Genomic DNA, 55,121 nt, shown 5'->3' with positions numbered 1-55,121 from the left:
ATGATATAAAATTGCAAACAAAACATTTAACACCGTTTTGAATCAAAAGTGCTTCAATAAAACCCCAAACTTTAAAAAAGATAAATTAAGTCAACAAAGTGGAACATTTCTGGCACTATTCATTTTAATGTGGATATTCCAATATAAGATGTATGTATTCACAATACTGGCCTTTGGCAAGTAGCCACATTTCTCCTCACCAGGATTAAGTAGCAACCAACTAAACTGTCATTTTTCTGGTTTTACCACTTCAGAACTCCTTTTTATGTGTAACCCCCATTGGACCATATTCATGAATAGTAATTATGGGACATGGGGTGTTCTACATAAGAAGAAATCATCATAGAAACCAACAGAATGACCCTGGATGACTTCATATTTAGGACTTTGGACCAGAACATTCTATATAACTATGGCTGAGCTATATCTTACAACATCACCTGTATCAATTTTCATAGGGGCAAGTACGGATTACCATTAATGATGGTGGAGCTGGAGGCTCCATGCCCATTAACCCTAAAAAAAGGCATATTTAGATAGATGGATCCCTTTCAAAACCAAATGTACACTATAAAAAAAAGTCTAACAGAAACCAGAGCCATTACTATATTTATTCTACATTGTTTGTGCTTGTGCAGTAAACGAGCTCTTACAGATAATTCCATCTTAAAATAGCTGCATTCTGAGGGCTAGATTCCAGTATTTAGGTAACAAAAATATTAAATTTTGTTTTTTTTATTTATGTTTATAGGAAATGTGAGGTTAATCTTACATTCCTGAACGTTTCCCTTTAACAATTGTAATAATGTCAATATGCATCAGGATGCAGTGGCTATAAAAACTCATAGGCACAATGTTCTATAACTCTAGAACTTGTAGTGGCAATATGTAATCAATACTAAAATTATTTACATTGTGGGCATCACAGATAAAGCTACTGCCACTTCTCTCTAAATCTGGACCTCTTATACACACGTAGGGGAATGGCTCACACCAACTTAAACCTTAAAGCGCTGCTGGGGTTCCATTATTACTGAAATCACAATAATAATTATTGTAATACCATGGCAATATATGGAACCATTGTTCCCTTTAACTAGAAGGGCACAATGTTTTCATGTGTGGCTTTTGTCAAAAATCACTGTTGTAGTAGGCTATGTCTTCTACTAAAAACAAATGATACATGTCCATACACTTACAGAAATACTTATTGAATAATTTTCAGATAACTGCAAGCAACTCAGTATTCACAAGAGAATTAAAATACAACATACATAGTAAAGTCAAATGTTAAGTAGTGTTAAGCAATGCTTACTGTGGAGTTAATTCACCAAACCTTGAGTTTGCAAATGAGGTGAAACATTTCAACTTAATGTTTTCCTAATGACCAATATCTGGGATCATCACCTTTAAGACTTGCTAAGCTGGCCCTTCATAACCTATAATTCACTAATTCAACTAGCTATTGTGTCCGGCCAGCTCAACCTTTCTTAAGGGAGAACCTCACTGAGGCTGGATCTTCCCAATACCGGTAAGTTGAAATGTTTTAACATGTAAATGCCTGGCTTGGTGAAGGAAAAAAAAAGAGCTTAGAAGTGCAAGCTTTGCATATTCACATTATGCTCGGTTTGAGCATACACTATTATTATTACTATTAGCCAGCCATAGGGTCAAGCCTTTTCACAGTTCACCAATTCATATACATGACAATACAATGGTAGAAAAATTAATTCCATGCTGTAAACAGAATTATTCAAATGCCCATTCTTTATGTTCATGTAGGCTTGTGCTGTGTTTGTTCCAGTTTACCAATGATGGCCCAACTGAGTGCTGCTTTCTGTGTTGTACCAGAGGGGGCAGTAGTTGAAACATGGATCCGGGGGTTTGCCGTCTTACCTGTTAAATATATGACCTGTTAATATATTGTTTGTATTTTATTTACTGATCAGTAATAGAAACAGATATTTTTCTTTTATTGCTGGGTACCATCTAGAGTTGTACCATCTACATTTTTCTTGGTCAATATTGTCAAAAAGTGATATTTCCTCCACATCAGTGAATTTCCCTTGTCAATTAATAGAAAAAGACACTGTTTTTCCTTTTTGTATGCTTCGTGAACAAGGCTGTTTTAACATTAGCTGTTATTTTCTCTGTTTACTGTGCCCACACAAGTTACATATATATATTTTTAGGTACCATTTTCTTTAGATAGCATTATTCTGATCAAATCATCTATTCTGACCATGCCTACAGGAATCATCAAAGGGCTTGTGGGGGCTCGTTTTTGCTGTTGCTGGTCTGCCTGGGCTTCCAGGCAGACCACCAGCAGCAGAGCCCCGTACAAAACGGGAACTAACCCCTAAATGCCGCGATCGCAGCATTGAAGGGGTTAACGCTGCACTGTCGCTCTCATGGAGCGATCAGGCAGCAGGGGGGTGTTGGGTCAGGTCCCCACACTTGTGTGGGGAACCAATCAACACACAACCCCCTTCCCTGAAGCTGCCTGTGGCAGCTGAAAACACGATTGCTGGTTCTGCAGCAACCGCGGTTTCAGCCTACAGGATCACTCCGTGGGAGTGATCTCAGGCTCGGGGGCGGGCTCTGAGTGGCTGTGCTGTCTGCCCAGAATCCTGGGCAGATAGCAGCAGCAGCGCCCCCGTGTGGTTACTCAGCCTCTTACATCCACTTTTTTTATGGATGTAAGAGGCTGACAAAACCTAGGCGCCAGGACAAAATTCTCTGTCGCCATGGCGACCTGGCACCTGGGATTTGTCGAGCCCTGACCCAATGTTTTTGTGTTTTTTTTCCCAGCACAAATTGTATTTGAGGTATAAGCTCCTGGTATATGTCACTTTAAAACAACACCTCAATATATGTTCAGCAACATATCCCGAGTACAATGATACCACCCATGCATGGGTTTGTGAGGTTATTTGGGGGCTAAAAAGCAACATTTGGGGCATGCACTATTCAGTTTTTCAACCTTTTGGCATCGGGTCTTTCTGCCCATGTCCTGTTTGGGACATCTTTGAAGCCAGCCAATACAATTTACCACAATTTCAATTTTAGAAACTTGTACCCCAGTTCAATGGCTTCTATGGCTAGACCTGCATAACTAGTGTGTTATGGCACCTGCCAGAAAACAAGAAAGTCATTGAGGAGATCTAAGATACAAAAAATTAGGCGCCTGCTGTCAGAAGGGTGACCAGGTTATCTATGCTGGAGGGGATATGCCTTTGGTCATCAAGGACCATTTGTGACATATCCCCTAGGTCAATGGTTATGAAGTGGTTGAGCAAATCTACTTAGGAAACAGAGTAAATATTACTTTTTTCCTAGCTAACCATGGACCAGCCAGATAATTCTTGTGTTTTGACAAAAAATGGCTTAACAATACAATTGACACTCTTACCCACAAATGAAAGAGTCAATCGAGTGAATGGAAGAAAAATCTAAATCAAGTAAATATTTTGTGTGACCACCCTTTGCCTTCAAAACAGCATCAATTCCTCTAGGTACACTTGCACAAACATCTTTGAAGAACTGACCACAGTTCTTCTATGGATTTAGGCAGCCACAGTTGCTTCTTACTCTTCATGTAATCCCAAACAGACTCAATGATGTATAGATCACGGTTCTGTGGGGACCATACCATCACTTCCAGGACTCTTTGTTCTTTAAGCTGAATATAGTTCTTAATGGCATTGGTTGTATGTTTGGGGTCAGTGTCATGCTGCAGTATAAATTTGGGTCCAGTCCCTGATGGTATTGCATGATGAATAAGAATATACCTGTTCTGAGCACTGAGGAAACCATTAATTCTGACCAAATCCCCAGCCCCATTGGCAGAAATGAAGCCCCAAACTTGCAAGGAATCTACACCATGCCCATTGGCAAACAAACTGCCCTCTGTTACAGCTAGGTATTTAAAATTTTGACTCATCACTACAGACCAGTGATGAAGGAATAACCAGCTAACAAACCAACAAAGTACAAAGTACGTTTCTAGTGTTTTTATTTTAAATTTGGCGCCAAGGATGACATAACACAAAGCTGGCCACGCCCCCAACCAATTGGCACCATCTCATGCAAGCTGCACCGCCTCCTTAGCCGCTGCCGCCTCCTTAGCCGACGCCAGCTCAGTGGAAGCAAGACACGCCTCGCTGAATCAGGGTCCAGATTCTCAGAGAGACGCACTGCTACGTCAATGCTGCTTTCTGACTAGCAAGAAAAGCCTCGGTGGCATCTCACTACAGCACTGGATCTGAAGTAACTTTGACTGGCTTTTTGGCAGCAAGTCTTCCACTTTTCTGCCATTAGACTTGTTTTTCGATCCCTCCCTAACCTACACTGCCCCCATCTCCTTCTGGCTTGTGCCAAACTAAATTTAACACTAAACACACTAATCTATTCCAAATTTTCTCCCCCTCTAAAATCCAAAACCCACTGCACTATCCCACCATTCTCTCTAATCAGCCACCAAACTAACTTAACAAAACTGAACCTTAACTAATTTTTTACAGGGATTGAGGGTGAGATTGTGCTTGAAAAGGAAGGGTTAAAACAAGGTTAAATGGGATCTACAACTGGGATGAAAATGATATATTACAGCAAAATTCAGCTGGTGACTGGTTCTTGCATGAAGCAAGAAACAATCGGTTGCGATGCACAATCGCGGTCTTGCCTCACCTGTTATGAAGATATAGGGTCACAAATAGGGTAATTAGCTTTGGTTGTGGTTCATTAACACTGTCTGACCTGATATGTTGACTGCTGAGAAGTGTAGTTTTCTAAGTGAGTCTTTGTAGAGGTAACAGGCTATGCAGTATATCTTCCCTCCACAACCAATCCTCTGACACAGTCACAAAAATATACATATTAATAGGAAACCACTTATCATCTAACCATAAATGATGCCATGTGTAATCTGCAAAGTTCTATGAACAAAAAGATCGACAATTGATATGATTAACATGTCCTTGAACATATTTGTACATGTTAATCATATCACAACATTAAGCATGCTGCATTTGGAAAGCCTGTCTTTATAGCTGAAATATTTTATTCCTTTAATTACTTTTGTTGCCTGTTTCTGAACTTTTTCCTATTCAAGTGATGTCTTCTTGATGAACTGGTGCCGAGATTTGTACTGTACAATGGTAACAATAGCCAATATTAAATTCTCATACAAAACATGCATTACCTTTTTAATACGAGATAACTTGCTTTTGAAGACTTTGATTTCAAGGTACTGGGTGAAGTTGGTTTGACCAACGTAACATCATGTATCATACACAGTGCACTGTATCTTATACACAGAATTCACAGTTACACAGGAGTATGATTCTTTGATACTGTATAGCATCTAGACTGGGCTTTGAGTAGGTCATTCCAAGTCATTTAAACCACTCACGTGTTGATTTAGCAGTATGTTTAGGGTCCTTGTCCTACTGGAAGGTGAACCTTCGTCCCAGTCTCGGATATTTGGAAAACTGAAATAGGTTTCATTCAAGAATTTCCACCTATTTAGAGCTCCATCCATCGTTCCTTCAATCCTGACCAGTTTCCTTATCTCTGCCGATGAATGCATGATGCTTCCACCACCATGTAGTGATGGTGTTCTCTGGATGTATTACACAATAGGTAATAGGTAAAAGGGCCACGGTTAGGGATGGACCAGCCACACTAGTATAAGTATTGAAGAAGAAGGACTAGGGAAGGCGTAAATGTGCAATGTTGTATGCATCCTTAAAGAAGGGAGTCTTGAGGGATTTCTTGAAGGACCGAAGGCAGAGGGAAAGATTATAGGGGTAGCCCTTGAGAGTATAGGGGTAGCCCTTGAGAAATCTTGTAAGCATGCATGAGAACTAGAAATCAGAGGAGAGGACAGAAGAACATGGTTGAGCGGAGAGACTGGTTAGGAGCGTATTTAGAGATGAGTGATGAGATGTAGGTAGGGGAAGCGCTGTGAAGGGCTTTGAAAGAGTCAGGATTTTGAAATGAGTCATCCAGACATCTAGGTAGAGACAGATGCAAGGCAGTTAGTGACACAATCTAAGACAGAGGGAGAGAGCTCAGGAGAGGATAGGCAGATCTTGGTGTCATCAGCATGCAGGTGGTAATGAAGTGTCACGGAGACCAAGATCGTGAAGATGAGAGGTTTTGGGTTTGCGCCAGACAGTGTTTTCCTTGATGGCCAAAAAGCCCCATTTTAGTCTCATCTGACCAGAGTACCTTCTTCCATATGTTTGGGGACTCTCCCACATGCCTTTTGGCAAAGAGCAAACATTTTTCTTTTTCTTTAAGCAATGGCTCTATGGGGTGTACAGCTTAAAGTGGTCCTATGGACAGATATTCAAATCAACGCTTTGCAACTTTGCAGCACAGCCAGAGTTATCTCTTTGTTGCCTCTCTGATTAATGCCCTCCTTGCCTAGCCGGTGAGTTTTGTGGGGGGCCCTCTCTTGGTAGGTTTGTTGTGGAGGCATATTCTTTCCATTTCTTAATAATGGTTTTAATGGCACTCCATGGGATGGTCAAAGTTCCAGAATTTATTTTTTTTTTATTTTTTTTTTTAATAGCCCAACCCTGATCTGTACTTCTCTGCAACTTTGTCCCTGGCCTGTTTAGAGAGCTCCTTGGTCTTCATGGTGCCACTTGCTTAGTGGTGTTGGGGCCTTTCAGAACAGGTATAGATATACTGCGATCATGTGACACACAGATGGACTTTATTTAACCAATGATGTGACTCCTGAAGGAAATTGGTTGCACCAGATCAGATTCAAGGGCTTCATAGCAAAGGGGATGAATACATATGCACGTACCACTTTTCCAGGTATTTTAAACGTTATCTTCATTTCATTTCACCAATTTGGACTATTTTGTTTATGTCCATTACATGAAATCCCCAAAAATCTATTTTAATCACAGGTTGTAATGCAACAAAATAGGAAAAACGAGAAGGGCATGAATACTTTTGGAAGGCATTCTATGCCTGCCACAAGGTCTTAGGAGGGCAGAAGAGAGCCAGGAGGGTCTGTTGGGATCTCATATTCCTCCCTCTGCTGGCAGTTCACTCACTCTGCGAACAGCCTTGCAGGGTTAGGGAGAACATCCCAAAATAATAAAATAAGAAATACAAAAATGTACCCCAATGCCCTTTACCCCTAGCATTAAAGATAAAAATATTATATAAAAAAACATCTTCCCCATAAGACATATAATATAAAGAGAAAAGAAAACCAGCATAAAGGTTACTATATAAGAGATGGGATGTGGCCTTCTACAACATATGAATACTATGTATGCTGGGTATTATTGTAATCAGGTAAAAATGTATTTGTTTTTACAAACTACCACTCAAACGAAAGCCCTACTTATCCTGAAAAGAAAAAAATGTTCAACCCCTTAAGGACAGGCTGTACCCTATGTTTTTTATTTTTTTGTCGTGTTTAGCTGTTATTTTCCTCTCTCTCATTTAGTCTACCCACACAAGTTATATAGTTTTTTTAGAACAAGAAAGGCTTTCTTCAGATACCATTTTTTGATCATATCATCTAATTTTCTATAAAAACACTTTTTCTCACTTTTATTTGAAAAATATTTAACTCATCTACAAAAGTTAATTAAAAAAAAGGGGATAAATAGATTCTACTATTCCTCCTGAGTTTAGAAATACCCAATGTTTTTTTACGTTTTTGTTTTTTTATAACAACTAATAGGGTGATAAGATAACTTACCGTCTTGAAAAAATCATGAGACAGCAAAGCACCAGCTGAAGGCCTATACAATGGAGACAATGGAAAAATTGTGAGGTATGTTTAATGCAAAACAGTATGCAAAAATTGTTTTGAGGATTGTGCTCAGGACTGAATCTTGATGTGAATCGGCTGTGCCTATAACCTATAACTCATGGGAAGGAGGAGGGGAAAATGGTTCTATGGTGAATTTCTTTGAGCACAATGAAGCCAAGCAGATGATTAAATTTTTGTGCAAAAGGTAGACCCAGTATGACTGCTCCATTAACAGAAAAATACATTCATGGATAACACCAAACAGCTGACTAAGCATCTTAGCTATCCTATACCAAGGACTGTGTCTTGTTTTTCACACTTCTCAGCAATAATCATATAGGTCATGAGATCCTTGGTCGGAAATGGGTAAACCTTAACCAAGCTACAATAGAACACACCCATCAACATGAGTCTAATCTTTTTTTCATAGCAGAAAACAAAAAGCCCAGCATGCTCAATATATAGATATAAAGGGACCAGCAATCTAAAAGATAAAACTGCCCAACTACAGATTTTTCATGCTTACCTCAGTTCAGGATTCTGTTGCAGACATAGCTCAACAAAATTCTGTAGAGCCAATGAGAATGTCTTTGGAGAGGGGGTTCTCAGCTTTTCACTGGTCAAAGTCTGAGTCATGCTTGCAGCAACCACACTCTCGCCAATACCTGAATCCACTCCAGATCGTGAAATCTTCAATGGAGATTCTTCATGAGGAAATGTATTACTGTACAGAGGACTGTGTGGTGGACATTTCAGTTTTTGTAGCAGCATCTGGGAATATTGTAAAACGTTAAAGGGGCAGATGCACACAGCACCACAAAACAACATTCTGAGAATATAAAACTACTACAGGAATGGCAGAAAAAAAGGTGACCTTAATGTGATTTACCTTCACGAAGAATACAGCATTTCCAATGTATACCAAAGGATACAGTATGCAACAAGGATGTTTTACAGCTACATGTGGACTATCTAGCCTGTGACAATCTACAATACAGCTGTATTTATTGGCAATTTGGCAATATCATACATTTCTATGAATCTCTGAAAAAAGAGGAAACCTCAATGAAACAAATGAAAACGAAGCAGAGAGCTTTGAATTTTCATTAGCTTTTCATTGTTTTTTTCCCCCATCTTTTTCTCTCCCTAACTTCTCTCCCAACAGCTTCCATGTCCCTGTCTCCGTTTCTGCAACTCTGCCACTTGTCTTGCCTCTTCTTGTTCTTCTTTCTTCTTGCTCTGCTTCTCAATGCTATACAGGCCACCAAAAGCACTTCCACAACCAGGGAGGAGCCTCGGTGCAAACCCTCTCAATTGATTGGAGGAATGAGGGAGAGGCTCCAGACTGTTGTGGAAGTACTGCACAGGCCAGAATGCAGATAGATCCATGGAGAAGTGTTTCTACACGGATCCGTCTGCAATATTCTTGGCTCTTGGAGTGCGCGGAAGCTCTGTTCTTTTGCTGAAGTGCTCTGGGAGGCTTGGATAACACACCAGATATAATAGAGAAGCTGACCAAGAAAGCAGGCATAATACAGAAGAAGTGAAAAATTAGAAGCGGCAAGACAAGAAGCGGAGCTGCCTAAAAGGAGACAGGGACAATGAAGCCATTAGCTGAGAAGGTACTGAGACATTGAGAGAGAGAGAATGAGGGTGAGTGACAGCGAATTTGATTTGAAATTGAAAATGTCCTCTGGACTGAAAGGGCCAAAACAAATGGATAAAAAATGAAACACAAAATTAGTCTGAATCATTTTTGGCCCAGTTGCGAAAGTCTCACCATTTCCCTTCATTACAAGACACACACGGTTGTATTTAAGCCTCAACATCTCAAAACACAAATATTATTGGTGCTCTCCCCCCATGTGATATAGATCATTGAAATCATAAGCACAAGACTGCTCCACGGAATCCAGCTCTGAAGACACTGCATGTTTTCTTGTGATGTTCAAAGGGTGTTACTTACCTGAGTGCGGTGCATGTCCATGAATGGTACACGCCCTGTGGCCAATTCACAAGCAGTTATGCCAAGGCTGTAGATGTCCGACTTCACATTATACCCATACAGGTCCTAAGAATGGAAGATATCAGTGTACTTATTCATGTACCACTCAACAGCAGATCTTACACCAACATTTTGGAGAATGCTGTGCTTGGTGAAAAACAGCCCACCGCACTGACATTATGACAGATAGACATGTAATATAAAGCTACATGCTACAGAAGGGGATTGGTGCCTGGTTGGAGGGCAGTAGTACAGATTCTTTGAAGGAATTCTAATTCATGTGATTTAACAATTTCAGCTTAATGAATAATCTATAATGTAATCACTAGGTCTTAAACAGTACTAACCTGCCTCAGTAGTTCTGGACTAAACCATGGGAGCATTGAAGTGCTGAAATTTGGAAAGTCAAACGCCACTTTTGCCTTTTCTCCTCTTCTTACCAAGCTGTACAGGAGATCGAGGCCAGAGAGGCATACCATACCATCTTCAGATATCAGAATATGACTCCCTTTAACATTCCTATGACAGCGAATAATACCTTTTTACAAATTTTAGAATAGTAAATTATAACATATAATAAAACATATACCACTACAAAGAAACATATGACTTTACTCCATTTGTTAACAAGTTTATAATTCTACTATCAAATGTATTTTGAACATTAGTAACTAAAGAGACTATGTACGTGAAAAACTCATCAGGAAGGTAAATATAACACTGGTTCATAGGAAACAAAAGTACTAGATAAAATTGAGGATGGAAAATTAAAATGGTTCGATGCAGGTTGCAGAAATCAAAATAGGAGTACACCAGGCAGCATGTATTGCAGTAGGCTACAATGAGCTATATGACTTAATATGGCCACATTACATCTTGCACCACATGACCATGGACAGAGCTACCCTAGACGCAAGCTAATAATTGTAGTTATAAAGCAAACCAGAAAGAATAACGAAAGCTATAAAACGGCTATATTGTGAGATTCTGGCACAGGTCGTAAAGGTCCATAGACCAAATCAATGCACATGTTGTGAATTAACTCAAGTAACTGGTTAACTGGAAAAATATATCCAAAGGCAGAAGTAACTGATTAAAAATAGCTAACTTTTTATCTTAACAACATGATCTTCAAAGCAAGTGCTTAACTATAAGAGGTCTGAGGTAGGTAAGCTGACAATCTCCCCAAAAAACATTGGATCTCACAGAAAGAAATCAAGAAAATGCCAAATATAAGATGACTTATGAGATGTTAAAAAAAAAATCACTATAACACATGACAAACAGATTATCTGCAAAGTGCAAGACTGTTGGTAGTTACGTGGGGTGGTAAAACCGGAAATTCAGGGTTCACTTAGCCAAAACCGAAAATGACCCCCACACCTTTAAAAATACAAAAAATCCCACACTTTTAATAAGAGTAAGTTACACACCAAAATTGTACAAAAAATGTAATAATGTTAATGTATATATCTATATAATGATTGTTAACAGCAATCTCAGGCATACCCAGATTCCAGCATGTACTGGTTGGCTGGGCATGATAGGAGTGTGATTGCTGTCAACAATCATTTATAAAATAATGTAATTGTATTTTTTTGTCCAATTTTGGTGTGTTAACCACACTTTTATTAAAAGTAAGTAACACACATTTGGACAAAAAAAATCAACAATATGACTTGGCATGATAGGAGTGTGATTGCTAACAGCGACCACCATGATTGTGAAGAACAAATGGAACATTTTATTGTTGTAAAACATAGCCTTATATATCCACATAATTGAATTAACATTAATAAACAGGTACATGTAAGACTACCCAACCTTTAATCCCCTTTGGCTACTGAATATCCTCCTGGCAGTAATCCTGTTAATGGGATTTGTTAACACAATGGAGTTCCTGCTTGAGCCATGTTTGTTATGCAGCCAGGCTGGAGCCATCTCTGTCTACCTTGGGGCCCTGTATGACAGGTCATTCTGTCACAGTAGCGTTTTATGATTTCCAGCTCCGTCCCTTACAATTGGACCATGCCCTGGTTCTACTCGGACGTGGGCAAATTTGTAAGGGAGCACCAACTGGAGGGAGTTAAACCAGATTTGTGGTTACCCCGTGTGATCCACAAGCTCATCAGAGCCAAAGACACTATCGAGAACATCCAAGGGCTCCCCGATGCCACAGCCAAGACTGTCTGGGCTAACGTGTCGTCGAGCAGGCTAACCAACAGGCATAAAGACATTGCATGGATGGCCATTCAGGGAGGCCTCCCCCTAAGGAAATTTATGCATGCCAGGGGGCTGTGCAGATATAGACACTGCCCACAGTGCATTGTGGAGGAGGAGACTTCCCTTCACTTGTTCTGGCAGTGCCCGTTTGCACAGGCCTTGTTCAGAGCCCTGGAGCTGGATCTCAAGGACTCTATCGAGAGAAAGTACCTGTCCTACCATTCGGTACTTTACGGACTTTTTCCAGGAACACACACAGAGAGCGCCATTGAGGATGCTTGGCGTCTCATGTGCTGTGTAAAGGACGCTCTATGGTTTGCCAGGAACCACCTGGTGCTGAGGAGGGAGCAGGTTACAGTCTGTGACTGCCGCAGGCTTATCCACAGCTTGCTGAGAGACTACTCTCTCAAGGACAGTCTAGAGCAGGGGTTCTCAAACTGCGGCCCTCCAGCTGCTGCAGGACTACATCTGACATACTCCTCAGCCAGCCCCTTAGCTGAAGGAGCATTATGGGAGATGTAGTCCTGCAGCAGCTGGAGGGCCGCAGTTTGAGAACCCCTGGTCTAGAGGCTGAAGACTAGCCCCATTCTCCTCGGCCCCCTTCCCCCCCCCCATTTCCCCAGGTTATGTTCTACTAAAGTACTAACCATATGTGCCATGTCTGGGAATGTAATTGTACACTGCTTCTACTGAGCTTTCCGTAACTGAAGTCTTACTGTAACGTGTATTGCCCTGCGCTGCGTCGCAGTACTGCTTACTGTCTATCTGTACCAATATTACCGATCTACGTATTCCTGCTAAAACAGGTTGATGTCTGTTTTATCATAATCAGTTTTGTATAATAAACTTAAATACAAAAAAAAAAATATAGCGTTTTATGATTTCCAAACCTTTTTTTCCAAATCTGGTCATTCTGCCTCCATCTCCTCTTTGGAACATCTTTGAAGCCTGTTAACTCATTTAATCCCAATCAAACCATATATTTTTGAAAAATATACACCCCAGGGTATTTCAAATGCTGGTATTTTAACCCTTTCCATACACTAATTATACAACCACACTTTGTCAAACTTTGTAATAGTAATTTTTTTTATATTTTTTTTTTCACACGAATTGTAATTTAGTTATAAATATAAAGGTCCTGGTATATGTCACTGTCAAACAACACTCCAATATGTGTTCAGCAACATCTCCTGAGTATGGTGATACCCCACATGTATAGGTTTGTCAGATTGTTTGGCTGGTAAAAGGCTACTTTTGGGACATGCGTAATTCAGGTGGTCATTTGGTCATTCTGCCTCTATCTCCTCTTTGGAACATCTTTGAAGCTGGCTACTTTAATTTATCCCATCAAACCATATATTTTTGAAAACAAGACACCACAAAGTATTTCAAATGCTGGTATTTTAACCCTTTTATATGCATGAGATTCTACCACCTGCCTTTCCCAAAATTTAATTTTGTATTTTTTTCCACACAAATTGTATTTCAGGAATGAATTCAAAGCTCCTGGTATGCGTCACTATCAAACAACACCCCAATGTGTGTTCAGCAACATCTCCCGAGTGCAGTGATACCCCACATGCATGGGATTGTCGGGTTGTTTGAGATGTAAAATCCCACATTTGGGAAGTGCGCTTTTTTTCTCTATTTTGGTCAGTCTGTACCTATGCCCTATCTTTGAGCCCAGCCACTCCAATTTACCCCATCAAGCCATTTTTTATTAAATTAGACACCCCTTGGTTATTTAAAGTGCTTTTATTTTAACTCTTTCTATGTTGAGTTTTTTTTTTAAATTTTAGCACTTGCTCAAACTAATAAACTTATTTTTTTTATTTTTTTTATTTTACACATTTTGGATGGTTCCTCTGGTGACATCACTGCATAATTATTTTTAAACGTTAGCACATTTTTTTTCCATTTTTTTATTATTATATTTTACTAATCACATTGTGATTAGAAAGCTGGGCTCCGGGGGCATGACTTGGATGGCTGCCTGAGCAGACGTGCCTAGTGAGAGCTCCAAAGCCCGAGATCTGAATCGCACGGCATCCGTATTGTTTTTGGACTTTTTTTTTTATTTTACAAAGTGCTCCCTTGATGATGGCGCACTCCCGCTCTTGTAAATCTACTCTTATGCCCGTTTTTTTCGAACCTAAAACTCGAAAGAAACAGTCGTCCCGGGGTGGCGGCCTACCGCATGCGCCAGATGAAGACTCAGCAGTCTCCCAGGACCCGCACTCGCCTTCTAGATCTGATCCGCCTTCGCCAGCCATGCAATTTTCACAACCTAATCCGGATGACCACGACGACCAGCAATTTACCTCACACATCCTCAAGTCCCTACTTAAGGACATGAGGGAACAACTTAAAAGAGACTTTCAGGGGATTGCATCCTCTCTCCGCAAAGATATTGACGACATTGGCGACCGCACGGATCACCTGGAGAGGAAGATGGATGACTTCGTAGAAGCCCACAATACTCTCTCTGATGGCTATGCTACCATGCAGGCAGAGTTGGATGACCTCCGTACCAAAGTTATGGACCTTGAGGACCTCTCACGCCGTAACAATATCCGGCTGCGGGGCATCCCCGAAAAGATATCGGCGACGGACTTACCTCAATTTGTCCAAAGCCTTTTTCAAGCCCTTCTGGCTGATGAATCCTCTTCACCTGTTCGCATACACTGCCTCCACCGTGTCGCCAGACCTCCGTCAGTCAAATCTAATCTACCTCGTGATGTTTTAACCCGGATTCATTACTTTGATGTCAAGGACAGACTCATGCAGGCTGCTTGCCGCAAACCTCAACTGCCTGATCCTTTCCACGATATCCTACTCCTGACGGATCTATCACAGCTTACTCTCCAGCGGAGACGGCTCTTTACCCCCATCACGTCTCTCCTACGAGGTCAACAGATCCCCTATCGCTGGGGGTATCCGGTACGCCTCTATATTCAATAAGATGGCTCAACCTCCACCGTTACCTCACCTGACGACTGTCTTACTCTTTTGGCCTCCTGGGGTCTTCACCCGGATCAGCCGTCCTGCGCCGAGTCCTTATCTACAACGCTGCATCACACTTCGCCGCAGAAGAAGCTCCAAAAAGTTTGGATGACTCAGGCGAAGCCATGAACCTCCCGGTGATTGTTGTCTCCCATCATCGCTCTTCACGCTGCATGCCACGTTTGTTACGAACAGACTCTCCTGCATCTACGCTTCCATCGGTTCCTTCTCCGGTCAGTTTAGCAAGTTCTTCTGGATAGTCGACGCTCCTTCTTCGTGCCGCCTGATTCCACGCTTCCCACCGTGACAACAGCCGGACGCACCTCGACACCGTGGCTCTTCGACCCACGCTCGAGCTTTTCACTTCACCTCCGAGACTCTGCTTTATCGCCACTCAGCTAACTGTATTATAGGCTCTAAGCCTTCCCTCTTATGTTTTCTATTCTATATACCTACCGCCCCTTACCCTCCCTACTCGGCTCTCGGGCCCGACAATGGCTCTCCTTTCCACCCCCTAGTGCTACCCATAGCGCTGGCATTTAAGCAAATTTGTGATTCTATTTGTTTTTGATTTTTTATGTTGATTTGTTATACATATGGTTCTCTTTTTTGCTTTTTGTTTCTTATTATTTTTATTCATGCAACACCTGTAATATGGCACACATTGCACGCTGGTCGGGTGCGCTGCACCTCCCTGGGATATACTGTACGGTACCTCCCTTATTTTGCCCTCCTGCGTGCCTTCCCTGTGGGTCCCGGACACACATTCAGATCAATTTAACTGCCGCATCACCTTATTTACTCCCGCATATGGCCAGTCTTAATATCTTGTCCTTAAATGCTAAGGGCCTTAATTCTCCTCATAAACGACGTCTGCTGTGGGATGAGGCTAAAATTTCAAAAGCGGATATTATCTGTGTGCAGGAAACACATTTAAAGAAATCCTCTAACCCTATTCCTATTCTTTTCTAAGACTCAAGCTTTATGCCTTAACATAGACCCACCCCTCGCACGCACCCTCTCTACACTCTATTCTTTTGAATGGAGGAAATCCTCCTTGACTTACCTGGGCATCCAACTAATGACGTAGACTCCCAAAACACTCACAACCTACTTTCTGTTTGGCGACGAGTTAAACGTGACATTTTACGTTGAACTATCATGGCTGGGCCGTATCAACGCTCTCAAAATGACTGCCCTTCCTAAACTCCTATATGTTCCGTACTGTCCCTATCCAACCCCCCCCTCGTTGCTTCACTCTATACAATCTTACTTTACTGACTTCACCAAACATAAAGGTAAATCGCGAGTGGCTAACCGTACTAGGTTTTCCTCCAGGCTTTGTGGAGGGTTGGGGATTCCGCACATCAAATCATACGACGAGGCTTGTATTCTTTCCCACATCCCGATGTTTCACGCCTCCACCAATGTTCCAGCCTGGATCGCCCATGAAAATGCCTATATCTCTCCTAACACTATTCCTTACACCCTCCATTACCCCCGCTCCCCCCTACCACCTCTTACATGCTCACGACTTGGACTCGACATTTACGGAGGTTTCCCTCCCTGGCCAGGGTTTTTTCCTTTTCTCCCTTAGAGACACTTGACCTCATGGTCCCAGACTTGGCCATTTCCAACTGGCGGCGCCCGACTTTACGAACTCTGGGAGACTTATATCTTAATGGCTCTCTGAAGCCTTTCGCACATTTCACTCAAACTCATGACATCTCCCATTGAGACTTCTACAAATATTTGCAGTTACGGCATGCCCTCGCTTCCTCTACTTCCCCGGTAGCACCATCCCACTATGCCCTTCAGCCCATTCTCTCTCTATTCCGTTCGGCCCCTGTGGTACGAGGAGCAATTTCTCGCTGGTACTCCCTGTTAGTCTCCACTTTCTATGCTAACAAACTCCCTCATATGCGAGCCTGGGAGAAAGAATTGAACCAAACATTTCCACTGGAGTCCTGGCTGGATTCAGAATTAATGATGAGAGGGGTCTCCCATTGGCTCAATCACTTGGAATTACAGAAAAAAGTTTGCTGTCGCTGGTATCTGACTCCATCCCGGTTATCCCACATGATTACTAACTACTCTAGCTCCTGTTGGAGGGGCTGTGGCCGGGAGGCTACCATGCTCCATATGTGGTGGTCATGTCTGCTCTTGACCCCCCTTTGGCTCCAAGTATTCTCCACTATACATTCCATTCTACGCATCAGTTTGGAACCCAGCCCTGAGATTGCTCCTCTTCACATGTTTCCAGACCCATGCTTCCTAACCCCCAACGCAAATAAATAATCCATATCTTTTTAGCCGCGAAATTATGCATAGCTAGACATTGGAAAGCCACTTCTCCCCCTTTGCTCACGGAAGTATTCTCGATTATTGATCATCATAGCGTTTTAGAACGGATGTTTCACACACCATTACACTTCCAAAAGGTCTGGACGCCGTGGCTTCACCGTGACACCGGGGCGCTGTCTACCCCCTAAATATTTCACACCCACCTCATTTCGTGACTCCATACCTCTATTCTAACCTACCGCGCCTGACCAGCTGTCGCCACTTCCTTTACAGCGTTCCTCTACGAGACGCTCCTGTTGTAGGGGTTTCTCTTTTTCCCCATCACACGTTCTGTCTGGCATTTCCCGGAGCACAGTACAGATCCTTTGCTTTTCATTATTACCAAACTCACCCCATATACCCTATTGTGCCACACTTATGTACTCTGTACGCGTGTACCTTTTGTTTTAAGGTTATGGTTAATTTTTTATTTTTATGTTTCCTTTCCTTCTGTGAGCGCATAATCGACATTTGTAGATGCATATTTGTATCATTATTGACTTTTTCTTTTTTCCAGACCATGCTCACATGTTATATGTTTATTATAAAAAGAAAAAAAAATCTTTCAGATCCTCTTCTCCATGCTGCGACTTCCGAGTTGTTCATGTTAGTCGCCACCTTTCTAATGATCATTTCTGCCTTTTGATGCGAGACGATTTGTCCAATTTCGTTGTATGCTCTTGGTATCTGTAACATTGTTCTTTGTTGTATCTCACCTGCCTCATTGGATCTGAATAAAAAACTTTTAATTAAAAAAAAAAGAAAGCTGGGCTCCATTGACTTGCATGGTTGAATGCAGTACCTGTATTCAACCTGCAAGAAGAGCCAGAGTTCTCTAGAGGGTCTGGAGACCGTCTAGGGAACTTTTTCATCTTTATTATTTTTTTTACAGGGCGGCCGCCATCTTGCGGATGGTGAAGATATTTTAAATGAATTAACGTGTTTTTTTTTCTGCTTCTCCGTTTCAGGATGGGAGGGGGGGTGAGAGACATGGTTTCTCACCCCCCCTCCCCGCGATCCCCCTGCACCGATCACACTGTGATCTCTATGCAGGTCCTCACAGACGTGCATAGAGATCGCAGCGTCTGTGCCTCATCGGAGGACAGGATATCCCCTGAACTGCCGGGTTAAGTCGGGCAGTTTGAAATGTAACAGCTTTCCGGCTTTCATGCCGGGAGCTGTTACATCAGATCGGACAGCAGAAAGCCAGTGGGGAGTCCAGGCTGATCCCCCGTGCAGTCAAACGACAGCCTGATCCCCCGTGCAGTGGCAGGGATGTGTCCCTGACGCTGCAAGAAGGGCTGGACGTACCGGTACGTCCATAGGGGTTTCTTAATGGATGTTTTTTGGACGTCCTGGTACGTCCATAGGGGATTGAAGGGGTTAAATCTGGCTAGCTGCCCCCTGTGACAGAATGACCTGTGATACAGGGGCCCAAAGTACTCAGAGATGGCTCCAGCCTGGCTGCCAAACAGGCAGGAACTCCATTGTTAAACTAATCCCATTAACAGGATGGCTACCAGGGGGATATTCAGTAGCTAAAGGGGATTAAAGGTAGGGTTGTCTACCTGTTTATCAATGTTAATTAATGTTAATGAAGTTCTGTGGCTATATCAGTCTATGTTTTACAACAATAAACTGTTCATTCCTGCTGGACTCAGTTCAAGGTAGTTGTGTCTACTTATTGGGTACACATAGCAGGGTTCCAAGGTGCGCATGCTGGCTGGTGCTGGAAGTGATTCCGGGGACAACAGGAGGATACATGTGGGTGATCTCTGGGAGTTACTACAGCTCTCTTGGTGAACCCGTTACACCCCCCTTGCGTATTGATGCTGCCAGCAGTATGGGGTCTGCACATCACTTACAGCCACCCTGTACCATGCCCCCCCACTTACACATCCATGCTATCACACACATTCATTCATATACTCATTCATAGATTCATTCCCTCAATCACACATACTCATTCAAACACCCTCACCCTCCCCCACCCCCTTACCTGCACTGCAGCTCTCTCTATGCCGCTCACAGACTTCAGCAGGGGGCGCAGCCTCCCTCTGCATTCTCTTGTACTGCACAGGGGAAGCAGGACTGGAGAAGAGTCATGTGATGTCACATACATTCATGTGACTCTGCTGGGTTCTGCTTCCGGTACAAAAGACCCTCCCCACCTCGAAGGTCCCGCGGGCCTCATGTTGGGTGCCCCTGCCCTAATCTATATTTCTGGTACTGACCTTTCCCCCTCTCTTCTAACTCGCCTCACTGACTGTCTATCAGGAATTGCATCATGGAAGGCTTCCCTAACTCATGGTAATCCAGCCATCTGCTCTGTCACTTTTCCTGATATCTCTATTACTGTTGACAACTCCACTATCCAACCAACAGACCTGGTTCACTGCCTTAGTGTCACCCTTGACTCTGCTCTCTCCTTCATCCCTCACATCCAGTCCCTCACCAAATCCTGCCGCCTCCACCTGAAAAACATCTCCCGAATCCACCCTTTCTTCACACAAGAAACCACCAAATTACTAATCCACTCCCTTGTGATATCCCGCCTGGATTATTGCAACTCTAACCGGTCTCCCCCCTCTCCCGCCTTTACCGCTTTAATTCATCCTCAACACTGCAGCCAGATTAATTTTTCTCTGCCGCCGTTCCTCATCCGCTGCCTCACCATGTCAATCACTTCATTGGCTCCCCATACTCTCGAGAATCAAATTTAAACTTCTGACCCTGACCTATAGAGTCCTTAACAACTCTTCACCACCTTACATCTCTATCCTCCTATCCAAATACACCCCTACCTGCCCCCTTCGCTCCTCTCACGATGTACGGCTATCTTCTACTGTTGTTACCTCTTCCCACTACCGTATTCAGGATTTCACCCGCGCCGCACCCCTCCTGTGGAATTCCCTTCCCCGTTCCATCTGCCTCGTACGCAACTTTCAAAACCTCTCTGAAAACCCATCTGTTCAGGGACGCGTACAACATTCCTTCCCAGTACTCCCAACCATCATCATAGTCAAGCCATCTGAACAATTAAAAGCTTCAACACATCATTGGAACCAGATCAATGTATCCCCATCCAAGCAGTCCTCTCCTATTGTCTCACTTCCCCCTCCACCACCGAGTAGATTGTAAGCTCGCAAAAGCAGGGCCCTCTTCTCCTTTGCACTAGTTTGTTATTGTATGTGTTATTGTAGGTGTTTCTAAATTGTCCTTTTGACTGTAACAGCGCTGCGGAATCCGCCGGCGCTTTATAAATAAATGTAACGTAATGTAATTAGACCTAACCACCCTGCTCTATCTGTATGTTCTATACCTATCCATATGCAAGTGGGTGGGGCATCTTACATCATTATGCAGAAAGGGCACATCAGTTAGTATTAAACAGGGTCACAATAAGCTTCTAAATATAAAGATGGTCATCTTGGCAGAACTTCCAGCAAAAACATTACTTACAAGCAGCCTACCTGTGAATGTATCCGTTATGGTGTAGGTAATTTAATCCTTTCAGTGCTCCATATAGAATATTGCTAATTAAAGCTTCATTCATACCTTCAGGGTAATAGGTCTTCAACAGGGTGGTAGCAGAACCTTGTGTTACAAACAAAACAAACATTTAATAGAGCCAGTAAGTCTGACAATCCAAAGAACCAGAGTATTTTGTTAATGTACTGACTTAATAAACTGACAATAAATGAACAAAAAAATATATACATTTGTGTTAAATAATAGTAAAAAGGTCAAACATCCTTCAAGAAAAAAAAAAAGTGTGTAAATGTAACCTACCATATGCCATGAAAGGACAAATAACCCAAAGGCAGGTCCCAGATGTAAACACCTTCCAAAAGGTCAGAATATTAGGATGGCGGAAGAAAGGTGACATAGCCAACTCATTCTGAAAACCAGGATAACATACTATGTCATCTTTCAGTACTGCAGTATATAGACACATCGAAAAATAACATGAACAAGAATAATGGATCCAACAACTCTTAAGTAATTCAACATATAGTAAAAACACTTAGCATTGCTGCAAGATCTAGCACTATGTTACTACTCACTTGAAAAGTGACGCTTTTGTTGAAGAGTTACACTATAATTTATAACTAAAATTACTATCAGAGTACAAGATTTTACAACAGTGCAGGATCGGTTGTATACTGATAACACATGACTTAAAAAATAGAATAGCATTGTCACATTACAGGTTATATTTAATATGTTATTCCGGTATAACATTTTAAAAGTGATTTGGAATTGGATGTTTAATCACTGAGCCTTCTTCTCATCTTACACTAAATGTTTTGTTATATTTCTTTCCCTTTGTATACTGACCCCATTTTGGTGAGGACCCATTCCTTGCTTTACCTGTAAGACACGGAGATGTTCATCAGAACAGCTCTCCAGGTCTGTGATTCGTGCAGTAACCAGTGTTCCAGATGGAGTGTGTCGAGCGAGGTAGATAGTAGTTAAATTGCTGAACCCTTTTCCTGTAAATTCACAGAAAAAGAAGTTAAACTGATCATGGAAAAAAAATAAAATAAATATCAGATGATTCCTACCACTACCCTTTTTATATTTTAACAGCATATGAAAATACAGTCAAATAACATTTAAAGGATCTTGATTCATGAACGATTTATGGTTTGTCTGTTAAAAGTAATTAGATGTATAATTATTATATAACTATTAATAAATACTTTGTCTGTGAACTTTGCATTGCATTATTTACAGTTTAAGGCAGATCCCATGTGCAATTTTGATCCTATACAATAAAAAATAAGAAGGCACTCCAGGAGAATGGTGCAGCACTCTACCTAACCTTCCTACTTTTGGATCAAGAGTAGTAACGTTAGGTAGAAAGGTTGATCTTGATGGACTTAGGTCTTTTTTCAACCTTATGTACCATGTAAGGTGGGACTAACCTTGTAAAAGCCAAAGTCAAACCACATAAGAGAAATTGGTAGATAAAGGTTCACTTAAAAATAACAAAAAATGACCAACTACTATAAAATTAGATTGAGTTTAACGGTAACGTCTCTTAAATAAAGTAAGGGGTTATTCACATGGGCTGTAACGTTACTCAATTTCTCACTAGATCAGGGGTGTCCAACATGCGGCCCGCCGGACCTCGAGGTGCAGCCCGCGTGAGATCTGCAGCCAGGGCAACCGGAATCGCAAGGGCCCCGCTGCTTGCCTGTGGTCTTTTGTAGCTTATCCATCCTGATACAAGTGTCAGTGTGGCAGAGCCTGTCCTGGTGTGTGGGTGTGTGTTTGGGTGTTGGTGTGGAAGAGCCTGTCCTGGTGTGTGTATTTAGTCATCTGTTTCCTGGCACTTTACTTACTGTAGGAATAAATTGAACTATTAAATTTTTACTTATCCAGAGATAAAACGTGCTCCTGAATTTGTAGTCACTTCAGAGAACAAAACTTTCTAGGCCCAGAAATCAGTGAGATGAAAAGTAAAGGGGGTGTGTTATTTACTCTATTTCAATCTGCATATTTTATCAAAAAGGATTAATGGCATTAAATTGTGGCTTCAGGCGTCCCGTGTATGATTACTTTTTTTTAGTGAACTGATTACTCCCAGTCCCATCACATAAGATTCTATCCTATATTAACTGCTGAGCACTGGTGTCATCATTATCCAATACACATCAATGCAGAGGAGTTAAGATTCTGTCTATTTTATTTATTTCCTCCTGTGTATGTCAGCCATCTTAAATCCAGCTTGTACCCACAGTGGGCTCTAGCCTTGTGCAGTTGTTTTAAATGGTTTGCAGACTGACTTTGTTTTAGCGTTTAAGTACCGTATTTGCTCGATTATAAGACGAGCCTAATTATAAGACGACCCCCCAAATCTGAATATTAATTTAGGAAAAAAGAAAAAGCCTGAATATAAGACGACCCTATAGGAAAAAAGTTTTACCAGTAAATGTTAAACTATTTTTTTAATAAAAGCTATGATTGAGAAAAATATTTTGGTTTTATTTCCTTCTATTTTCCAACCTGGCCCCCCCCCCCCAGTTATGCACATCTGCCCCAGAAATGCCTTATACCCCTATATGCCACTGTGCCCCATGATATGCCTTTTAACCCTATATACCACTGTGCCCCATGATATGCCTTTTGACCCCCTATGTGCCACTCTGCCTCCAGAAATGCCTTATATCCCTATATGCCTCTCTGGCATTTAGAGGCTTAAAAGGCATATTATGGGGTAGAGTGGCATATAGGGAGGTTTAAGGCATTTCAGGAGGCAGAGTGGCGTATAGAGGGTTAAAAGGGCATTTCTGGAGGCAGAGCGGCATTAAGGGGGTTAAAAGGCATTTCACAGAGCACTCTGCCTACAGAAATGCCTTATGCCCCCCATTTAACACTCCCTTCCACCGCCCCCCCCCCAAACTTACCGGAGCATCTGAGTGCCCTGTCATGTAGCCGGGGCACCGTGTACAGCTCTACGCGATTCGCGTAGACAACTTACGCTGCAACCGGAAGGAGGTGCGGCTAGCAGCGGGGGTTGTCTGCGTCCATCGCGCAGACCTTCCCCGACTGTCAGAGAGAATTCACCGCACCGGTCCGGGGAACTCTGAGCTCTACGCGAATCGCGTGGACATCTACACGCTACCCTGGCTACACACCGGGGACTCAGAAGCACCGGTAAGTGGGCCGGGCGGAGGGGGGGGGAGACAGGAGGATCCAGGTCCCCTGCAGCTCTGCGGGGGATCTGGATCTTAGTCAGACCTATTTGAGGTCTGATTATAAGACGACACCGATTATAAGACGAGGGGTATTTTTCAGAGCATTTGCTCTGAAAAAAACCTCGTCTTATAATTGAGCAAATACAGTAATTTAGTATTGATAGAATGACATATAAAAGTTGATCAAATAACTGTTTGTCCACTGCTCTTCTCATTATCACCAAATTATCCTTGTATTAATATGCATTATAAAGCTAAAAGGCCATATTTTCTCTCTGTGAAAAACGAGTGAGGCCCACACACACATACAGTTCTGATGAAGTGGCCCACTGCAGAAACAACTTGGACACCCCTGCACCCCTAGATTATTCATAAATAACTGAACAGTTTGTGTATACAAATTTATGTGTGTGGAAAAATGTGATTACAAAAGAGAGATGGGTGTCTCCCCACACCTCCAGCACAAAATCAAATGCTATGGCTACTATCCACAGGTTTATGTAATGAGTATGTACAAAAATCTGGCTGTCTGTGACCACAGTAAAAAAATAAAATAAATATATAGTGGGGGCATCTAGTGTCCAGAGCGTGTCCATCATCTCTAGCGTCTGTTTTTCAATAGTCTCCAAGTGGGCAAGAGTTCAAGCGTCTTCCAATAACATAGCTAGGAGTCCATGATACAGGGTAGTTATGTAAGAGGGCGAGAGTGAGAACGCCTGATTGAAGACTTTAACTACGTTTTTTTGTTTGTGCTTTTTGTCTCTATAATTATGAATAATCAAGTGAGCAATTGAGGGACTGTACAGCCCATATGATTACTCCATTACCTTATTTGAGACATTACTACTGAAGGAGACATTACCATTAAAATAACATTTAGCAATCTAATTTCACATAAGGTTGTAATTTTTGGTTGTTATTTATGAGCATACCGCTATCTAGCAAGTTGTGATCCTATTATTGATCCGATTTCTATAACATATGAGGCTAGATGAGTTTCTCTTAAGGATTTCACTATTCACTATTAAAAATAAAGAAGTACTGTACCGAGTTCCTCTTGGAGTTCATAGCTGGCAGCTTCAGTGGAGCGTACTGGCATTTCATGACCCCCTGGTACAGGAGGAATCCAATACTGTGGCAGTTCACCTGCCTGCTAATAAAAGAAAGCACAGCGTTATTACCCCCCAGCGCAGTCAGATGACATTATGGACTTCCAGGTGCCTAGTCCGCTGCAGTTTAATATGCTCCCATGCCGATATGGAAATTACACCTACATAGCTTAAAGCAGACCTGTCACTTCACCTAATCCTATATTTCACAGTTAAATACAATAAATAATGCAATGGTATAGATTCGGGCTATGTACTAAAAACCACTCAACCTTAACGTCCTGTTTTTTCTGCATAATAATTCCTCCCTATTGCTCCCCTTTTGTTAAGTTACTGCCAACTATGGGTTGAAGCAGATTAGTTCTGGCATCCTTTGCAGGGAAGGGCTGTGCTACTTGTATGATATATCTCTCTTCCAAACTAACAAAAAACAAAAGTTATAGGCCTAAATAAATCACTTTTGTTCTGATAAATTAATTGCTCTGTTAGGTTTCCATTTAAAACTGACAAACAACTAAAAAATAAATGTAGAAAACATAACTGCACAAATCACTGCATGCTCAGCCAACGTGCTTATTTATGCAACATTTTCTAAAAATTATTCAGTGCCTTGTCACACCTAAAACGGTTAAAATTACAATATCAATTTAAACAGGTTGTCTGCTGATGCTTCAGCATTCTATACATCCTTCTCTATTAAACTTGATTTTAAGACTGTCTGTAGACTGCATAATTGTTAAGGCAATGCTATGATACTTACCCAATGTGAATAAAGGCTGGATGATGATTCTTTATCTTGGCTTATTGATTTAACAGGCGTGCCTCTCAGACAGGAACAATCCTGAAATGGAAACATCCCCTTCATTGAATCACATCCAAATCCATCTCATTACATGAGATGTCTAGTGTATTCCTTGTCCTGGGTTTCTATACGCTTGGTAGCTCATACTGTGAGTCTACGAATCCTGAAATAGCACCTCGCCGGTTTGACATTAACCACCTACATAAAAAAACTGATTGAAGTGCACACACCTTTAGACAACATTATGTATGTCATTACATTCATCTTTATCAAAAAGAAGTACAAGGTACAGGGACATTATAGTTTACCTCCCAGTGAATGCAAAAAAGTAAATGTTCATACCAAAAAATGGCTCACGCTACGGCTACTGAATTCATTGTACTTGTGTTCTCGTAAAAGCATTTGCCCTCTAAGAGTACACATTTGCTGCACTCTTGTATAACCTTATAATTTCAAGATTTTACAGATGTTCTAGATATACTAGAATGTATATTTTACATTGTACTAATTATGCAGACAAAAGATGCAGAGTTTAGAACCCTCTAGATTTCACGCAAAGATTAAATTTTTACATAGCGGCCAATAATTTGGGGCATATCTTCATATTTTCTTACAATGTAAACCACATAGTAATTATTCATGCTTATGCTTTTTCAGTAATTGTGTGTGTGTGTATATAAATATATATACACATACATAAACACTGTATATATATATATATATACAGCGATCAGCCATAGCATTATAACCACGACTAATATAGCGTAGGTCCCACTTTTGCAGTTAAAACACCTTTCATAGTACTTTGTCTTTCACACACAACTTCTCCATTTTGGTTTTATTTTTGTTGAATAAATCATGACACGTTAGAATATGTCATATGTCATTGTGCATCTGAGGTTATATTTACCTAATATTTAGACCTGCTAATGAACTGATTATTATTATGACCTGATATGTAAAACCATAGAATTTAAAGAGGGTATACTTTCTTTTTCCCACAACTGCACTATATGGACAAAAGTATTGGGACACCTGCCCATTACATCAGCAGGGACTTTTATGGCATTCTAAATACGTAGACGTTAATATGTAGTTGGTCCTCCTTTGCAGCTATAACAGCCTCCGCTCTTCTGTAGGAATGTTTCCCCATTCATCCAGTAGAGATTTGTGAGGTCAGGCACAGATGTTCAACGAGAAGGCCTGGCTCGCAATCTCCATTCCAGTTTATCCCGAAGGTGTTTGATGGGGTTGAGGTCAGGGTTCTGTGTGGGCCAGTCAAGTTCTTCCACACCAAACTCAAACAACCATGTGTTTATAGACCTTGCTTTGTGCTCGGGGGCACAGTCATCAGCAATATAAAACAGTCTTCCCCAAACTACACTGCTCAAAAAAATAAAGGGAACACTAAGATTACACATCCTAGATCTGAATGAATGAACTAATCGTATTACATACTTGCGTCTTTACATAGTTGAATGTGCTGACAACAAAATCACACAAAAATCCTCAATGGAAAACAAATTTATCAACCCATGGAGGTCTGGATATGGAGTCACACTCAAAATCAAAATGGAAAACCACACAACAGGCTGATCCAACTTTGATGTAATGTCCTTAAAACAAGTCACAATGAGGCTCAGTAGTGTGTGTGGCCTCCACGTGCCCGTATGACCTCCCTACAATGCCTGAGCATGCTCCTGATGAGGTTGCGGATGGTCTCCTGAGGGATGTCCTCCCAGACCTGGACTAAAGCATCCGCCACTCCTGGACAGTCTGTGGTGCGTTGGTGGATGGAGCGAAACATGATGTCCCAGATGTGCTCAATCGGATTCAGGTTTCGGGAACAGGCGGGCCAGTCCACAGCATCAATGCCTTCCTCTTGCAGGAACTGCTGACACACTCCAGCCACATGAGGTCTAGCATTGTCTTGCATTAAAAGGAACTCAGGGCCAACCGCACCAGCATATGGTCTCACAAGGGGTCTGAGGATCTCATCTCGGTACCTAATGGCAGTCAGGTAACCTCTGGCAAGCACATGGAGGGCTGTGCGGCCCCCCAAAGAAATGCCACCCCATACCATTACTGACCCACCGCCAAACCGGTCATGCTGGAGGATGTTGCAGGCAGCAGAACGTTCTCCATGGCGTCTCCAGACTCTGTCACGTCTGTCACATGTTCTCAGTGTGAACCTGCTTTCATCTGTGAAGAGCACAGGGCGCCAGTGGCGAATATGCCAATCCTGGTGTTCTCTGGCAAATGCCAAACGTCCTGCACGGTGTTGGGCTGTAAGCACAACCCCCACCTGTGGACGTCGGGCCCTCATACCACCCTCATGGAGTCTGTTTCTGACCGTTTGAGTGGACACATGCACATTTGTGGCCTGCTGGAGGTCATTTTGCAGGGCTCTGGCAGTGCTCCTCCTGTTCTTCCTTGCACAAAGGCGGAGGTAGCGGTCCTGCTGCTGGGTTGTTGCCCTCCTACGGCCTCCTCCTCCACGTCTCCTGATGTACTGGCCTGTTTCCTGGTAGCGCCTCCATGCTCTGGACACTACGCTGACAGACACAGCAAACCTTCTTGCCACAGCTCGCATTGATGTGCCATCCTGGATGAGCTGTACTACCTGAGCCACTTGTGTGGGTTGTAGACTCCGTCTCATGCTACCACTAGAGTGAAAGCACCGCCAGCATTCAAAAGTGACCAAAACATCAGCCAGGAACCACAGGAACTGAGAAGTGGTCTGTGGTCACCACCTGCAGATCCACTCCTTTATTGGGGGTGTCTTGCTAATTGCCTATAATTTCCATCTGTTGTCTGTTCCATTTGCACAACAGCATGTGAAATTGATTGTCCATCAGTGTTGCTTCCTGAGTGGACAGTGTGATTTCACAGAAGTGTGATTGACTTCGAGGTACATTGTATTGTTTAAGTGTTCCCTTTATTATTTTGAGCAGTGTATTTCCACAATGTTGGAATCGTTGCATTGTCCAAAATGTCTTGGTATGCTGAAGCATTAAGATTCTCCTTCACTGGAAGCAAGGGTCTTAGCCCAAACCCTGATTTTAATAATTAAGAGTTGTGTCCCAATACTTTTGTCTAAATAGTGGTGCACAAAGAAAAGTTATTTGATAATAAAAGATTAAAGTCGAACTACAAACATATAACCCAATATTCTTGCTGACCAGTTGCATCTGTTTATCTTGAGTGTTTGTGTTAGCCAGAGCGCCTGGGGGGGGGGAGATGCGTTAGCCCGAGCGCCGGGGGGGGGGGAGATGCGTTAGCCCGAGCGCCGGGGGGAGGGAGATGCGTTAGCCCGAGCCCCGGGGGGGGGGGGGGAGATGCGTTAGCCCGAGCGCCGGGGGGGGGGAGATGCGTTAGCCCGAGCGCCGGGGGGGGGGAGATGCGTTAGCCCGAGCGCCGGGGGGGGGGGAGATGCGTTAGCCCGAGCGCCGGGGGGGGGGGAGATGCGTTAGCCCGAGCGCCGGGGGGGGGGAGATGCGTTAGCCCGAGCGCCGGGGGGGGAGATGCGTTAGCCCGAGCGCCGGGGGGGGGGAGATGCGTTAGCCCGAGCGCCAGGGGGGGGGGAGATGCGTTAGCCCGAGCGCCTGGGGGGGGAGATGCGTTAGCCCGAGCGCCTGGGGGGGGGAGATGCGTTAGCCCGAGCGCCTGGGGGGGGAGATGCGTTAGCCCGAGCGCCTGGGGGGGGAGATGCGTTAGCCCGAGCGCCTGGGGGGGGGAGATGCGTTAGCCCGAGCGCCTGGGGGGGGGAGATGCGTTAGCCCGAGCGCCTGGGGGGGGGAGATGTTTTGGCCCGAGCGCCTGGGGGGGGGAGATGCGTTAGCCCGAGCGCCTGGGGGGGGGGAGATGCGTTAGCCCGAGCGCCTGGGGGGGGGAGATGCGTTAGCCCGAGCGCCTGGGGGGGGGAGATGCGTTAGCCCGAGCGCCTGGGGGGGGGAGATGCGTTAGCCCGAGCGCCTGGGGGGGGGAGATGCGTTAGCCCGAGCGCCTGGGGGGGGGAGATGCGTTAGCCCGAGCGCCTGGGGGGGGGAGATGCGTTAGCCCGAGCGCCTGGGGGGGGGAGATGCGTTAGCCCGAGCGCCTGGGGGGGGGAGATGCGTTAGCCCGAGCGCCTGGGGGGGGGAGATGCGTTAGCCCGAGCGCCTGGGGGGGGGGAGATGCGTTAGCCCGAGCGCCTGGGGGGGGGAGATGCGTTAGCCCGAGCGCCTGGGGGGGGGAGATGCGTTAGCCCGAGCGCCTGGGGGGGGGAGATGCGTTAGCCCGAGCGCCTGGGGGGGGGAGATGCGTTAGCCCGAGCGCCTGGGGGGGAGATGCGTTAGCCCGAGCGCCTGGGGGGGGGGGAGATGCGTTAGCCCGAGCGCCTGGGGGGGGGGAGATGCGTTAGCCCGAGCGCCTGGGGGGGGGAGATGCGTTAGCCCGAGCGCCTGGGGGGGGGAGATGCGTTAGCCCGAGCGCCTGGGGGGGGAGATGCGTTAGCCCGAGCGCCTGGGGGGGGGAGATGCGTTAGCCCGAGCGCCTGGGGGGGGGAGATGCGTTAGCCCGAGCGCCTGGGGGGGGAGATGCGTTAGCCCGAGCGCCTGGGGGGGGGAGATGCGTTAGCCCGAGCGCCTGGGGGGGGGAGATGCGTTAGCCCGAGCGCCTGGGGGGGGGAGATGCGTTAGCCCGAGCGCCTGGGGGGGGGAGATGCGTTAGCCCGAGCGCCTGGGGGGGGGAGATGCGTTAGCCCGAGCGCCTGGGGGGGGGAGATGCGTTAGCCCGAGCGCCTGGGGGGGGGAGATGCGTTAGCCCGAGCGTCTGGGGGGGGAGATGCGTTAGCCCGAGCGTCTGGGGGGGGGAGATGCGTTAGCCCGAGCGTCTGGGGGGGGGAGATGCGTTAGCCCGAGCGTCTGGGGGGGGGAGATGCGTTAGCCCGAGCGTCTGGGGGGGGAGATGCGTTAGCCCGAGCGTCTGGGGGGGGAGAGATGCGTTAGCCCGAGCGTCTGGGGGGGGAGATGCGTTAGCCCGAGCGTCTGGGGGGGGAGATGCGTTAGCCCGAGCGTCTGGGGGGGGGAGATGCGTTAGCCCGAGCGCCTGGGGGGGGAGATGCGTTAGCCCGAGCGCCTGGGGGGGGAGATGCGTTAGCCCGAGCGCCTGGGGGGGGGAGATGCGTTAGCCCGAGCGCCTGGGGGGGGAGATGCGTTAGCCCGAGCGCCTGGGGGGGAGATGCGTTAGCCCGAGCGTCTGGGGGGGGAGATGCGTTAGCCCGAGCGTCTGGGGGGGGAGATGCGTTAGCCCGAGCGTCTGGGGGGGGAGATGCGTTAGCCCGAGCGTCTGGGGGGGGAGATGCGTTAGCCCGAGCGTCTGGGGGGGGAGATGCGTTAGCCCGAGCGTCTGGGGGGGGAGATGCGTTAGCCCGAGCGTCTGTGGGGGGGGAGATGCGTTAGCCCGAGCGTCTGGGGGATGTGTAGCTGCAGAAGCATTTGGACATAAAACCTGGAAGGCTAAATATTCAAACACGGCATTAAATATGGTGTAATTAGACTTACCAAACACGACATTGAATTAACCTTCTGATCACCGGATCAAACCGAGTCCCTCATAGTTCCTGAACAGGAAAAGTAGTTTAGAAACCTAATTTTACGTTTTGGAGTTTATATTTTTCCACTTAACAAAAAATAAGCAACATTATGAAATGTGTATAAAAACATTAATAGGTATAAATGCAATCACGCAATGATATATTCAATCTTTGCTTGGATTTGTTCAGAAATATATGTTGCTCTATATACAGTAATACCCATATTCCCATTAATCCTACATATCAGAGAGGGGAATCACATTTATGTAAGAAAAAAGCGGAAGCCGTATGCTCTGTGGCAGACGCACCTGGAGGAGAAGGAAGGAGTGCAGTGTATTGAGATGTATTAGGGCAGGGACATGGTTTGTGTCTGAGGAGAGGTATGGCCCTGATGTAGCACAGGATATGGAACGGGAATATATCGGGCGTCCGTTTCTCCCAGGACACCTGTCATTTGCTACTAGGCCTGGCTGAAAGCTGTAGATTGTTCTATGATCCTGTCAGTACCGGAGGGAATCCCTCATTTCACAACATCCTGACCGGCTGTGTATTCCAAGCTCTCTCTGCCTCGACTACTTCGGAGACACCCTCCAGCCCAGCTGATCCCTGCGAAAACGTCATCAGTGCGAGACGGGGGGAACCTTGTCAACACCGGGAGTGCTTCAATGTGTGCTACGCCATTTTACAAACAGCTCATTTGATTTATGATTTACGTCTTCCCACTAGTAATTGTTTTACGTACCTATGGGTTTGCTTAAGTACCAGAATAAATTGCAGTTGTTTTGCCCTTAGCAAACATGGCTTCGTCGCCGTCTACTTCCATTATCTTCACTACGGTGAATATGACTGGCAGCTACGAGCTGGGATGGCGATTGGGTTCCGTTGCGTCATGGTCCCGCCTCCTTGGTGTGGCGGAGGAAGGCCCGCCTTCTGCAATAGAGAAGAAGGATCCGTAGACGGACAAGAGCTGGTGAGCGACTGGATTGTAGTGTGGGATGGATGGTTGGATTTGTGCGGGAGGGGTACTCGACTCTCTTCGTTATGTTTGTTCGTTTCTTACGTTGGAAATCTCGCGCGCGCTGAGGGGTATAGGGCTGTTCCCCGAGGTAGTCTCTCCATTGATTTCCATCAAAATCAGTCAAAATAAAGGTCGTTCCCTTTCTTCAAGGCCCTGTACATTCTAACTTAGCGGTGCGATTAAAAGCAGAAGGCCCAGGTGGAGAAAGCAGTTACTGGCTGCCTTTGTTCGGAAGGTGAAAGATACAGGTCACACTGTATATCCATATTTGCTCGATTATAGACGACCCTGATTATAAGACGACCCCCCAAAATCTGAATATTAACTTAGGAAAAAAAGAAAAAGCCTGAATATAAGACGACCCTAAAGGAAAAAAGTTTTACCAGTAAATGTTAATTCATGTAAACTATTTTTTTTAATAAAAGCTATGATTGAGAAAAATATTTTTTTTGTTTTTATTTCTTGTATTTTCCAACCTGTCCCCCAGTTACGCACATCTGCCCCCAGGCTTGCCACTCCAATATGGCACTGTGGCCCATGATATGCCTTTTAACCCTCTATATGCCACTGTGCCCCATGGTATGCCTTTTGACCCCCTATGTGCCACTCTGCCTCCAGAAATGCCTTATACCCCTATATGCCACTCTGCCTCCAGAAATGCCTTATACCCCTATATCCCATTCTGGCATTTAGGGGGTTAAAATGCATATTATGGGGCAGAGTGGCATATAGGGAGGTATAAGGCATTTCAGGAGGCAGAGTGGCATTAAGGGAGTTAAAAGGCATTGTATAGAGCACTCTGCCTCCAGAAATGCCTTATACCCCTATATGCCACTCTGGCATTTAGGGGGTTAAAATGCATATTATGGGGCAGAGTGGCATATAGGTGTATAAGGCATTTCAGGAGGCAGAGTGCTCTATTAAATGCCCCCTTAACGCCACTCCAGAAATGCCCTATGCCCCCATTTAACACACACACACACACCCTATACCCCCATTTAACTAACACACACACACACACACACACACACTCTCCCCTCCCCTCCCCTCTCAGCCCTCTCTTACCGATGCTTCCAGCCGGGGCAGCGGGTTGACGTCGCCTTCTGCTGCAGCCGGAAGGAGGTGGAGTTGGCAGCGGGGGTTTGTATCCGTCCGTCGCGTATACTTTCCCCGGCTGTCAGAGATCAGAGTTCCCCGCACCGGTGCGGGGAACTCTGATCTCTGACAGTCGGGGAAGGTTTGCGCGACGGACGCAGACAACCCCCGCTGCTAGCCACACCTCCTTCCGGCTGCAGCGGACGTTGTCTACGCGGATCGCGTAGACGTCAACCCGCTGCCCGGCAATACAGCAGGAAGCACCGGTAAGTGTGTGTATGATGGGGGGGGGGTGAGACAGGAGGATCCAGGTCCCCTGCAGCGGTGCGGGGGATCTGGATCTTAGTCTCCTAATCAGACTCTATTTGAGGTCTGATTAGAAGACGACCCCGATTAGAAGACGAGGGGTATTTTTCAGAGCATTTGCTCTGAAAAAAACCTCGTCTTATAATCGAGCAAATACGGTACTCCGCACATAACATTCCTGACACCAGCATGCATTGTTACCGTTACTCTGGTTACGTTACAATCTTTGTCAGCTGTGGCCTCCATCAACAAAAGACAAATAGCGCATTTACCCTTCTGTCCGGCGAGCAGACAGCTGTGGCTTTCGTGTGGTTAATGTAGATGGGTATGACATAGTAAAGCACATTAATTTATGGAGATTCTCGGGTTCATTTAGAATGAGGATCTATCATTCATAGACCATTTGGTGAATTGTGTGAGGTTGCGCATGTGAGTTTGTATGATTACATGTATGAATCTGTGGCCACCACAACATGACTGATTTTTTTGGGCTGCCATAAATATCCTCTAATTTCCACAGACTGTAAATCAGCCGTCATCGGCTCATCATTGCAAGATTTTGTCGTTTTACCTTTTGGGGTCACTTAACTGTTTTCATGGAAAACAAGGACGTTTGTAGCTGTGTAACATGGTTGCAAAAGGGTTTTGTAATGATAAATTAGCCTTTTAAACCTAACCTTGTATTAGATAACACAACATGCCATTGGAACACAGCAGTGATGGTTGCTGATAAAAGGCCTTTGTACTCCTATGAAGATATCCCGTTAAGCTCCGCCGTTTCCAGCTACAATAGTCGTTTACAACGTTAAAAACTTATGCGCTGTTTTTTATTTATTTATCTATTTCATATATTTTTTGTAATGGGCAAAGATTGCTTTTCTTTGAAAAACAAGGGCATTTCTAAGTGACCCCAAACTTTTGGTACTGTGTGATGCAATTCTTTGCAGGCTTCTTCCCTGCTAAGTATTTATTTTTTGGTAGCTATAGTATATTATTGCATATTTTTAACCATTTCATAATTTAAAAAAGTCAATGAATATAGCATGGCTTTCTTTTTCTGTTGTATTCTGCTTTTATTATTTATATAAACGGTCTAATGTGGTTGATGTTTTCAAATTTGCCTTGTGATTTGTTGTAAAAACATTCCATAATTCAAATGGGCCGTGTCATTCCCATCCTTTTTTATATTGTTCTTGCTGTAAGTAAACATACGGTATAAAGTAAATTTATTTAACTTGAGAGTAAATACAAAAAAATGTTTTAATTCCATTTCATATTTGCACCTACTGTGTTTCAAATTAATAACATTGTAACTTAGTACCTAGTTTTTGGTATTCATGTTATTTATTGATTTACATGGCGCCATCGTATTTTGCAGAGCTGCCTTAATAGGCAGAATATGCATTTTAATAGCGATGGCATTTTAGAGGAGTCCCAGAGGTTAAATATGGGTAGTTATAGCAAGAGGGAGTTTAACTGGTTTTGTAGAATACATTTGTGATGTTATGGTAGGAAGAGAGGAATTGTGGAGATAAAATGCACATAGCGTACAATAAGGCCCTACTTATGTTAGCCTAAGTTTGGGAGAATAGTGTACAGCAGAGGTTAAATACAGTTGATGAGCGCTATGGATATGCTGCAATGGTTAAATAGAGCAGCTGAGAGCAACCTTAATGACTTAAATCCCAGTTGAGACAACAATGCTATTCAGTATAAGGGCAAGGTATTGCAGAGGTTAATTTGTGATGATGAGGCTGGTGAACAATGCCGTTCATGATTTAATTCTGATATTTTGGTATGTCATAGAGGTTACCCTCTTTAGTGGACGTTCTTGTATGAAGGACTTTAATGACATTTTATCATACGTAGAACAGGTTCTGCTGCGCATGTTAATGCGGACGTAACACTTTAGATATAACACACGTTTGATTTATATTCTGCATTCAGTTTACTAATTGAATTCATTTACTTATCATATAAATATCCTTCTCTTAAATGTTGTTCTTCCCCTTTTCTTTATTATACATGCTATTTGAATGAAGGTAAAATACACCAGAAGTAACGTTACTTCTGTTTTATCAAAGCAAAAAGGACTTTTGCCTAGCAAACCTTTCTGGCTGTAAAATCTTTAATCTGAAATGCTAAAGTAATTAAATGGACTTGAAGAGGGATAATCCTTGACGGCAGTTGTTAAGCCAGGCTAAGCGTAGAGAAGCACGCATGGAGAAGTGTAACTGTGCAGAACATTGGTGGCATGATCTGCAGTGCAAATTATGTCACTTGGAGAGAGTTATTCTACAATGCTCGCTAGCAGGCATGCAGATCTAAATCTGTTGCCTACATCTTACTAGTAAACAGGAAACTCTGGTTGTCATTAGGTCTGCCAAAGTCAAATTCAATTCTCAAGTCCTATTGTCTTTAAAAAACATTGCAAACAATTTGCCAGGAAATGGTGGGTGTGGGGCAGATGCATGGAATGACTTCATTATGAATATTGTAGTGATATTTGCAGTACTAAATATTAAAATCCAGCATTCAAATGACCAGTTGCATAATAACTATAGTTGGATACGCAACAAAAATAAACAAAGAACTACCGTATTATTATAAGACGACCCCCCCCAAAATCTGAAAATTATTTTAGGAAAAAAGAAAAAGCCTGAATATAAGACGACCCTATAGGATTTTTTTTTTAACTAGTACCGTATTGGCCCGAATATAGGCCGCACTTTCCCCCCCACTTTAAGTCTTTAAAGTGGGGGTGCGGCCTATATTCGGGGTCTAGCGCCCAACGCCCGGGACATGCAGTTCCGGGCGCCGGGCAGGCAGCAGGGTTAGGATACAGATCCCCCGCAGCAGTGCAGGGGACCCGTATCCTACTCTCCAATACGCTCAGACAGCCTCCCCTGCCGGCACTTTCCACGGGGGGAGTGCCGGCACGGGAGATTGTCTAAGTGCATCGCGCAGACGTTCACCGGCTGCGGCGATGCGCGTAAACAACCTCCGCTGCCGGCACGTCTGCACGATGTGCTTTAACAATCTCCCTTGCCCGAATTCCCACGAAGGGAGTCCCGGCAAGGGAGATTGTTAAAGCACATTGTGCAGACGTGCCAGCAGCGGAGGTTGTTTACGCGCATCGCCGCAGCCGGTGAACGTCCGCACAATGCATTTTACGTCTGCCCCCAAGACTTACCAGAGCAGACTCCCGGTGTCTTGCGGGGCTGGCGGGGGACATCTACGCAATACTTACCGGTATGCCTGACTTCCTTGTGTGTAGTCGGGGCAGCAGGTAGACTTCTACACGCTTTGCGTAGGCAACTTCCGCTGCAGCCGGAAGGAGGCGCGGTTAGCAGCGGGGATCCTTCGTGCATACACCCTCCGGCTGTAATTGAGAGTTCCCTGAAGCGGTGCGGGGAACTCTGTTCTCTGACAGCCGAGGAAAGTCTGCGCGATGGACGCAGACAACCCCTGCTGCTAACGGCACCTCCTTCTGGCTGCAGCGGAAGTTGCCTACGCAAATCGCGTAGCAGTCTACCCGCTGCCCCGACTACACACCAGGAAGTCAGACGCACCGTTAAGTTTGGGGGGGGGTGTTAAATAGGGGGTATAAAACATTGCACATGATATAGCTACCGCCAGTCAGCTCCAGCATTGGCTTGGCAAACACTGGACACGTGTGATTTCAGTTTTTCACGGGCCGAGCCGCAACGTGGGAGTATGGGTGTACCAAGGGTTAAACGTCAACCAGGCTTCCGCTATGTTTGGCCACTTTCCCCGCAGGGCACCAAGCAACCACCACCAACCCCAACCAGTCACCCCAAAACTCCCAGTATAAAACACGCTGCCACCACCAAGGACTTTAAAACCGGGTGTCTTAGGTTACCCAAAAACAATCAGACTGTGATAACTACACAATCCCCAAACATATCTAATATAGTTAACCGGTTAGTAACGTGACATATCTATATGTATACAAAAAGGTTATCTCTAGGCTGAATTCGGTTAGAGAACAAAGACAGAACTGATTAAAAATGTTTAATCTGAGTATAAAATGGGTCACAGTGCTGTTACACAAAAATGCATATAAAAAAGAGACATAGACTTAAATAGTACAAAACAGTGTAAAATAAAAGGGATAAAACAGAGTATCATACCATACTTCCTTGGAGCCTTGATGTTGTCTCTGTGATGGTAAAAACAGGCTTCCCCCCCATTACCAATTGCCCACCTTTTTATCCCCCCCCCAAGACTGCTCTTTTCCTGTTACCTGAGCAGTAGGGGGTTCAGAACTATGACCTTCTGAAGGCGGGGTTATATCTGTTCCACTTTCGTCTGCGATCACAAAATATGTAATATGACGCCGGACGAGTTTGGCATAATTATGACACCAGGATCATCATAATTCTCTGGTCCTAGTGATCATTTTCATACCAAACTCCACACCTGTATCAGTTGGCACAAGGACACGTTTGCATAACCCTTGTTATGGTCATGCCTGCTTGGCGTGCTTGGTCTCCCTGAAACCAGCACATCGCAGGCATAAGGATGCAATGTACAATGGGGCCCAAAAGTTATGCACCCATCATATTTTGGACATTACGCATTTAATAATTTTACCCGGTATCCCTTGCTACCCTGTCTCCACACCCCAGGGAGATGTAGCCAGGATGTCTGGCCCTTCACTCTTCCACAGGAATCCCTTCCTGTCCAAGGTGACAATACCCAGCATGGGGTAATCAAGTTTTATTTTGGGTTCTGGCTCCAAAAGGAAAGGTGTGGACAAATGTTACTGGACTTAGCCTCAGTCAAATCCAGCATTGGCTTGGCAAACACTGGACGTGGGGGTCTTCGAAGACCACACACGTGTGGAAAGCACTCCAGTTGATTTCAGTGGGAACGCTTTCCATTGGTGAGAATCCCATGGAGGGGATGGGAAGTTGCTTCTCCCTATGCGAAGTACGTTTTTTTTTGTTTTTGTTTTTTTTTTACACTTTTTTGAAGTACTTTCATATAAATTGTTCAGGGGGCTTCCTGTGACAATGAGGTCTCATTGTGACAATGAGGTCTCCCTTTTAATATGCTAGGGATGAAGGATACAAACTTCTAAATCCATCCGATTTTAATTTAAAATCGGATCCGGCTTTATGTGGAGATTACACAAAGGGAAAAAAAAGAAAACATAAACTGTAAAGGAAGTACCACGCCACCCTGCAACTCGCCATCATTTCGAAGCTCAGTTTGCACAAGTATCTCACTGGTGACCCCCATGGTGCTACGTTAATTCCTTAATTTAAGAATCTGGTCAGTCAGGAATAGTAGATAGCTGTGCATGCTTACAGGACTGAACAGTGCTCTTGCAATACCCAAGGATGGCTGGTGTAGAAGCCTTCCACGTTGTTTGAGAGAAGCTGATATATCCAATATCACCAAAATGTTTTGAAAGCTACTTATGGATAAATTCTGTTTCACCTAATCTACTGAAATTAACATAGGAAACATGAATGCCCAAACCCTTTCTAGATATATTATTTATTGTTTTATATAGAGCCATCAAATTCCGTAGTGCTGTACAATGGGTGGACAGGACATAACAAGTAGTATGTAACATAACGATTTGACTAACAGAGACAACAGGTGAGGAGGGCCCTGCTCAAACGAGTTTACAATCTAGAGGGATTTAGGGTGTATTACACAATAGGTAAAAGTGCCGTTGTTAGGAATAGACCAGCCACACTAGTAAAAGTATTGTAGAAGAGGGAATAGGAAAGGTGGTGAGCTTAAGGAATATGGGAGGCTGTTCATGTGCAATGTTGTAAGCGTCCTTAAAGAAGTGGGTCTTGAGGGATTTTTTTTTGAAGGAGTAAAGGCACGGAGAAAGGCGGATAGGGCCGGGGGAGCGCATTGCAGGGGATAGGAGCAGCCCTTGAGAAATCTTGTAAGCGTGCATTAGAGCAAGAAATCAAAGGAGATGATAGAAGGAGATCATTGGAAGAGCGGAGAGACCGGTTAGGAGTGTATTTAGAGATGAATGAGGAGATGTTGGAAGGGGAACCGCTGTGAAGGGCTTTCAAAGTAAGGATTTTGAAATCAACCCTGAAGCGCACAGGCGGCCAGTGAAGAGACTGACAGAGGGGAGAGACGTTAGTGAAGCGATGGGAGAGGAAGATAAGTCTGGCAGCAGCATTCATGGTGGATTGTAGAGGGGTGAGACGGTTAAGAGGGAGACCAGCTAAGACAGAGTTACAATAATCAAGGCGGGAGATAATAAGGACATGGACAAGAGCCTTAGTGGCATCCTGTGTTAGGAAGGGACGGATGCGGGCAATGTTTTTAAGATGGAGACGACAGATTCTAGAGACGGACTGAATGTGGGGGGTGAACAAATGGAGACGGGGAGATGATAGCACCATTAACATTGAGGGAAACTGATGGGCGAATCTTAGCATTAGAGGGAGGGAAGAAGAGAAGTTCGGTTTTGGAGAGATTGAGTTTCAGGAAACTGGCAGACATCCAGGCAGAGACAGAGGCGAGACAGTTAGTTACACGATGTAAGACAGAAGGAGAGAGATCAGGAGAGGATAGATATGGATGTCATCTGCATACAGATGGTATTGAAAGGCAAAGGATGCGATCAGTTTGCCAAGTGAGGAAGTGCAGAGAGAGAACAGAAGGGGTGCCCCCACTGAGAGGGGGAGGGGAAGTGTTACCGGAGACAGAGACGCTACAGGTACGATCAAAGAGGTAGGAAGTGAACCAGGAGAGAGCAGTGTCACGGAGACCAAGAGCATGAAGAGTCTGAAGGGGAAGAGGGTGGTCCACAGTGTCAAAAGCAGCAGAGAGGTCCAGTAGGATTAGCATGGAGTGGTGGCCCTTGGATTTGGCAGTTAGTAGGTCATTTTGTAACTTTAGTAAGGGCACTCTCAGTAGAGTGTCGATGGATTGAAGAGGGTCCAGTAGGGAGTTGGAGTCAAGAAACTTAGTTAATTGGTTATAAACAATTCTTTCAAGAAGCTTAGAGGTGAGAGGAAGTAGTAATTGGACAGATCAGTCGGGTCAAGGGAGGGCTTTTTCAAGGTTGGGGTAATGCAGGGCTCGACCAAAGCCTAGGTGTTTGTCAGCCTGTTACATCCCCCAAAAATGCCCCGACGTCGCTACAATCGTGGTGATCGCAGGGGTGCTGCTGCTGTCTGCCCAGGTCCGCCCCCAAGCCTTTGATCACTCCCACAGAGTGATTCTGTAAGCTGAAAACGCGATTGCCGGCAAAGCAGCAATTGCATTTTTAGCTGCCACAGACAACATCTCCCTGCTGCCTGATCGCTCCATGTGTTAATTTTAGTCTAGGCAGACCAGCAACAGCAAAAACGAGCCCCCACAAGCCCTTTGATCACTCAATAAAGATGAAAAGGTTCGCTAGATGGTCTCCTGACCCTCTAGAGAACTCTGGCTCCACTTGCAGGTTGAATATAGGTACTGCATTCAACCATGCAAGTCAATGGAGCTCAGCTTTCTAATCACAGTGTGATTAGAAAAAATAAATTAAAAATAAAATAAAATTAATAATAATTAGAAAAAAAATAGTAAAAAACCAGTAAAATGTAAAAATAATTTCCCACTGATGTCACTATCAGGGGAACCTTCAAGTTGAAAAAAAACGTTAAAAAATAAAAAAAAAAGGCAAAAAAATAAATAAAAAAAATATATATATATATAAAAAATATATTTTTGTGAGCAAGTCCTAAAATTAGCATATTAGCTTAAAACAATTCTCGCATGGAAAGAGTTAAAATACTGGCATATTAAATGCCCATGGGGTGTCTACTTTTAAAAAATTTATGATTTGATGGGGTAAATTGAATTGGCCGGGTTCAACAAGGTCCCAATTAACACGGGGGGAAGGATGGCCACACCTCTAATTTCCAATTAGAAAAATGCACACGTACCAAATGTGGCCTTTTAGTTCCCCCCAAAAATGACAAACCCATGCATGTGGGGTATCACTGTACTCTGATGTTGCTGAACACATATTGGGGTGTCGTGTGACAGTGGCATATACCAGGAGCTGTAAATTCATACATAAAGTAGGTGTGTGTGGGAAAAATACACACACAAAAATACTACTGCAAACTTTGAAAAAATGCTGGTGGTAAAATGTGTGCATGCAAAGAGTTAAAATACCCTGGGGTGTCTAGTTTTCAAAAATATATGGTTTTGTTGGGCACACTGAAATGGCTCAAAGATGTACCAAATAGGGCATGGGCAGTGGATCCCCAAATGCCAAAGTTCAACATTGAAAAATGCGCATGTCCCAAATGTGGCCCTTTTGCCCCCAAACAGCCAGGCAAAATCATTCATGTGAGGTATCGCTGTACTCAGGAGATGTTGCTAAACACATATTGGGGTGTTTTATGATAGTGACATATACCAGAACCTGTTTATTCATACCTAAAGTAAAATGTGTGTGAAAAAAACAAATGCAAAAAAATTACTACCATAAATTTTGACAAAGGCTGATAGTAGAATAAGTTCTTGGAAAGGGTTAAAATACCAGCATTTGGAATACCCTGGGCTGTCTAGTTTTCAAAAATATATGATTTGATGGGGTAAATTGCATTGGCCGGCTTCAAAGATACCCGAAATGGCACATGGAGGGAAGAATTACCAGATTTGGAAAAAATGGCTTTGAAATAGCAAAACGCTACCTGTACTTATTGCTCCATAATGTGCAGAAAAAAGCAAAAAAACATAAAAACATTGGGTATTTCTAAACTCAGGACAAATAGTAGAATCTATTTAGCAGTTTTTTTTTTATTACCTTTTATAGATGAGTAAAAGATTTTTCAACTAAAAGTTAGAAAGTCATTTTTTTCTACATGTTTCACCATATTTTATACTTTTTTTTAATAGTAAATAATATGATACAATCAAAACAATGTCATCTAAAGAAAGCCCATCTAATGTGTGTGGGTTCAGTAAACGGGAAAAATTACAGCTAAACACGAGCAGCGCAGAAATGTTAAAACGGCCATTGTCACGAAGGGTACAAAAAGTAAAATCAACCTTTGTCACGAAGGGGTTAAACTAACATTCTATGAATTATCAACTAAAATTTTGACTTAATATTTTTTTCCAGTGGCAGAGTTGATTGTCCTGGGAACCAAATTGGGTTGTTGACATGGAAGCTTAACCCATTAACCCCTTCGCGACCTTTGCCGGTTCAGGACCGTCATAACAAGAAGGTCACTAAATGACCTTTGACGGTCCTGAACCGTCAAAAAATTAAATAAGCTTAGAAAGTGATCAAGGATCACTTTCTTCGCTTAAACGGCCTTGCTGCAATGCCTCGATGTCGAGGCATTCAGCAAGGCCGAGATCGGCATCGGGGGCCATGTCTGGCCCCTCCCCGGGGCGTCAACAGCCGCCATACATTGTATGGCGGCGGACGCCCGTTTTAAAAGCGTTTAGGAGGCGATCAACGATCGCCTCCTAAACTTAAATGGTGTCGCTGGAATGCCTCGATCAGGAGGCATCCAGCGACACCAAACACTTACCTCTGGGTGGGCTGTGACCGCTCCGGAGAGCGGTCACAGCCGCCGCTGCCGGTGAGCTTCGCCATCAAGCAAGATGGCGGCGGCCCGGGAAATAAAACAATAAAGACGAAAAAGTTCGCTAGAGGGTCTCCAGACCCTCTAGAGAACTGGCTCCCCTTGCTGGTTGAATACAGGTACTGCATTCAACCATGCAAGTCAATGGAGCCCAGCTTTCTAATCACTATGTGATTAGTAAAATATTCAAAAAAAATAAAATAAATAAAAAATGAAAAAATTTTTTTTAAAAAAATGTGCTAACATTTAAAAATAATTATGCAGTGATGTCACTAGATGAACCATCCAGTACCAGCAAAATGTGTAAAAAAAAATATAAAAAAAGTATTAAAAAAATAAAATAAAATTAAAAAATAAAGTTTATTATTTTGAGCAAGTGCTAAAATTTCTCAAAAATCTCAACAAAGAGTTAAAATAAAAGCACTTCAAATACCCAAGGGGTGTCTAATATATATAAAAAATGGCTGATGGGGTAAATTGGAGTGGCCTAGCTCAAAGATAGGGCATAGGTACAGACTGACCAAAATGGAGAAAAAAAGCGCACTTCCCAAATGTGGCATTTTAAATCTGAAACAACCCGACAAACCCATGCATGTGGGGTATCGCTGTACTCAGGAGATGTTCCTGAACACACATTGGCGTGTTGTTTGACGGTGGCATATACCAGGACCTGTATATCTATAACTAAAGTACAATTTGTGTGAAAAAAAAATAAAAAAAATTACTATTACAAAGTTTGACAAAGTGTAGTTCTATAATTGGTGCATGGAAAGGGTTAAAATAACAGCATTTGGAATACCCTGGGGTGTCTAGTTTTCAAAAATATATAGTTTGAATGGGTTAAATTGAGTTAACCGGCTTCAAAGATATTCCAAAGAGGAGAGGGAGGCACAATGACCAAATGACCACCTGAATTACGCATGCCCCAAAAGTAGCCTTTTACCAGCCAAACAATCTGACAAACCCATGCATGTGGGGTATCGCTGTACTCAGGAGATGTTGCTGAACACATATTGGGGTGTTGTTTGACAGTGACATATACCAGCACCTGTATATCTATAACTAAAGTACAATTTGTGTGGAAAAAAAAATTACTATTACAAAGTTTGACAAAGTGTAGTTCTATAATTGGTGCATGGAAAGGGTTAAAATAACAGCATTTGGAATACCCTGGGGTGTCTAGTTTTCAAAAATATATGGTTTGAATGGGTTAAATTGAGTTAACCGGCTTCAAAGATGTTCCAAAGAGGAGATGGAGGCAGACTGACCAGATTTGTTAAAAAAGATTTGGAAATCATAAAACGCTGCTTGTACTTATTGCCCTATAACTTACAAAAAACAGCAAAAAAACATAAAAACATTGGGTATTTCTAAACTCAGGACAAGTAGTAGAATCTATTTAGCTAGTTTTTTTACTTGCTTTTTTAGGTGAGTAAAAGATTTTTCAAATAAAAGTCATAAAATGTTTTGTTTTTTTTCAATTTTGCACCATGTTTTTTTTATTTTTTTTATAGTAAATAAGATGATACGATCAAAATAATGGTATTTGAAGAAAGCCCATCTTGTCCTGAAAAAAACAATATATAACTTATGTGGGTACACTAAATGGGTGAGGAGAAAATTACAGCTGAACACAAGCACCACAAAAGTGTCAAAACAGCCTCGGTCCCACAGGGTACAAAACGAAAAATGAGCCCGGTCCTTAAGGGGTTAAGGACCAGGGATTTTCCTGTATCAATGACCAGAGCGATTTTTACAACTTTTATATGTGGTTGTTTAACTGTAATCATTTTCTCTGTCATTTAACGCACACATACAAGTTATATGTTGTTTTTAAAAGGACAGTTAGAGCTTTCCCTGGATGTTACACACATATAACTGCATTTTAGTATTAACATTACATATACGGTAAAAAGGAAAACAATGTTTGCTGTGTGATGCTGTAAGAAAATACCACAGTTTCTGTCCTTGACTTTACAGATCCTGGTATATGTCAAACAGCACCCCAATATGTGTTCAGCAACATCTCCTGAGTACAGCGATACCACCCAAAGTTAATGTCAACAAAGCACCGGGGCCTGACGGTATTCACCCACGAGTACTTAACCCCTTCAATCCCCTATAGACGTACCGGGACGTCCAAAAAACGCCTATTAAGAAACCCCTATGGACGTCCCGGTACGTCCAGCCCTTCGTGCAGCGTCAGGGACACATCCCTGCCGCTGCACGGGAGACCAGGCTGTCGTTTGACGGCCTGGACTCCCCACTGACAGCAGAAGCCGGCATTGCCAGCTTTCTGCTGTCCGATCTCCTGTAACAGCTTCCGGCATGAAAGCCGGTAAACTGCCCGATCGCACAGTTTCAAACGCGCGATCGGGCATTCCCTTCCTGATTGCGTCGCTGCCTGCGGGGATATCCTGCCCTCCGATGAGGCACAGAGACTCTGCGATCTCTATGCAGGTCTGTGAGGACCTGCATAGAGATCAAAGTGTGATCGGTGCGGGGAGGGGAGTGAGAAACCATGTCTCTCACTCCCCCTCCCGTCCTGAAAGAGAAAAGCTGGGAAAAAATTAAATTAATTCATTTAAAAAATATTAAATAAATCATTAAAATAATACTAAAAAAAATTATAATGTCAGCTGTGATGTCATTGTGACATCACTGGCATGTTCAGGAGGTCCCTATGAGGACCTCTAACCATTTTTGTGTAAAAATAATATATATAAAATACAAAAAAAATTTAAATAAAATTTAAAAAAAAAAAAAAAAAATATATATATATATTAAAAAACCTTACTTCTCATTGCCATAGCATAACATCTAGCCAGTATAACCCTCCTGCCCCGTTCACAACCCCCAAACCCATTAAGGCATAAAAATTATACAAAATTGTACACCAGTATGCTCCCTGGTGCTGGGAAAGTCTGGAAAATCTGTATAAATTAGGTATTTCTGAAATCAGGACACCTGAATTGATAAACTTGGAGGGGATTTTCCATCACTTTACCTAATTTTGTGAGGATTCAGAGGGAAAATGTAAAAAAAAATTTGTTTATTTTTCTAATCTTCGCTAGTTTTTACTAAATTTCTCATTCTAAATTCTCAGCTAATCATCCAACTATGGTATCAAACGAAAGCTCTATCTCTCCTTGAAAAAACAATATATAATTTACATGGGTACACTATTCACAGGAAAGGAGAATAATCGCTAACCCGACATACCCCAAAAATGGCAAAATTGCTCCGGGCTTTGAGGTACCAAAATCCCCTGGGATTGAAGGGGTTAAGGAGCTGAGTCAGGAAATAAGTGAACCTCTGTTTCTAATCTTTCAGGATTCTTTTCTTTCAGGAATTGTACCAGAGGATTGGAGAAAGGCAGATGTGGTTCCTATATTCAAAAAGGGTTCAAAATCTGTGCCCGGAAATTATAGACCTGTGAGCTTAACTTCTGTGGTTGGGAAAGTATTTGAAGGGCTGTTTAGGGATAATATTCAAGAGTTCATTGGGAAGAACAGTATTATTAGCAAAAATCAGCATGGTTTTATGAAACATAGGTCCTGTCAAACTAATTTAATTGCATTCTACGAAGAAGTAAGTAGAAGTTTAGATCAGGGTGTCGCAGTGGATGTAATCTACTTGGATTTTGCCAAGGCGTTCCACACAATAGGTTAGTATTCAAACTGAAGGAAATTGGTCTAGATGCAAACTCTTGTTCTTGGGTAAAACATTGGCTTAGAGATAGAGAACAGAGAGTTGTTATAAATGGTAAATTTTCAAGCTGGTCAAACGTGGTGTCCCTCAGGGTTCTGTTCTGGGACCAGTTTTGAGAAGAATTTGGGAATTGTTATAGACAACAAACTAGGCAACAATGTGCAATGTCAGTCAGCAGTTGCTAAGGCCAGTAAGGTATTGTCGTGTATAAAAAAGGGGCATCAATTCGCGGGATAAAAATATAATTTTGCCTCTGTATAAATCAATGGTAAGGCCGCACCTTGAATATGCTGTGCAATTTTGGGCACCTATTCTAAAGAAGGATATCATAGCACTAGAATGGGTGCAGAGGCGGGCTACAAAATTAATAAAAGGAATGGAGCACTATAGTTGTCACTGATCCGACTCCCGGCGTTGGCGGGCGGACCGCCGCTCGCAGATGTCGAGCGCCCGATAACCCGGCACCCGGCTCCGGCGGGCGGATCGCCGCTCGCGGACATCGGGTTCTCGATCCTTCCCCGGAGCTCCGTTGCCGGCGGCCGTAATATCTGCCGCCGGCACGGAACTCAAGGGATTGAGTCTGAGGTCCCCCCGCCTCCATACTTACCTCCTCCTCTGGCGGCTACCGCAGGAACTCTGGGGGCGCGGCTATGCTGCGTGGCTGGCATCGGGGTGGTGACGGACGGCTGAGGGCTCAGCCGTGACGTCAGCTTGGATGCGGGGTTTTAGGTTGGCGCCGGCACCCTGCACCCTCCTGCACCCTGCTGTGGTCCTATACCTCGTATATTGCTGAACTCCTGATCTTCGTTATTTTGACCCTCTGCCTGCCTGTTTACTCTTTTGGATTGTGCTTCTGTACCTCTGCTCGGTGATTTGTGTACCAGTTTGGCTCGTCTGACTACCCGTTCCGTGTCTCGACTCCTGGCTTGTTTGACTACCTGCTCCGTGTACCAGTTTGGCTCGTCTGACTACCCGCTCCGTGTCTTGACTCCTGGCTTGTGTGACTACCTGCTCTGTGTACCAGTTTGGCTCGTCCGGAGATTCCTTCACCTGTTTACTCAGTACCTATATTTACCTGCCCGTACTAGGCCTCCTTACTGTTGGGATCCTCTAAATCCTGGTTCTCTGTTACTTGGGGCTTCTCCCTTTGTATCAGGGGACTGGGCAGAATAAGTGCCATTGTACGGGTAGTCCTGACAATAGTTAGAAGAAAGGTTAACAAATTTAAATCTGTTTAGCTTAGAAAAACTGTGCCTCAGAGGGGATATGATAGAATTATATAAATATATTTGGGGCCAATACAAACCATTGTGTGGAAATCTGTTCATAAACAGGACTATGCATACGACACGTGGTCATGCGTTCAGACTGGAAGAAAGGAGATTTAGTGTAAAGCAGAGGAAAGGGTTTTTTACAGTAAGGACAATAAGGATGTGGAATTCTCTGCCTGCAGAGGTAGTTTTATCTGAGTCTGTACAGACGTTTAAACTGCAACTGGATGGATACTTGGAAAAACATAATATTCAGGGACATAATCTTTAATTATGGGGAAACAGCTTATTGATCCAAGGAGAAATCTGACTGCCATTTTGGGGTCAAGAAGGAATTTTTCTCCCTGGTTAGTGCAAAATTGGAAAGAGCCAAACTGGGTTTTTTTGCCTTCTTTTGGATCAACAGCAACAAATTAACAGATATAGGAAAGGCTGAACTTGATGGACGTATGTTTTTTCCAGCTTATATAACTATGTAACTATGTATTTTTGAAAACTAGACACCCCAGGGTATTTATTAGACTTGTGCATTCGTATTCGGGCGAACATGAAATCGAACACGAAGGGTGCGTTTTCGTTGTTCAGCCTGAATACCGAACATACGAACATGGCAGCGGCAAAACGTATACGAAGACACACAACACGAAGAATCTTCCTGTTTCAAATGCTATTATTTTAAGTCTTTCCATTCACTAATTCTACCACCAGCGTTTGTCAAATAATATTTGTGTGACTGCCAGAGAATGCAGTTCACGGGCATTTTCATTCCATAAATATGTTCCTTCTCCAGCAGATGGCATTACTTTACAATCTCAAATTTTTCTGAACCCTCATGTTCTGAGTGATAGTTGAGCTTTGCTTCAAAAATAGGCGTGCGCATGGCGAGAAAAATCGATTTGGACCAAATTTTCATTTAGTTTTTGCTGCATTTCTTTTAGGGCAACACATTTTGTTTTCTGGCCATTCGTTTCGGATGAAATTCGGAGGTCTTTTTTGATTTGGAACGACATTCAGAGGGAATTCCCAAAAGGGGAGGTTCCTGACACCTTTTGAATGCGTCTTTCATTATATAAGTCAAAGAAAAAAAGGTTCCCCCAGAGATAGGACGGTCAAAGAGGTGCAGCAGCAGTAGAGCACTGGGCCTGAGCAGGTGGACGCTGGCAGATGATAGACACATGCAGCCCCGTGGAACAGAACTTGATTTCTCCAATATAGAATTTTAAAAAAAGATTCCTCCAGTAACGACCGTCAGTCGCAGTTGCAGTAGTATTTGAGCAATGGGCCTGGGCAAGTGGCATACTGGCAGATGCAGCCCCATGTAACAGCAATGGATTTCCTCAATATTATATATTATAATGCCGTTTTTTGTCACCAATATTTATCAATAAAGAATAGATGATATGATAGAAAGATAATAAAAAATTGGCTTGTCCACAAATAGGAGGTTTGGCTGGTCACATAACTGGGCAACTGTCTTAACTCCTTCCGTACCGGTGACGTACCTGGTACTTCCTGGTTGGGTGTCACCCACAGACCGGGACATACCAGGTACCTCATTGATGATGCGCGATCCAGCGTCGCTATGGATGCTGGGATCACGAGGGGCGGCTGCTACTGACCGCTGGGTGTCCCCAGCGATCCGTAGCCGCCATTCCCCCTCCAATTCCGTGCACGTGATCACTTTCAAGCGAATCACGAGCGAGGAATTAAAATATTTAAATAAAACTGCGGGGAAGATGAAGTAAGAACGCTGGTACGGAAGGGGTTAATTAACTAAACTCTACTCAGGAACAGGGGAAAAATGTCTGCTACAGTCCCTGTAATATACTACAGTAGTCACTACAGCTTCTCCAATCCTCCCCACAACAGTAAATTGTCTGCACTAAAATAAACTTGCAGTATGGTATGTGAGTAATGAGCATCAATCTCAGCCTCTGCTAAGCTGTCACTGTCTTACACTCGTCATCAATCTGTAACTGCTGCTACTGAAAAGTTAAAATGGCATCAGCATGCTTATATATATATAATGATTGTCCCTTCCCCTTGTAAATGCTGTTTGGCCAGAGTGCAAAAGTTTCACAGGTTGTTGGACCCATCAATCACAGCCATAACAATCAATGAGACCACCAACATATTTTGATATGTACCCTCCTACAAACAGTCCCTCCCACTTTACCTCATCAAGAAGCCCCAAAACTGCTTGTAACGGCGGCTGCACGTGGCAATGAATCAAAACAACGCTGTAATTTTTGCAGTTCGTTTTCGTAAGTTTTGTCAGCGATCGTCTTTGATTTTGTTGATTCGTACAAACAATTTTCGTTAATAAAGTTTGTACGAAAACAAATGCACAGGTCTATTACATAGTCTGTTGCTGAAGGCCTCTTTATATACCTATATGTTTACGTTTTTCCTTGAATTGGGTCTACTGTGGCACAACTATAGCAAAGTGTTTAATGTAGTAACATAGTATTTTTGTCCCTTACAGCCCCACGCATGAAGAATGCCTATTAACCCCTTCAATCCCGGAGAAATTTTGCCATTTTTGCGCTATGTCGGTTCAGCGATGATTCTCTTTTACTGTGAATAGTGTACCCATATAAACTATATATTGTTTTTTCAAGGAGAGATAGAGCTTTCTTTTGATACCATAGTTGGATGATTAGCTGAAAATTTAGAATTAGAAATTTAGTAAAAAGTAGCAAGAATTAGAAAAAAAATCTGTGTTTTTTTCATTTTCCCTCTGAATCCTCACAAAATTAGGTAAAAAGACAGAAAATTCCATCCAGATTTATCCATTTAGGTGTCCTGTAGATGTCGATGTGCCCAAAGTGCCCGTTCCCGGCCGCCTAAGTTGATCGCGGCCGGCCGGCAGTTTTGCTCTAAGTCCCCGTTTTTGGCAGGTCAAGTTGCTTGAGAAACCCTGGAAGTCAATGAGGTCGGATTTGCCGGCCGCATCCGACCCTCGCTCCATCGAAGTCGGCATGCCTTGCCGGATTTTCCCGGTGGTGACGTGGAACTCCGTCCCGGTTCGCCAGGGACGTCAGGCACCCTCCGCCGGATATATAGGGAAGCTGCTGCTGCTTGTTCCAGAGAGCCGGCTCCCAACGACCTCGCGAAGCCCAGCCCGGGTGCCGGCCATGTCCCGGCCCCGGCCCCGGGAACCCCACCGTCCTGTAGACCTCCGAGGGTCCCGCCCGGGGCTCCACGGACCTCGGGAGGACCAGCCCGGGTGCCGCACCGGCGGTCCAACCCGCCCATGTCCCGGGCCGTGTCCCGGGAACACCACCTTGGGGCAGACCCCCGAGGGTCCCGCCAGGGGCTCCACGGACCTCGGGGTGCCCAGCCCGGGTGCCGCACCGGCGGTCCAACCCGCCCAAGTCCCGGGCCGTGTCCCGAGAACACTACCTTGGGGCAGACCCCCGAGGGTCCCGCCAGGGGCTCCCCGGACCTCGGGGTGCCCAGCCCGGGTGCAGCACCGGCGGTCCAACCCGCCCAAGTCCCGGGCCGGGTCCCGGGAAGAGCACCTAAGGCAGAGCCCCGAGGGTCCCGCCAGGGGCTCCCCGGACCTCGGGGTGCTCAGCACGGGTGCAGCACCGGCGGTCCAACCCGCCCAAGTCCCGGGCCGGGTCCCGGGAACACCACCATGGGGCAGACCCCCGAGGGTCCCGCCAGGGGCTCCCAGGACCTCGGGAGGACCAGCCCGGGTGCCGCACCGGCGGTCCAACCCGCCCAAGTCCCGGGACGGGTCCCGGGAACACCACCATGGGGCAGACCCCCGAGGGTCCCGCCAGGGGCTCCCCGGACCTCGGGGTGCCCAGCCCGGGTGCAGCAACGGCGGTCCAACCCGCCCAAGTCCCGGGCCGGGTCCCGGGAAGACCACCAGGGGGCAGACCCCCGAGGGTCCCGCCAGGGGCTCCCCGGACCTCGGGGTGCCCAGCCCGGGTGCAGCACCGGCGGTCCAACCCGCCCAAGTCCCGGGCCGGGTCCCGGGAAGAGCACCTAAGGCAGACCCCCGAGGGTCCCGCCAGGGGCTCCCCGGACCTCGGGGTGCCCAGCCCGGGTGCAGCAACGGCGGTCCAACCCGCCCAAGTCCCGGGCCGGGTCCCGGGAACACCACCATGGGGCAGACCCCCGAGGGTCCCGCCAGGGGCTCCCCGGACCTCGGGGTGCCCAGCCCGGGTGCCGCACCGGCGGTCCAACCCGCCCAAGTCCCGGGCCGGGTCCCGGGAAGAGCACCAGGGGGCAGACCCCCGAGGGTCCCGCCAGGGGCTCCCCGGACCTCGGGGTGCCCAGCCCGGGTGCAGCAACGGCGGTCCAACCCGCCCAAGTCCCGGGCCGGGTCCCGGGAAGACCACCAGGGGGCAGACCCCCGAGGGTCCCGCCAGGGGCTCCCCGGACCTCGGGGTGCCCAGCCCGGGTGCAGCACCGGCGGTCCAACCCGCCCAAGTCCCGGGCCGGGTCCCGGGAAGAGCACCTAAGGCAGACCCCCGAGGGTCCCGCCAGGGGCTCCCCGGACCTCGGGGTGCCCAGCCCGGGTGCAGCAACGGCGGTCCAACCCGCCCAAGTCCCGGGCCGGGTCCCGGGAACACCACCATGGGGCAGACCCCCGAGGGTCCCGCCAGGGGCTCCCCGGACCTCGGGGTGCCCAGCCCGGGTGCCGCACCGGCGGTCCAACCCGCCCAAGTCCCGGGCCGGGTCCCGGGAAGAGCACCAGGGGCAGACCCCCGAGGGTCCCGCCAGGGGCTCCCCGGACCTCGGGAGGACCAGCCCGGGTGCCGCACCGGCGGTCCAACCCGCCCAAGTCCCGGGCCGGGTCCCGGGAAGAGCACCAGGGGGCAGACACCCGAGGGTCCCGCCAGGGGCTCCCCGGACCTCGGGGTGCCCAGCCCGGGTGCAGCAACGGCGGTCCAAACCGCCCAAGTCCCGGGCCGGGTCCCGGGAACACCACCATGGGGCAGACCCCCGAGGGTCCCGCCAGGGGCTCCCCGGACCTCGGGGTGCCCAGCCCGGGTGCCGCACCGGCGGTCCAACCCGCCCAAGTCCCGGGCCGGGTCCCGGGAAGACCACCAGGGGGCAGACCCCCGAGGGTCCCGCCAGGGGCTCCCCGGACCTCGGGGTGCCCAGCCCGGGTGCCGCACCGGCGGTCCAACCCGCCCAAGTCCCGGGCCGGGTCCCGGGAAGACCACCAGGGGGCAGACCCCCGAGGGTCCCGCCAGGGGCTCCCCGGACCTCGGGGTGCCCAGCCCGGGTGCAGCACCGGCGGTCCAACCCGCCCAAGTCCCGGGCCGGGTCCCGGGAAGAGCACCTAAGGCAGACCCCCGAGGGTCCCGCCAGGGGCTCCCCGGACCTCGGGGTGCCCAGCCCGGGTGCAGCACCGGCGGTCCAACCCGCCCAAGTCCCGGGCCGGGTCCCGGGAAGACCACCATGGGGCAGACCCCCGAGGGTCCCGCCAGGGGCTCCCCGGACCTCGGGGTGCCCAGCCCGTGTGCCGCACCGGCGGTCCTACCCGCCCCGGTAGTTGCTCGCGGCCGTCCGGCGTTTTCGCTCTAAGTCCCCGTTTCCGGCAGGCCAAGTTGCTTGGAAAACCCTGGAAGTCGATGGGGTGGATGTATAGATATGTCTATAGAGCTGTGGGCATGGAGCCGTAGATGTAGGGATGTAGATGTATAGATATAGACGTGTATATAGATGTAGCTATATAGATATAGATAGATAGATAGATAGATAGATATAGATAGATATCTCTATATGTATATATATATATATATATATATATATATATATATATATATATATATGTATATATATGTATATATATATATATATGTATATATGTATATATATAAAAATGTATATATATATATATATATGTATATATATATGTGTATATATGTATATATATATATATATATGTGTATATATATATATATGTATATATATATATATATGTATATATATATATATATATATATATATATATATATATATATATATATATATGTGTATATATATATGTGTATATATATATGTATATGTATCTGTATCTATATCTATATCTATATCTATATAGCTGTAGATGTCGAGATATAGCTAGAAGTGTATATATTGTATGCTGGGGGGTCCACTGCCTATGTACCCGCGCTGTTTTGTGCCCAAAGTCCCGGTTCCCGGCCGCGAAAGCTACTCGCGGCCGTCTCGCGCCGTCGCTCTAAGTCCCTGTTTGCGGCAGGCCAAGTTGCTTGGAAAACCCTGGAAGTCTATGAGGTCGGATTTGCCGGCCGCATCCGACCCTCGCTCCATCGAAGTCGGCATGCCTTGCCGGATTTTCCCGGTGGTGACGTGGAACTCCGTCCCGGTTCGCCAGGGACGTCAGGCACCCTCCGCCGGATATATAGGGAAGCTGCTCCTGCTTGTTCCAGAGAGCCGGCTCCCAACGACCTCGCGAAGCCCAGCCCGGGTGCCGGCCATGTCCCGGCCCCGGCCCCGGGAACCCCACCGTCCTGTAGACCTCCGAGGGTCCCGCCCGGGGCTCCACGGACCTCGGGAGGACCAGCCC

At 45.1% G+C, this 55,121-nt stretch overlaps 1 protein-coding gene across 1 annotated transcript; it reads right to left on the bottom strand.

Annotated features, from left to right (window-relative positions):
* Nucleotides 1-1,749: 1,749 nt before the first annotated feature.
* Nucleotides 1,750-31,542, bottom strand: LOC149287557 (STE20-related kinase adapter protein beta-like). The gene is made up of 11 exons (XM_089492759.1): nt 31,531-31,542; nt 25,946-26,026; nt 25,124-25,226; nt 21,744-21,865; nt 21,162-21,270; nt 20,843-20,966; nt 10,145-10,316; nt 9,759-9,863; nt 8,319-8,563; nt 7,739-7,781; nt 1,750-1,896 (listed from the first exon to the last, which is right to left on the bottom strand). The coding sequence occupies exons 1-11, from the start codon at nt 31,540-31,542 to the stop codon at nt 1,750-1,752; spliced, it is 1,263 nt and encodes a 420-aa protein (XP_089348885.1).
* Nucleotides 31,543-55,121: the final 23,579 nt, after the last annotated feature.

The sequence above is a fragment of the Sceloporus occidentalis genome, unplaced genomic scaffold (assembly GCF_023333645.1).
Source record: "Sceloporus occidentalis isolate IW3139 unplaced genomic scaffold, rSceOcc1.0.p SCAF_59, whole genome shotgun sequence".
Lineage (NCBI taxonomy): Eukaryota > Metazoa > Chordata > Lepidosauria > Squamata > Phrynosomatidae > Sceloporus > Sceloporus occidentalis.
This window is presented reverse-complemented; position numbering and strand designations above follow the sequence as displayed.

Coding starts and splice junctions, on each gene's coding strand:
- LOC149287557 (XM_089492759.1), bottom strand. Junction 21,866..25,123: donor TGAACTCCAAGAGGAACTCG/GTACAGTACTTC, acceptor GTGAATTTACAG/GAAAAGGGTTCAGCAATTTA. Junction 9,864..10,144: donor GTCCAGAACTACTGAGGCAG/GTTAGTACTGTT, acceptor TTCCATTCTTAG/GACCTGTATGGGTATAATGT.